Here is a 72,089-nt window from a genome sequence, read left to right as displayed (position 1 = left end):
GACCACAATTGATAACATTGGGTAAAACCAACACAAAAAGGAATTTGGGGATATTAATGTACATTAAACATAATTTTAAACTTAAGATCATTTAATTTGGTACTGAAGCCGACTTAGGATTCCTGTTTTAAAATGGTATAAGTAAGATTAATAATCGAATGTCAAAATAATTCACGAAGTCTCACAAGACCTCGGAGATAACGAATTTCACCCCGCCTGGGGCCATACATTTTAATGCTGTATGGAGACTGTTCTTCGTACAGCATTAAAACAAAGTTTTGAGTGAATTGACTTTGGTTCTTGGATCGAGGGGATGTGACTTTTATGGGGTCTGTGGTGGTTATGTTGACCGGTGGAGTGCTTGGAGCCCTCGGGAAGCGCTAGGAGCATCCGTCAGCAGAAGGTGCCCAGTCAGGGTGCCAGGCGTTCCGTTACAAGCTGTAACTAGCATAAGGCCCTTTAAGACCTTCCATTGGAAGTCCCTTGAATATATAGTGAAATTATATATAAGAAAGCATATATAAGGGTGCATTACAGCCTGACCTGAGAGGTACAGAGAAGCTACCTAGTCCATGCATCCTGAAAGAAGCCAAGGTTTATATAAGAGACAGGCCTGTAACAGAGACTAGACTGCAGTCTGTAAGTAATATTGTGTGAGAGTGGAGTACCGGGGGTACCTGCAATTGTTGGTAATGTAACTTCATGTTATGTCACGTTATGCACTTTATGTGATGTAATGCACTGTACACCTAGTATGTCTAAGTATGAGGTAGGCATGGTCTGAGTTAATTATCCTGGCTCAGCCCCCTTAGAAGTTCAGGGTGCTGGCTGGCCCCACCCCTTGGCTATAGAGTTCTAGGGGATTATAGTTAGTTGGAGGTAGAAGGGAGAAGGCGTAGGGAGTAGACTCAATGTGCTAATCTCCTCAGGGTCTCCAGATCTCATCCCTGGAGCCACTTGTATGTCTTCCAGCTCCTTGGAAGAAAGGGAGAAAGACGAGAGAGAGTCTGCATAGTCAAACGAGGAGTCAGTCAGTAAGGTAACATGCATAATGCTTTACAGACCCTGCTGCCATGAAGGGTAAACCTGTTAAGACACCCTACACACTTCAGAAAAGATTTGGTCAGTCATATCATTTGAATCTGCATGACGCCATGCAAATTGTAGACATTTTGCTATTACTTGGTCATCAGCCTAAGATTCTAGGGAGAAAGACTTTAGCAAGACAGCGTGTAAAGAGGGCCAGAATTTCCAGCATTGCCTAACCCATGCATTGTCATCTACAAAAGTCTGAACTGTGTACAGATTATTTTTAAATGTACTACATGTCCTATTCTGCACAGTAAAGAATGTTTGTTTGTTAAACCTGGCCTGGTTACTGACTCCTATAACACTACACACTGGCCATTGTATCATCAATTGCCCTGCTTTGCACCCACATGGACATTAACATCAAGGGCACTCCCGAACCACCGTCAAGCAGGAGCCACAACTACATGGAGTTCCCTGAGGGAATAAAGGGGGCACCTTTCTCTAACTTCACTAGCCCTGGGGAGCGATGGCCTGAGGAAAACCACTGTGACACATCCTATAGTCAGAGCCACTACCACTCCCATCCTTCATTCTGGCTCCTCAAGGGCTTGCTGCAAGAGACTGTGCTTAATATTCATAGAAATGCTCATTCTCTATACTTGGCCATTATAATCAAGCAGTTGATCTGCTGATGAACGAGCATGTGCTTGTTCATCGGATGATTGGCATCTTTTATCAGGATGAAAGATTCCTGGCAGTACATCTCCCTGTGTAATCAGCAGACCTCCCAAGTGTCCCTCTTTTGGATTGACAGTCCCTCTTTTTGACCCCAGTCCCTCTGTCCCTCTTTGCTCTTTAAATGTCCCGCTTTTTTGTCTGATGTGCAGATTTGCCTTGTTACATTCACAATATTGACCCAGAAAGTTTTTGTCTTTCATTATTTGATGCAGTTGGGATTTTTGAAATTGATATATTCAGATAATTTTTGCGCTATTTCCCGTAAGAGAAAACTATTGAAGTGTATAGATATGCAGAAAAATTGATCTTTCACACAATAAACTATAAGTGTCCCTCTTTGGCCATCCAAAAAGTTGGAAGGTATGAATCAGGGAAGTGCTGCCAATCACCTATAGAAACAGCATTCTGTTTACATCAGCCGGTGCAAACAATACCGCTTTTCATATGAAATGCATGTCGCTTTAAAATACCTAACAATAATAATGTCAGCCATTACCAGGTGCAATTCCTGGTTGTTATGCACCTTTGGGGGTGGTTGGCAAAAAAAACTTCCCTCCTGGGCAGACGTGCAAGGGAAGCATGCTTATCAGATTCCCGGCTCCTTCGCTTCATGGCTTTGGCTGCCCCGCTGGGGTCCCTGGATGTAAACTTCCTGCTTGCCACTGCTGCAGCAGTGACCTGCAACCCTTGCGTCATGACAAATGGTCAGGTGAAGTAAGAGGAGCAGATCACCGCTGTAGCAGCGTCAAACAGGAAATTTACATCCAGGTAGCCCAGCGGAGCAGCCGAGGTCATGGAACAAAAGAGCCAGGAGCCAGAGCTGGGAAGCAGGTAAGTAAGCTTCCCATCACAGGTCTGCCCAAAAAATCCCCCAATGGTGCATAACCCCTATAAAACACATAGGGGGAGATTTATCAAACTGGTGTAAAGTAGAATTGGCCTAGTTGCCCATAGCAACCAATGGGATTCCTTCTTTCATTTTTCAATGGAGATGTGAAAAATGAAAGGTGGAATCTGATTGGTTTCTATGGACAACTGAGCCCATTCGACTTTACACCAGTTTGATAAATCTCCCCCATCATCCGTATCACATGGATCCCAAATATGGTTCCCATACAAAGCTAGGAGCCCATACTATACTTTGTGTTTCCAGTCATCAGAAGCTCGAATACATGCCGTATTATGGCGGTGCTCTTGTTTAGATGAGTTGCTCACATACCTGAATTTGGCAATGGTTGTCAATGGGAGTTTGGGGCATACGCCTCTAGTAGTCAGTGTTAGCAACGCCACTGCTGCTGTATAACTGGGATCACCCTAAATCTAGATATAACCATTCAGAATCAGTGTGATCCTAGTGATGAGCGAAGTTTTCAAAAATTCCATAAGGCTGCTTAGCCTAACTTCAGCAAGATAATTCCATTCGTTATGAAGTATCTTGTCACAAATCGCATTCCATTGTATGTAGCAGGTGTAATCATGGAGAACGGCGATCAATCCCCCTTCGTCATTGAACCCCTCAGATGCCGTGTTTAACACTGATCGTGGCATCTGATAGGGATTTTAAAAAAAAAGTACATACTCATCACATCCATTTGATCGCGGAGAGGCCATCGTGGCCATCTTGATTGAAGAAAACACACCAAATCTGGATGATGATGTGGTGACGTCACACGTCAACGAGCAAGATTTGCCGCATTTTCTTCAATCAAGATGGCCGCAACGGCCTCTCCACGATCAAATGGATGAGGTATGTTGTTTTTTTTCACCGCCATTCCAGGAAAGCGCGAGGAAATTCAGCTTTGTGACAAATCAAATTTTTCCTGAAATTGAGTGATCACCTGAAAGTGGATTTTGTGTAAATGGACGTCATTGTAATTTGCAATTAGCTGCAATGTAGTCACTTACCGACTGTTATCTGACATCCTCCGTCCTTGTAGTCCTCACATTTTTTCTCATGGTTGTCCAAGACATCTGGGACTTTTTCTATAAGATTACTATTTTCTCCCTTTTGCTCTAAAAAAAAGACATATACTGGACATAGGTGACACGAAAAGATGAAATAACTATTTTGGAGCATCTTTTCTAAGAACTCTGCTTTGTTCCTCTTATTGTTCCTGGAAATGTATGACAACATTCACTACTGGGTTTTACAGTGCGGTGAGTCCCTTCATACTTTGCAATTTTTTAAAGCTGATAATGTCAGACTGTGTAAGGACATACCTTACTGACAAGGCAAATGAGCAAATGTCAATGGATGCATACATTTCCTGCAGGAATATCAGAGGAACTGCAAAAGGAGGACATTTATTAAGACCACTGTTTTACATGCTGGCTTAATTTATCCCTCGCTGGTGTCAAATGTGCTACAATTATTAAGAGTGAGTGACCTTCCTCTAAATAATTTTGGTGCATCACTTCAGGTCCCTGTGCCAGAACTGAAATCAGGTATAATCTATGTTGGTTTCATGGTGTAGATTATAATAAAGGTGCCAAATTGGTTATGCCTGACCCCACAACAGGGTTGAAAACCTCCAAAAAGTGGCAACATTTGCACAAATTGGACATATACCAAGTTATTTTACTTTTTCACTCAAGATTTTTGGCATACAGGGGGTGATGAATGTCCTCTGGAGTTCTAAGAAAATATGTTCCAGGCTAATTCATGGACAATAAAATATTTACCAAAGGAGTGCGGGCAGGTCCTTTTTTTTTTTTTGCCATAGTCCTTTAGTGCAAATATACAGGTTGTGCATGAATGGAGGGGGTTTGGCTAAATGGTCACATGATGCAAGGGGATTTGGTTACTGCCGCGACTGCGACGCGACAGTAGCAAAAAATCAATTCGAAATGTTTTTTTCTGCGACTGTCGCATCCCAGTCGCAGCATGTTGCATGTCGCAGTGCGACACCATAGACTATAATTATAAAAATTGTTGCGCAGCATTGGTGCAGCATTGGTACGACACATTGTTGCGCAGCATTGTTGCGCAGCATTGGTGCGACAGCATTGGTGCGAGAAATGTTGCAGTGTAGTTGTGCCCTATGTGTCGTCGTGTAGACCTAGCCTTGAGTGCTCCAATATATTGGCGATTGCGCAAATCGGCACTAATGATGCAATTATTTTGGCGCAATACGTGAAACTTCACATTTTAGCAGGTCTGTATGTATGGACAGCAAAACCTATCACACTACCTAACACACTGCACTGCAACAGCTGCACTATATCAGGATATAACCTACACTGACTATCTCCCACTAACTCTCTGTATTATATATATAAGCTATCTAACTATCTATCTAATGTAGTGTGGAAAGCACAGAGCACCGCAATGGTAGGGAACTTTCCTATTGGTTGCTAGAGATGTTGCTAAGCTCAGACAAAGACATTGCAGCCTTCTCATTGGCCCACAAGCAAGAAGGGAGGTTACTGGTGATAAAAAAAAATTGAATATTCTAAATTACGAATATATATCACTATATTCTAAATATTCGCGAATTCTCAAAGTGCCGATATTCACGATTAATATTCGCGATTCGAATATTTGCGCCCAACACTACTCATCATAGATAAACCTAAAAAAAGCAGTGCATACAAGACGACCCAGAAATCTCACAAAATTGCAAGACTTCTGCAAGGAAGAATAGATGAAAATCCCTCAAACAAGAAATGAAAGACTATTGGCTGCTACAAAAAGCATTTACAAGCTGTGATACCTGACAAAGGGGTGCTACTAGGAAATAACCATGCAGGATGCCCAACGTTTTGCTTCAGGAGCTTTTTTTTATTACTTATTACTTTTTTTTATTATTTTGAAAATGTAAGGCCCCTTTCACACGCGCGGATGCGGTGCGATTTTCACGCACGGTTGCTAGGAGACGATCGGGATGGAGGCCCGATCATTATTATTTTCCCTTATAACATGGTTATAAGGGAAAATAATAGCATTCTGAATACAGAATGCATAGTAAAATAGCGCTGGAGGGGTTAAAAAAAAATTGAACTCACCTTAATCCACTTGCTGGCGCTGCCGTCATCTCGTCTGTCTCCTTCTTTGCTGAACAGGACCTGTGGTGAGCATTCATTCCAGGACCTGTGGTGGCGTCACTCCGGTCATCACATGATCCATCACATGATCTTTTACCATGGTGATGGGTCATGTGATGGATCATGTGATGACCGGAGTGACGTCACCACAGGTGAGTTAAATTATAATTATTATTTTTTTAACCCCTCCAGCGTTATTTTACTATGCATTCTGTATTCAGAATGCTATTATTTTCCCTTATAACCATGTTATAAGGGAAAATAATACAATCTACAGAACACCGATCCCAAGCCCGAACTTCTGTGAAGAAGTTCGGGTTTGGGTACCAAACATGCACGATTTTTCTCACGCGAGGGCAAAACGCATTACAATGTTTTGCACTCGCGTGGAAAAATCGCAGGTGTTCACGTAACGCACCGGCACATTTTCCCGCAACACCCGTCTGAAAGAGGCCTAAAAGATAAAAAAAAATAAAAAATCTTAAAATACAAAGGGAATGTGTCATGTATAACTTTATGCATTTTGGAGATCATTTCATCTTCAACTTGCTTAACTGTTCACAGTAACAGTAATTTTGACTAGGGGTGCCCAAACATTTGCATGCCACTGTACCTAGTATAATACTGCTTCTTGTGTAATAAATATAACTACAATAATACTGCCTCCTATGTACAAGAATGTAACTACTATAAAACTGCTCCTATGTGCAAGAATATAACTACTATAATATTGCCTCCTATGTACAAGAATATATTTACTGTAATACTGCCCCCTATGTAAAAGAATATAACTACTATAATACTGCTCATATGTACAAGATAGAATATAACTACTATAATACTGCTCCTATGTACAAGAATATAACTACTATAATACTGCCTCTTATGTACAAGAATATATCTGCTGTAATACTGCCTCCTATGTACAAGAATATAACTACTATAATACTGCTCTTATGTATCAGAATATAACTACTATAATACTGCTCCTATGTACAAGAATATAACTACTATAATACTGCCTCATATGTACAAGAATATAACTAGTATAATACTGCCTCCTATGTACAAGAATATGAATACTATAATACTGCTCCTATGTACAAGAATATAACTACTATAATACTGCCTCCTATGTACAAGAATATAAATACTATAATACTGCTCCTATGTACAAGAATATAACTACTATAATACTGCTCCTATGTAGAAGAATATAACTACTATAATACTGCCTCCTATGAACAAAAATATAACTACTATAAAACTGCCTCCTATGTACAAGAATGTAACTACTATAATACTGCTCCTATGTACAAGTATACAACTACTATAATACTGCCTCCTATGTACAGGAATATAACTATTATAATACTGCTCCTATGTACTAGAATATAACTACTATAATACTTCTCCTATATGCAAGAATATAACTACTATAATACTGCTCCTATATACAAGAATAAAACTACTATACTACTGCCCCCTATGTACAAGAATATAACTACTATAATACTGCCTCCTAAATAGAAGAATATAACTACTATAATAATGCTCCTATGTACAAGAATATAACTACTATAATAATGCTCCTATGTACAAAAATATAACTACTATAATACTTTTCCTATGTACAAGAATATAACTACTATAATAATTTTAATACATATAAATACACAGCTTTATAAATACCCAGACTCCTCTAACCTTTTTATCCATGGGTTCTTCTAAGCAGTTGTCTAACACTCTGAAAATGAAAATGGTTAAGGCCCGCAAGGCAGGAGATGGTTATAAGAAGATAGCAAAGCGCTTTAATGTTGCCATTTCTTTACTTCAAAATGTAATTAAGAAATGGCAGTTAACAGGAACAGTGGAGGCCATGAGAAGGTCTGGAAGACCAAGAAAAATTTCAGAGACAGCTGCTCAAAAGATTGCTAGAAAGGCAAATCAGAACCCCCACTTGACCGTAAAAGACCTTCAGGAATATTTAGCAGACTCTGGAGGCATGATACATTGTTCTACTGTTCAGCGACACTTGCACAAATATGGCCTTCATGGAAGAGTCATCTGAAGAAAACCTCTCCTGCGTCCTCACCACAAAATTCCGCATCAGAAGTTTGAAAAAGAATATCTAAACAAGCCTGACACATTTTGAAAATAAATCCTGAGGACCGATGAGGTTAAAATAGAAGTCTTTGGCCACAATGAGCAAAGGTATGTTTGGAGAAAAAAAGGGCACAGAACTTCATGAAATGAACACCTCTCCAACCATTAAGCATGGAGGTGGATCAATCATGCTTTAGGTAATGTTACAGCCAATGGCACAAGGAACATTTTCTGGGTAGAGGGAAGAATGGATTTAATTAAATTCCAGCAGATTCTGAAGCAAACAAAACACCAGCTGTAAAAAAGTTGGAGTTGAAAAGAGGATGGATTCTACAAATGGATAATGATCCTAAACACACCTCAAAATCCACAATAGATGACCTCAAAAGGTGTAAGCTGAAGGTTTTACCATGGTCCTCACAGTCTTCTGATCTCAACATTAGTGATGAGCGGCAGGGGCTATATTCAAATTTGCGATATTTCAGGAATATTTTGGCGAATATTCGTCATATATTCGCAAATTCGCAAATTCAAGATTAAATCGGCAATGTAATATTCTCGTAATGCGCACGAAATATAGGCATGGGTCACTTTTGCTACATTTTCCAAGCTGCTAGAAATTTCCTGAGACTGGAGAAATGGTTGGCACGGCAGAACATTAAAAATGGCTTTATATGCAGTTAGAGTGCTCCAATATATTTGCGATTGGGCAAATCGGCACTAATGATGCGAATATTTTGGTGCAATACGTGAAACTTCACATTTTAGCAGGTCTGCATGTATGGACAGCAGAACCTATCACACTACCTAACACACTGCACTGCAACAGCTACACTACAGTTGCAAGAAAAAGTATGTGAACCCTTTGGAATGATATGGATTTCTGCACAAATTGGTCATAAAATGTGATCTGATCTTCATCTAAGTCACAACAATAGACAATCACAGTCTGCTTAAACTAATAACACATAAAGAATTATATGTTACCATGTTGTTATTGAACACACCATGTAAACATTCACAGTGCAGGTGGAAAAAGTATGTGAACCCTTGGATTTAATAGCTGGTTGAACCTCCTTTGGCAGCAATGACTTGAACCAAACGTTTCCTGTAGTTGCATATCAGACGTGCACAACGGTCAGGAGTAATTTCTGTCCATTCCTCTTTACAGAACTGTTTCAGTTCAGCAATACACTGCGTGCAGAATTATTAGGCAAATGAGTATTTTGACCACATCATCCTCTTTATGCATGTTGTCTTACTCCAAGCTGTATAGGCTCGAAAGCCTACTACCAATTAAGCATATTAGGTGATGTGCATCTCTGTAATGAGAAGTGGTGTGGTCTAATGACATCAACACCCTATATTAGGTGTTCATAATTATTAGGCAACTTCCTTTCCTTTGGCAAAATGGGTCAAAAGAAGGACTTGACAGGTTCAGAAAAGTCAAAAATAGTGAGATATCTTGCAGAGGGATGCAGCACTCTTAAAATTGCAAAGCTTCTGAAGCGTGATCATCGAACAATCAAGCGTTTCATTCAAAATAGTCAACAGGGTCGCAAGAAGCGTGTGGAAAAACCAAGGCGCAAAATAACTGCCCATGAACTGAGAAAAGTCAAGCGTGCAGCTGCCAAGATGCCACTTGCCACCAATTTGGCCATATTTCAGAGCTGCAACATCACTGGAGTGCCCAAAAGCACAAGGTGTGCAATACTCAGAGACATGGCCAAGGTAAGAAAGGCTGAAAGACGACCACCACTGAACAAGACACACAAGCTGAAACGTCAAGACTGGGCCAAGAAATATCTCAAGACTGATTTTTCTAAGGTTTTATGGACTGATGAAATGAGAGTGAGTCTTGATGGGCCAGAGGGATGGGCCCGTGGCTGGATTGGTAAAGGGCAGAGAGCTCCAGTCCGACTCAGACGCCAGCAAGGTGGAGGTGGAGTACTGGTTTGGGCTGGTATCATCAAAGATGAGCTTGTGGGGCCTTTTTGGGTTGAGGATGGAGTCAAGCTCAACTCCCAGTCCTACTGCCACATTCTGGAAGACACCTTCTTCAAGCAGTGGTACAGGAAGAAGTCTGCATCCTTCAAGAAAAACATGACTTTCATGCAGGACAATGCTCCATCACACGCGTCCAAGTACTCCACAGCGTGGCTGGCAAGAAAGGGTATAAAAGAAGAAAATCTAATGACATGGCCTCCTTGTTCACCTGATCTGAACCCCATTGAGAACCTGTGGTCCATCATCAAATGTGAGATTTACAAGGAGGGAAAACAGTACACCTCTCTGAACAGTGTCTGGGAAGCTGTGGTTGCTGCTGCACGCAATGTCGATGGTGAACAGATCAAAACACTGACAGAATCCATGGATGGCAGGCTTTTGAGTGTCCTTGCAAAGAAAGGTGGCTATATTGGTCACTGATTTGTTTTTGTTTTGTTTTTGAATGTCAGAAATGTATATTTGTGAATGTTGAGATGTTATATTGGTTTTACTGGTAAAAATAAATAATTGAAATGCGTATATATTTGTTTTTTGTTAAGTTGCCTAATAATTATGCACAGTAATAGTCACCTGCACACACAGATATCCCCCTAAAATAGCTAAAACTAAAAACAAACTAAAAACTACTTCCAAAAATATTCAGCTTTGATATTAATGAGTTTTTTGAGTTCATTGAGAACATGGTTGTTGTTCAATAATAAAATTAATCCTCAAAAATACAACTTGCCTAATAATTCTGCACTCCCTGTATTCTTGTGATGTCTGGTGTGAATCGCTTTCTTGAGGTCATGCCACAGCATCTCAATCGGGTTGAGGTCAGGACTCTGATTGGGCCACTCTGTTTAAGCCATTCTGTTGTTGATTTACTTCTAAGCTTTGGGTCGTTGTCCTGTTGCAACACCCATCTTCTGTTGAGCTTCAGCTGGTGGACAGATGGCCTTAAGTTCTCCTGCAAAATGTCTTGATAAACTTGGGTATTCATTTTTTCTTCAATGATAGCAATCCGTCCAGGCCCTGACGCAGCAAAGCAGCCCCAAACCATGATGCCCCCATCACCATACTTCATAGTTGGGATGAGGTTTTGATGTTAGTGTGCTGTGCCTCTTTTTCTCCATACATAGTGTTGTGTGTTTCTTCCAAACAACTCAACTTTGGTTTCCTCTGTCCACAGAATATTTTGCTAGTACTGCTGTGGAACATCCAGGTGCTCTTGTGCAAACTGTAAACGTGCAGCAATGTTTTTTATGGACAGCAGTGGCTTCCTCTGTGGTATCCTCCCATGAAATCCATTTTTGTTTAGTGTTTTACGTATCGTAAATTCGCCAACAGGGATGTTGGCATATGCCAGAGACTTTTGTAAGTCTTTAGCTGACACTCTAGGATTCTTCTTCACCTCACTGAGCAGTCTGCGCTGTGCTATTGCAGTCATCTTTACAGGATGGCCACTCCTAGGGAGAGTAGCAGCAGTGCTGAACTTTCTCCATTTATAGACAATTTGTCTTACCATGGACTGATGCAAGGCTTTTGGAGATACATCCAGCAAGGCTTTTGGAGATACAACCCTTTCCAGCTTTATGCAAGTCAACAATTCTTAATCGTAGGTCTTCTGAGAGGTCTTTTGTGCAAGGCATCATTCACATCAGGCAATGCTTCTTGTGAAAAGCAAACCCAGAACTGGTGTGTGTTTTTTATAGGGCAGGGCAGCTGTAACCAACACCTCCAATCTCATCTCATTGATTGGACTCCAGTTGGCTGACACCTCACTCCAATTAGCTCTTGGAGATGTAATTGGTCTAAGGGTTCACATACTTTTCCACCTGCACTGTGAATGTTTACATGGTGTGTTCAATAAAAACATGGTAACATTTAATTCTTTGTGTTATTAGTTTAAGCAGAGTGTGATTGTCTATTGTTGTGACTTAGATGAAGATCAGATCACATTTTATGACCAAATTGTACAGAAATCCATATCATTCCAAAGGGTTCACATACTTTTTCTTGCAACTGTATATCAGGATATAACCTACACTGACTATCTCCCATTAACTCTCTGTATTTTATATATATATATATATATATATATATATTTATATATATATATATATATAAGCTATCTAACTATCTATCTAATATAATGAGTGGAAAGCACAGAGCACAGCAATGACACTGCTGTCTCTCTCATAACTTTAAAAAACTGCAGAAAATGGCTGCTGGGGAGGGTTTTATATAGTAAGGGGTAGGCAACTTTCCTATTGGTTGGTAGGGATGTTGCTAAGCTCAGACAAAGACATTGCAGCCTTCTCATTGGGCTACAAGCAAGAAGGTAGGTTACTGGTGAAAAAAAATAATCTAGAATATTCTAAATTACGAATATATATCACTATATTCTAAATATTCCCAAATTCTCAAAGTGCCGATATTTGCGATTAATATTCGTGATTAGAATATTCCCGCCCAACACTAGTTCTCGTCTCTTCTTGTAAGACCTCTTTGCAGAATGAACGCAGTTATTATATCATGATCTGGTCCATATGTGTGCTCCTCCCAAGCTGTTCTTGCACCACATGTGTTATTATATGGGAAAGGGACCAATAATGCATGATATTGATACAAAGTGAAGGAAATTAGGGCACACGTGGGGGAACATTAATCAGTTGTAAGATTTAAAAATGGATGAGTCCGTAAGGTTCTGCAAATTGCAACAAATGTATCAAATTGCTGCATATGACACATAACTTATTTGGTGAATGTTCTCTTTATAGTCTCTCCCTTTCCTCTCTACACTTTTCAGATCTTTTGTATTAGAAGATACAAGTGTCATTTGACTCCTGAGTCCTGAACCATGTGCTCCATGTTTTGTTTTAGTTTTTTCGCTCAGACATTTTTAGTAACAATTTAGTGTAAATTGTGGTTTGAAAAATGTTATCTCTTCTATTGTTCCATCCAGGGCCAGGACAGAGAGTGGGCACCATAGGCAGCTATCGAGATGGGTTCAGGGGTAAAATAAATGTCCTACGAGAATTTTGCCTGCAAACGTCTTTCAACTGCTGAGGGGCACATTCTGATGCTATGTTCACAGGAAAAACAAATTCATCTGCATTGTAATGCACATGCTCCAGGTACATCCCCATTCAGATGTAGGGAAAGAATTTTCACTTGCAGACAGATCTGCTACATTTAAACAGACCCCCAAATCCCTGCCTAGGGCAGCAAATTAGCTCATCCTGCCCCTGTTTCTATCAATTCTAAATCAGCATTCTAAATTCTACTAGATAGGGGATAGCTGTCTAATCAGCAGAGTTCCAACCACTGGGGTCCCCGCTTATCACTAGAATGAGAGAGAGCCCCTGTTCCCCGTTTGAATGGAGCAGCAGATACGTATGTGTGTCTGCTGCTCCATTCAACTCTGGTGGGCTGTTGAAGATAGCAAGTACAAGCACTGGGCTATCTCTGACAGTCCAATACACTAAAATGGAGCGACAGACATGCATTCATGTCTGCCACTTCAATAAATGGGAGCCATGAGCCCTATTCTAATCGTAAGCGGGGGCCCCAGCCGTCAAACCCTCAGCAATCAGACACTTATCTGCTATCCTGTTGTCATGGGACAACCTCTTTAAAGTTAACATATCATCCGCACAGATAAAAGACCCCAAAATTAGTTGAGATGAAACCCACTTTTTTAAGTGCAATAATACAAAAACTGTAAGTTACAATGCAGCAAAATAATAATGATGTGGTGACGACTTATCACATTTAAGGCTCAGTTTGCACTATCCTTATGGCACACCACCTATATGTATTTGTATTACCGTAACTATACATCATCTATTGACTCCCATTGTGAACAAATGTACGTCAATACATACCGCCCAAACATATTCCAGCAGAACATATCCATATAGGCCGCCCATAGCCTATGGACATGTTTCGGACGGAGCCTACAGAATACATTCATTTGAAACCAGAATACTCTACCTTCTTCATTCTTGTCATTTAGATCCATAGCTGGGGTAATATGTTTGTCCTCGTTGAGAATATCAGGACTTCCACTTAGATTGACCTCACATACGATGGATGTGTCCGTCTGATCAATAACATCGGTAATTTGAACCGGAATTATTTCAGGCTCTTCATTATCATGATATTCAGGTGCCTGAGCTTCTTCCGCCATGATCAATGTCTTCAAGATAATTGTAAATCCCGGTAGAAATAGATAACAGCAGTAAAGTGTTCTTGACACCTCTGGCTGGTTGTCAGGTTTAATACTCTTCCGCTGAGAGCTTGAGGTTGAGACTACAACAGCTCAATGACATTATGAAGGTCCCTCAGATGTTGGGTGATATTTCTCTAGCAGAGATGTCCTCCACCCGTAGAGTCTTCTATGAGTAATAGTAGACACATTTGCCTTTCTTATAAGGGGAACACGTAGCCCAATCGAGCTTTTGTCTAAAGCAGCCAGTAATTAACATACAGTCTTCTGACCATGAGAGATTTTCTATTCTTACAAGAATGGCCCTTTGTTCTTTCATTGTAAACAGCGGCACCAATTGTTCTTAATCTCTAATCCGTAGCAAGTGACCACTGCTAGTCACATTAGTGGTGAACCACCGCTTATAATTCACACTGGTTATTTTGTTTCATTAATCCTTCCAGGAACGTCAGTAGACGAGACCTTCATATTTCTAAAGCTAATCATCCCAGGGGTCACGGTAAACTTCTGGTACAAGATATCATTTATCCTAGTGCGGTTGGTCTATTGACTACACAAAAAAAATCAGTTTATATTAAAAGAAAATGTAAAAAAAGACACCAATAAATATCACTCAATCATTATGTCTAATTACGTAGTAATATGGGAGGGGGAGTAATTATTACATAACTAGGTAGATTTGCTATTTAGTATTTAGCTGGATGATGACTCCTGTGGGAGATATGATACTGGTGTTGGGGGGTATAGGTGATATTTTTTACTGTAGTTTTTAGGCTAGTTTCACACTACAGTTTGACAGCTCCGCCAGACTGTTCCAGCAGAGAACAGCTTTCCGGAGCTCTCTGGAAAAGCTGCCTGAACTTACTATAATGGGGACCGGCGGATATTATTATTATTATTAAAGCGCCATTCATTCCATAGGATAAGCGGTGCACATCATCCATAATGCAGACAATTGCAATAAGCATGAACAAGACGAGTTACAAACTGGTACAGAAGGATTGAGGGCCCTGCTCCCGATCCAGCATATATGCCGACAATCAGACAGACAAATCCCTATGCACGAACCTGATAACGTGATGGAATAGCCTAAAATAAGTAATTGAGCACTGCTTACCTAGCAGCTCCGGTGCAGATGTGCTTCTTCTAGCTGGGCTGTGTTTTCATGGCTGCAACATCAATGTAATGTACTATATACATGTCCGGCCAAATCCCGGCACTAAAGCCAGGAACAGGCCGTGATCACGTGATGCTCCTCTTCTGAAAATCCAACATAACGTCCTTTACTGGGTTTCCAGCCTGCGCTATGGCAGTATGCTACTGCTCATGTGGATGGGGCGAGAACTATTCCTCTCCCTGATATGTATGTAAACTCCTGAATCCACCTCATCTGCGCAGGCGCCAGGTAGAGGAATGTTTCACGCCCATTCCCATCAAAAGGGATGACCTGTCCATAGCCCAGCCTGGAAACCTGGTAAAAGAAGATGAGCAGGATTTATTTTTTTGAGAAGAGGAGCATTACCTGACTGGGTTCCTGGGAGGCCAATCCATGTAACTTCTGAATGATAAGTATATTACAAACTTTCACCCACAGGCATGTTATGTGTTATTAAGTTGGCTTTGCGGGGGCTGTTGGGTCCCGGAAAACCCCTTTATCTATCGCGTATTTTAAGATGATTTTTCCTTATGATTATTTTTTGTTATACAGTGTATTTCTGTAGTAGCTATTCCTCGAGGTAAGATGACTTGTAATTCACTCATCACATCATTATTATATACTATGGCATTAATAAACCATTACTTGCATTGAATTGCTTTTATTAGGAAATGTCACACCCATCATTCTGTTTTTAATATATTTTAACAAAATGTAATTTGATCTTCACCCAAACATGTTCTTAATTACAGATACTAACGAGCCCCCAAGGATGACTCATGGAAGGCTCTGAACGCATAATTAATATAAATCGCATGTAGAACTTGATTACTTTGCAGATGGTGAAAGACGTTGAGAAGTATTTATTCACGATCTACGAGGAGACTTTTAACTACTGTTCAGAATGAAAGAATTCTGTCTATAAAGTCACTCCACATGGAGCCACAACACTACCTACTAAATAATGCTGCCCTATACTTGATGAGACAATAAAGCCAGGCTTCAATGAGTTGATTGCTGCAGATCTAACTTTTCAAACCCCTGGGGAAGTGACAACTAGTCAAACATTTCTATCACAGCGGCCACTACAGGGGAAATGTAGTATTACATAAAGCCCACTCAAATTATTGTTACTGGTATTGCAAAAAAACTGGCTAGTGGTGGTGGGGTCCTGGGTGGGAGACCGACATGCATATGTCCTAATTATACATATGGACAGGGTTTAGCTTATTAGAGGACTTGAATATCCAAAACAAATAGGTTTGTAAATCACTAATTAAACTAAGGCTACTTTCACACTTGCGTTGTCATCCAGAGGATCTCAATACCGGAATAAAAAGTATGCATTTTGATTTTGCACATCAGGATGCATCCATTCCGTTAGGATGCAGTTGTGTGAAATCAAAACGGAAAAAAATGGATCTGTGACTAAATACATTGAATGTCAATAGGCGACGGATCAGTTTTTTTAGGCTCCTAAAAAAATGGATCCATCACTATTGACTTACATTGTTTTCAATCAATTTTTTTCCGTTTTTATGACCAGACAAAAAAATGCAGCTTGCAGCGGTTTTGTGTCCGGTCACAAAACAGAATGCTGACGGAACGGAAGACATCCTGATGCATCCTGAACGGATCTCTTTCCATTCAGCATACATGAGGACTAAACGTAACTGTTTCACACTTGGGTTGTTGATTTCCTGTATTGAGATCTGGCAGAGAATCTCTATACCGGAAAAAACTTTTCCATTTAGTTCTCATGCATTCTGTTTTGTGACTGGATCCCGGTCACTGAAAACAATGTAAGTCAATGGTGACAGATCCGTTTTTTTTTTAGCAGCTTAAAAAACGGATCTGTTACCCATTGACTTTCAATGTATTTAGACAGATCAGTTTTTTTCCGTTTTGATTTCACACAACCGCCTCCTAACCTAACGGATGTATCCATCAAAATGGATCAGTTTAATTCTGGTATTGAGATCTTCTGCCAGATCTCAATACTAGAATTAACAACGCAAGTGTGAAAGTAGCCTAATTGCAACAATGGAGTTCTGGTGGGGAATATCTGCCCAGAGTTTATATGTTCTCCCCATACTTGATTGGATTTTTTTAACTTATGTTATCAGCATCCAGCATTATAATAGAGGTGTTACCTGTCATTGTAATCTGTCTGATGATAATGAAATGACTGCTAAGAAGTGATCTCTACAGAACAGGGAGTGTTAGATTATTATATTATTATATTATGAGGTTCAGTAATCAGAGTGAAAACTGCAATGTCAGGATTTTTTTTAATACAGAAAATGACATGGAAAATGTAAAACACCAACAAAAAATGTAAAAACATATTTAACATTAACAATATTTGAGTTAATATTTTCGGATGGTATAGTACATTTATTCTAATGTATATGGTCAGCTTTACTGGCAATGCAAGGGATTATTTATAAGTGATAATATGTTACAAGTTAAGCATAATATACACAGTGTAACATATACATAATTTAATGTATACCTAGTACAATACAGAATTGGAAAACCATGAAAATTTATCTATGTATCAGTATAAAATAAATATGAATAGCTGCCCAGTAATACTGCACATTCCTGATTCCTGATTCCGTGCACTTCCTGAATACTTGGATGCTTCCCCTCCTCTCCCCCCTCTGATCTTTGGGTATTCCTAACAGTGAGAACAAGAGAGATTGAGAGCAGAAAGAGCTGATAAAGCCAGGAGTAGTGTGCTGCAGGGGAGGACTGGGAAATTAAAGTGTTTCTGGAAAAAAAAACTACTACAAGTGGCCTCTTGCCAGGGCAAAACAAGTAGGCAGGAATAACAGAAGTAGGTGGGGCCAGCAATACTTAAGTGCCGCACAAAATACGTTCCGAACAGAACCAAATACCAAAGTGCAGCACAAAATACTGCCTCAGCAGAAACAAATACCACAGTGCAGCACAAAATACTGCCTCAGCAGAAACAAATACCACAGTGCAGCACAAAATACTGCCCCAGCAGAATGAAATACCTCACAGCAGCAAAAAATACTGCCTCAGCAGAATCAAATACCACCACAGTGCAGCATAAAATATTGCCCCAGTAGAACCAAATACCACAGTGCAGAACAAAGTACTGCTGCCTCCGTTACATTATTCAACAGAATCATCGTCCGGAGGACGACGATACAGTTGAATTCAGGAGGGCACCTGTGGCCGCCGGCCAGATGTATAAGTACCTGATTTGTTACTATATAAGTACCTGATGCCCCTAGCTTTATTTAATGCTTAGAGGATGAGACGTACCCATCCAGCAGCCATGATGACAGGATGAGCCCACTGGAAAATCTCCCTGTAGGGTCTATGGCCCATCTGCCCCTGTTGTGCTGTCAGATCTATGCTACAATCAGCAGCACAGTCAGCTATGTGGAGAACTAACACAGACTCTACAGCAACATTTTAATGAAGACAATTTATAAAGTTGCTTCAATTTTGCATTTAAGAAGAACATCAACCATAAAAAAAAATCTGTGCAAAGGTGTCCATAATGTTTAAGCCTGCCCTCATTTATTAACATAGACCACAATGCACCCACCACAGCAGCAGAGAGCAGACCATAGACCTGCAATTTTGTTATCTTTACCTAGCCAGGCAACAAGGTAGAGGCATGGGTAACTTTGCAGGATATATTTAGAAAACCTGCATTTATATTAGAAGTATTTAAAGGTGCTACATTACATGTAGAGGTAGCCATTTTGTGGGTAGAAGCCATATTTGTGAAAATGTGGAGCTAGAGGATTGAGGGTGCTACCAGATTTTTCTGTTGTGAGCATGTAACACGTGCTGTATGTGAGGTCTCTGTGCCTAGGATGTTGCTGCCTCCACTAGCTCTCATATACAAAGTTTAATTCCTGGACTGATTTCTCCTTCTACAGCCTATGAGGGATCTCTGCTCCCTTAGGCCTCATGCACACGACCGCTGTGAGTTTTGCAGGTCCGCAAACACGGATGGTGTCCGTGCGCGTTCCGCAATTTGCGGAACGGCACGGACAGCCTTTAATATAAATGCCTATTCTTGTCCGCAAAGTGCGGACAAGAATAGGACATGTTATCTTTTTTTGCGGGGCCACGGAACGGAGCAACGGATGCGGACAGCACACGGAGTGCTGTCCGCATCTTTTGCGGCCCCATTGAAGTGAATGGGTCCGCATCAGAGCCGCCAAAACGGCGGCTCGGATGCGGACCAAAACAAGGGCCGTGTGCATGAGGCCTTATACTGACAGACAGTGCTGCTGAGGAGTTTTTGATCTCACTCCTGCCCCTGCCCATTGGTTCTGTCTGTTCTCTGTACACTATTATGTAGGCTGTGTGATTCATCGTCTGTACTGACAGAAAGGAGGGGGAGAGCAGAAGAGACAACCCAAATATAAGCGTTGTGCTGTCAGGTCTATGTCAGAAGCAGCAGGACAATCTGCTAGGTGAAGGACCTATGCAGGCTGTATAACAGCAACATGGTAGTAACTTTTTAATGCAGAAAGTTGCATAATTTTGCATTTAAGGAGTTTTTCATTTAAGAATGAATGATAAAAAATGTCAGTGCAAAGATATCAATGGCCTTTAGAGACGTTCTTCACGTACATTTAGAAATCTGACAAAGAAATTACTTTCCCTTATTTTCTGTTGTCCACACAATGGTATTCCAACTTAGATATGTTATTATTGATGCAATGCCTGAGGGTACAACCATGGTCAGGTTTCTACTTGGAGTTTTGAAAACCAAAACCAGGAGTGAAAAAAAAGATAAGTTGTATCTGTCCTTTAGGCCTCTTTCACACGGACGAGTATTCCGCGCGGGTGCAATGTGTGAGGTGAACGCATTGCACCCGCACTGAATCCGAACCCATTCATTTCTATGGGGCTGTTCACATGAGCGGTGATTTTCACGCATCACTTGTGCGTTGCGTGAAAATCGCAGCATGCTCTATTTTGTGCGTTTTTCACGCAACGCAGGCCCCATAGAAGTTAATGGGGCTGCGTGAAAATCGCAAGCATCCGCAAACAACTGCGGATGCGGTGCGATTTTCACGCATGTTTGCTAAGAGACGATCGGGATGGGGACCCGATCATTATTATTTTCCTTTATAACATTGTTATAAGGGAAAATAATAGCATTCTTAATACAGAATGCTTAGTACAATAGCGCTGGAGGGGTTAAAAAAAAAATTAAGGATTAAGTGGATTAAGGTGAGTTAAATTTTTTAAGGTGAGTTTAAAAAAATATATATTTTTTTTAAGTCCGGGTTCGGGTTTGGGTACCAAACATGGCGATTTTTCTCACGCGCGTGCAAAACGCATTATAATGTTTTGCACTTGCGCAGAAAAATCACGGATGTTCCCGCAACGCACCCGCATCTTTTCCCACAACGCCCGTGTGAAACCAGCCTTAAACGTTCTTTTCTTATATGATCCACTCCTGATTTTCGCTTCTATAACTGCAACCTGAACATGTGGCTGTACCCTAAGAACTACAGCTTTCTAAATTGGGTTGTCATGCCACTCTGTCTCAGATAATTCGGGACTTCTTCACCTCAGAGGCAAACTGAGCTGAGGGTGCAGAAGGAGCAAGGAGACTCTGCAGTACTCAAGTCATAAAAATCCAAGAGCTCTAGTGAGCACCATGGCCACCTCTCTGCTTTTCCTAGGCCAGTGACGACACATTGATCGAACACGTGACCTAGGAGCAGCTGAGCCTCATTCAAGTGAATGGGGCTGAGCTGCAATACCAAACACTGCCATTATACAATGTACGGCGCTGTGCTTAGTGAGCCTTCTCAAAACAGCTGATCCTGGGGGTCCCAGGTGTCAGACCCCCACCGATCAGATACTGACTTATCCTGAGGAGAGGCCATCAGTAAAAAGAATCTTGGAAAACCCTTTTAAGGCCTCTTGCACATGAAAGTTGTGTGCCCGTGGCCGTATTCACATGAATAGGTCCGCAATCATGGAGATGCAGAACGGAAGCACAGATCAGAACCCCACAGAAGCACTACGGAGTGCTTCCACTGTGTTTCTGTCTGTGCTTTCGCACCGAAAAAAAAATAGAACTTGTTCTATTTTTTTGCGGTGTGGACGGATCACAGACCTATTCAAGTTGAATGGGTCTCGATCCGTCCCGGCCACCGCACGGACGTTGGCCGTGCATTGGGGACCGCAGATCGCGGTCCCCAATGCACGAAGCGGATGCACAGCGTTCATGTGCAAGAGGCCTAACTCAGTAACATATATTAGAGAATGTGCCTGAGGGGGAGATCACTGAGTTCACTCAAAAAGGTCATTTGAGATTAAAAGTATTCCAAGATCAGTTAAGGTCCAATTCCTAAACAAAGTCTCTATGGACAGTTTTCTGGGTGTATTTTGAGAGTTCCATCTACTTTATACTAGTAGTCCATGATTGCCACATTATATCTCCCAGTGATACTATAAATGTATTTATAAGACATATTTTGTAGCATCTTATAATAATACTGTCCGTTCTGCATCTCCATGCATCTCTGTGTTTATACATTTACACCTGAGAGTCTTCTTCTTCTACTGATCTGTGCAAACCAGGAATAAATTTAAAGAAGTTCTTTCGGATACTTCCTTTTCTACCTTTACGTGGCAAAGTCCCAAAAAAATTTGATAGACTTATGGAGTCCCAGTTTGGTGACATTGGTTCACTTTCACTACTTGTCATACTAATGCTTCTATGTTGAGACAGCGAAGGTCTCATTGAAGAAAGTCCATTCAACTTATACATAAAGTCTTCTTCTGCACTAGATTGACGACTAAAACAAGCTTCTGTCCCAGAGTCTTCATCAAGCTCGGACATTGATCCAAGTCCATCTTCATTGTTTAGCATCATAGAGCTCAGCTGGCTTTTTCCACTGCTTGAGCTTGTCAATCTATGTTTATTTAAGAAGGAACCTGGTGAGGGATTCCCAAAGATCTTGGAATGAATGGAGTCCAGTTCTTCCTGAATTTTGTTCTCATTTATAGTCCCTGCAAAAATTAGAAACAAAAAATTAATAAAGAGATTTCCTGAAAAGAGTCTCTGATTTAGATAATCTCTCTTTCCTAACTCCATATTGGCCATCAGAAACACAAAATTATGGACGCCCTCCAGTGGAACGAATGAATGTCAACTGCTTTGTATGGGTACACACAGAGATAAAGGCCATTTATAAAAGGTTTGCTTGTACAAAAGCCACACATTTTTGTGAAATCAGCATTTTGCTAAAAATGTCTTAACTTTTTTAGATTGTACTCTTTTGTCACCACTTTCTTGATAAGTGGATAGAACTTAGCAGAAGGAGCCACTTTAGCCTGACATATTTCCTATAATTTACACCAGAAAAATGTCATAAATTATTAATGAAGTCTATGCCAGCTCCTAGCTTGCATAAATTTCTGGCACATGGACATCACAGAAGAGACAAATTGTTTAAAAGGCACAAGCATCTTAATGAATTAGGGTACTTTCACACTAGCGTTATTCTTTTCCGGTATTGAGTTCCGTCCTAGGGGCTCAATACCGGAAAAAAACTGATCCTAAGGCCCCTTTCACACGGGCGAGTATTCCGTGCGGATGCGATGCGGGAGGTGAACGCATTGCACCGGCACTGAATACCGACCCATTCATTTCTATGGGGCTGTTCACATGAGCTGTGATTTTCACGCATCACTTGTGCGTTGCGTGAAAATCGCAGCATGCTCCTCTTTGTGCATTTTTCACGTAACGCAGGCCCCATAGAAATGAATGGGGTTGCGTGAAAATCGCAAGCATCCGCAAGCAAGTGCGGATGCTAGGAGACAATCGGGATGGAGACCCGATCATTATTATTTTCCCTTATAACATGGTTATAAGGGAAAATAATAGCATTCTGAATACAGAATGCATAGTAAAACATCGCTGGAGGGGTTAAAAAAAATAATAATAATTTAACTTACCTTAGTCCACTTGATCGCGCAGCCTGGCATCTCCTTCTGTCTACATCTGATCTCTGTGCAGCAATAGGACCTGTGGTGACGTCACTCCGGTCATCACATGATCCTTTACCATGGTGATGGATCATGTGATGATTGGAATGACGTCACCACAGGTCCTGTTGCTGCACAGAGATCACATGTAGACAGAAGGAGATGCCGGGCATCGCGATCAAGTGGACTAAGGTAAGTTAAATTATTATTATTTTTTTTAACCCCTCCAGCGATGTTTTACTATGCATTCTGTATTCAGAATGCTATTATTTTCCCTTATAACCATGTTATAAGGGAAAATAATACAATCTACAGAACGCCGATCCCAAGCCTGAACTTCTGTGAAGAAGTTCGGGTTTGGGTACCAAACACGCGCGATTTTTCTCACACGAGTGCAAAACGCATTACAATGTTTTGCACTCGCGCGGAAAAATCGCGGGTGTTCCCGCAACGCACCCGCACATTTTCCCGCAACGCCTGTGTGAAAGGGGCCTAATGCATTCTGAATGGAGAGCATTCCATTCACTATGCATCAGAATGTCTTCAGTTCAGTCACTGTACGGTTTCTGGACGGAGAAAATACTGCAGCATGCTGCAGTTTTCTCTCCGGCCCAAAATACTGATCACTTGCCGGAATGCCAGATCCGGCATTATTTTCCATTGAAATGCATTAATGCCAAGTGGCCGGATCAGTTTTTACAGATGACACTGGAGAGACGGATCCAGTGTTTCAATGCATTTGTTAGATGGATCCGCATCCAGATCCGTCTACAAATGCTATCTATTTGCACACGGATTTCCGGATCCGGCAGACCATTCCGGCGGATCTTTACAATGCAAGTGTGAAAGTACCCTTTGCCACTTCTCACTCCGGCAGCCTTTTATTAAGACTGGTGTATATAACACCTGTCTTTCATAAATGACCCCTTAAAGAGGACCTGTCACCGCTCCTGACATGCCTGTTTTAATGGCTACATGTATTCCCCATGTAATAACAATTCTGGAGCATCTATTCTTATGGCTCTGTGTTGTGTAATTCCTTTATTATTTGTACTAGAAATTATGAATGAATTGCTAGCAGTCTGCAGTAAGGGTACAGAGGGGCGGTAACCAGTTGGGAGGGGGGGGATCTGCACAGTCTGACAACTTTTTGTTACTTAGTTATTTAGATATTGGAGGTATTACTTACAAAACCATTGTAAAGCAGCCCTCAGAAATAAACATTTGGGTAAACATCTGTATCTAGCATGCATATTTTAAAATTACAGAATGTGAACAACTGTCCTAGGCTACTTTCACACTAGGGTTTTTTGCGGATCCGTCATGGATCTGCAAAACCACTTCTGTTACAATAATACAACCGCATGCATCTGTCATAAACGGATCCGGTTGTATTATATCTTCTATAGCCATGATGGATCCGAATTGAATACCATTGAAAGTAAATGGTAGACGGATCCGTTTTCTATTGTGCCAGAGAAAACGGATCCGTCCGCATTGACTTACATTGTGTGCCAGGACGGATCTGTTTGGCTCCGCTTCGTCAGGCGGACAGCAAAACGCTGCAGGCAGTGTTTTGGTGTCCGCCTCCAGAGCGGAATGGTGACTGATCGGAGGCAAACTGATTCATTCTGAGCGGATCCTGTTCTATTCAGAATGCATTAGGGCAAAACTGATCTGTTTTGATCCGTGTGAGAGCCCTGAACGGATCTCACAGACGGAAAGCCAAAACGCCAGTGTGAAAGTAGCCTAAAATAGCAAGTGGAAGACACAATTTAGAAGGTACCCCAAAGTCCATTTAAAAAAAAATAAGCTGGCTCTCTTTACTCCCATAGTAATTTCACATAGATTTTTGTGCCTATTAGGATTTGTACACCTGGGAAGGCACTGATACTTGGAAACGAGAACACCCATAGGGCGCACTTCTGCACATTAGGTGCTACCAGGGGAAACTGTTCCTTTTACAGTTTCTATCCATACTCATAGTGAATACAGTAAACATCAAAAAGTAAATATTTGCACAAATAATAGGATACATGTTAAAAATCTAATAATTTAGATTTTCAGATCTGTTTATGACAATACAATACCACATTCTTAGGCCTCATGCACACGACTGTTCTGTTTTTTGCGGTCCGCAAAAAACAGAAGCCGTCCGTGTGCCTTCCGCAATTTGCGGAACGGAACGGGCGGCCGTCAATATAAATGCCTATTCTTGTCCGCAAAGCGCGGACAAGAATAAGACATGTTATATTTTTTTAGCGGGGCCGCGGAACGGAGCAACGGATGCGGACAGCACACGGAGTGCTGTCCGCATCTTTTGCGGCCCCATTGAAGTGAATGGTTCCGCATCCGAGCCGCGTGCATGAGGCCTAATAATAAGCAATACATATTATAACATAAAATTTAAAGTATAAACAATCTGCTAAACTAACTGATAATAAAACATTAACCATGAAGCAGCTGCTGTTCTTTTCTTACAACACCTTGTAAGTCCTTCCATTTTGATCGGAAATCTTCCTGTAAATTATAAGAAAACGAAATGTTGCTTAATTTAAAGAAGTTTTCTGGGGAAGGTTCTGTGATAGGACTGAAACATCACTATTTTTCACATTGGTGGATAAGCCACGTTTACTTTTTAGTTATTTGGAGTGAAGCAACTTTTTAGTTTTGTGGATTGCAGCCTCGTCGCTAGCAATGTTTTCTTGAAGTGCTTTTCTTTTGCATCGGATATGGTCTTTAACAGATATGCTTATGTAGTCTCTTACTTCATGTACATCTTCCCCATGCTCTTTCTTTTGCACTCTCCTGACCTGACCTTTCCCCATATAAACAAATCACTCTGGTTACTTTCCATCCTGTATGTAGCACTTCCCATTCCTGTATACTACCAAACCCATGATGCACTTCTCCGTTCTGTACCACAGCTCCAGAAATGCACCTACCAATGCCAGAAGTCAGCAAGTTAATCCGCTACTACAGCCATTCTAACTTTGCTGCTGTGAGGGACACCGTTAAGACATCCTTCACACCTGGACACATCCTGGCCAGATGTGCCTTCAAGACATTGTATCCCACTGTGGACACTATAGCCATTGTTGCAAAAATACTATTGCCAGCCATAGACTCTACTGAGAGAGACTTTAGCAAGATATAGAGGAAAGTGGGTCAGAACTTCCATCTTTGCCTAAATCAATACATTGTTACCTGGGAAAGAACTGCACTGTAAACTGTGTCTACTATAACTGAATGTACTACAACTCCCATTTTGCACTTGAGTAAAGAGAGACATTTATTCTTCTACCTTTGGCCTAGTTTTCTGACTCCTATACCATATGCTGGCCATTGCATTCTATACGCCATACCTTGTACCCATACAGACACTTAACATGACGGGCATCTCAATTACCATCAGGCAGGATCCCCAGAACCAGAGTGTGCCCTGGGGGAAGAAAGGATGCACCCTCCTTTCACTAAACGTCCATAGAAGTGATAGTGTGAGGACAGCCACTGTGATTGACTGTGGCTGTACTAGTTACAAAGACACTAGTGTTGATCAAGCACCAACGTGTTTGGGTAGAACACTTTGCAATGCTCAGGTGCTCTACAGAGCACAATGGAAGTCAATTGGAGAAACCGAGCATTAAACCAGGCACCCCCTGCTCTGAAGAGGGGAGGGTGCCGGGTCCCACTGAGGTCCATGCAGAAGATTGCTGTACAGTGAGGGAATCCCCCAGTGAAAGTCCACGGCTTAGGAGTCCCTGCTCTGACTCCATATATAGCTATGTCCATATATAGAGTCAGTGCTTTGGGACATCCAGTGTATTTAAATCAAATTTAGCCTATTTCTGAAAAGTTTCTGCCAGGATTTGAACTCACAACCATCTACATTAGAGGCAAGGACTTTAACCACTCAGCTATAAAGCTGAATGATAAACTATGTCAGAAAAACCTCAAAGTAGTTTGTCATGTAGTAAATATTCCTATACAGCAGAAGTATCATTTAATATACCAGTGCAGGTTAGCATGTAGCTGCATAGTGTAGTGATTAAAGTTCTGGGCTCTAATGGAGAAGGTTGTGAGTTCAAATCCCGGCAGAAATGTTTCAGAAAACAGGCTAAGTTTAATTTGTATATATTTTTTTTTTTTGTAATTGTAAAAAATGTATGGCACAAAATAAATGTGTAATTACAAAAAAAAATTATAATAATTGTATATATATAAAAGAAAATAATGGCGGCACTGATAAAAAACACAAGGAGGGTGCTAGGTCCAGGGATGTAGCAGCTTACCCCGTCTGATAGAGATGAAAAAACGGACAGCACTCCAAGTAAAAGCTAGTGGTGTTTATTCACCCATGTGGATGGCAACGTTTCCGCTCATACAAGAGCCTTTTTCAAGCTTGAAAAAGGCTCTTGTATGAGCTGAAACGTTGCCATCCACATGGGTGAATAAACACCACTAGCTTTTACTTAGAGTGCTGTCCGTTTTTTCATATATATATATATATATATATATATATATATATATATATAGTGGGGTTTCGCTCTGGTAGATAGGGTAAGCGGGCACAGTACAGAGGCAAAATACAAGTTCTTAACTCAAAACGTCAGTGTTATTCACACTTAAGGCAATTGCACAAAACAGCACGTAACTTTGCAGTCTTGTTGTTAATTCACACACAATGGAAAAGTTCATATAACACAAGTCACCTTGCTGGCAGTTCTGCGTCCAGAAGTCCACAGCAGGCTTTAGGGGGCCTGTTTCCCCAGCGTGTGGCTCTCAGCCCTCCAGCACAGCACAAAGCCTCAGATCCCCAAAACAGAGACATCTCTGCTGAGCCCATCTGCCAATTTAAGGACAGCCAGGTGCTGCCAAAACCCGGACCGGCACTTAAACTCCGGTCCGGTATTTGACCTCACCTGGCTGGAAATCCGCCCAGCCGCACATGCTGGGAGGAAAATACCTGCCTTGCCAGACACAACCCCTCACTGTGTCACAATATATATAGATAAAATCGTACTTCTGATATATATGAATGCATAATATGTGGGAAACTACTACTGTTGTTTTTAGCCATAATATATTTACATATTTTATAATATATTATAAATATATAATAATATATGTAAATATATTATGGCTAAAAACTTATATACATATATATTTCAGGATTTGAACTCACAGCCTTCAACATTAGAGCCAAGAACCTTAACCACTATGCTATACAGCTACATGTTAACCTGCAGTGAAATATGAATTGATACTTCTGCTGTATAGGAATACTTACTACATGACAAACTACTATGAGGTTTTTCTGACACAGTTTATCATTCAGCTTTATAGCTGAGTGGTTAAAGACCTTGCCTCTAATGTAGAAGTTTGTGAGTTCAAATCCTGGCAGAATCTTTACAGAAATAGCAGCTAAATTGGATTTAAACACACTGACACGAGGAATTCAGCTGAGCATAGCGATGCTCAAGCCGAACTGGTGTTTGGCTGATCATGCTTGCTCAACACTGATAGACACTTCACTATTACTGCCCCGCTCATGGACACAACAGCACAGTCGATAATACGAAGAGCTGCATGGACATGGTCATGTGACCACTGCACAGAACGGGAGATAGGAGCAATAAATGGAAAATAAATACATTACAAAATGACAGCGATCTTCTTAAATGATTATTTGATGTTGACACAAACCAGAAAAAACAGAACTATAAAGACATAACAGTTGTAAGGACAAAACCTGCAGCACAGGAAACCAGATATCTGCAGGGGGTGGAAAGTACCTCACTAAGCAAACCTAGAAACGTTTTATTTTTTTTGCAAAATACAGTTAAAAGAAATAAGCTTCACCACTATCTGGTCACAGGAGACAGATGTCGGGTTACTGATTTTTATGCTGACAGTCTTGAAATGATCTACAAGCCGCAGTACCCATAGATATGTGTAGTCATAACGTTCTTTTAAGACTATTGTCATGCAATCCTTCTAAGATTAAATATCTGCACGCAAATGGAGTGCATTGTAAGTCAACTATTACTTCTCTATTTCAGGTCCCCTATGGGTAATTCCATTGTTATATACAGTTAGGTCCATATATATTTGGACAGAGACAAAAAATTTAAAATTTTTGTTCTGTACATTACCACAATGGATTTTTATCAAAATTCAGATGCAGTTGAAGTTCAGACTTTCAGCTTTAATTCAGTGGGTGGAACAAAATGATTGCATAAAAATGTGAGGAACTAAAGCATTTTTTTAACTCAATCCCTTCATTTCAGGGGCTCAAAAGTAATTGGACAAATTAAATAATTGTGAATAAAATGGTAATTTCTAATATTTGGCTGAAAACCCTTCATTGGCAATGACTGCCTGAAGTCTTGAACTCATGGACATCACCAGACGCTGTGTTTCCTCCTTTTTAATGCTCGACCAGGCCTTTACTGCAGCGGTTTTCAGTTGCTGTTTGTTTGTGGGCCTTTCTGTCTGCAGTTTAGTCTTTAACAAGTGAAATGCTGTATTGGCTTCAGATCAGGTGACTGACTCGGCCATTCAAGAATATTCCACTTCTTTGCTTTAGTAAACTTCTGGGTTGCTTTGGCTTTATGTTTCGGGTCATTGTCCATCTGTATTATGAAACGCTGACCAATCAGTTTGGCTGGATTTGAGCACACAGTATGTCTCTGAAAACCCCAGAATTCATCCGGCTGCTTCTGTCCTGTGTCACATCATCAATAAACACTAGGGCCCCGGGGCCACTGGCAGCCATGCATGCCCAAGCCATCACACTGCCTCCACCATGTTTTACAGATGATGTGGTTTGCTTTGGATCATGAGCTGTACCATGCCTTCACCATACTTTTTTTCTTTCCATCATTCTGGTAGAGGTTGATCTTGGTTTTATCTCTCCAAAGAATGTTCTTCCAGAAGTGTGCTGGTTTTTTAAGATGTTTTTTTTTAGCAAAGTCCAATCTAGCCTTCCTATTATTGAGGCTTATGAGTGGCTTGCACCGTGCAGTGAACCCTCTGTATTTACTTTCATGCAGTCATCTCTTTAGGCCTCATGCACACGACCGTGCCGTTTTTTGCGGAGCCGCAAAAAATGGAAGCCGCCTGTGTGCCTTCCGCAATTTGCGGGACGGAACAGGCGGCCCATTGTAGAAATGCCTATTCTTGTCCGCAAAACAGACAAGAATAGGACATGCTATATTTTTTTTTGCAGGGCCACGGAACGGAGCAAAGGATGCAGACAGCACACGGAGTCAAGTGAATGGGTCCGCACAAAAACTGCGGCTCGGATGCGGACCCTAAAAACGGTTGTGTGCATGAGGCCTTATGGTAGATTTGGATATTAATATGCCTATATCCTGGAGAGTGTTGCTCACTTGGTTGGCTGTTGTGAAGGGGTTTCTCTTCACCATGGTAATTATTCTGCCATCATCCACCACTGTTGTCTTCCGTGGGCATCCAGGTCTTTTTGCATTGTTGAGGTCACCAGCGCTTTCTTTCTTTATCAGGATGTACCAAACTGTAGATTTTGCCACTCCTAATAGTGTAGCAATTTCTCTGATGTTTTTTTTTTTCTGTTTTCCCAGATGAAGGATGGCTTGTTTCACCTGCATGGAGAGCTCCTTTGACCGCATGTTTACTTCTCAGCAAAATTTTCAAAATGTAAGCACCACATCTCAAATCAACTCCAGGCCTTTTATGTGCTTAATTGAGAATGAAATAATGAAGTAACTGCCCACACCTGCCCATGAAACAGCCTTTGAGTCAATTGTCCAATTACTTACTTTTGGTCCCTTTAAAAACAGGGTGCCACATGTAAAGGAGCTGAAACTCCTAAACCCTTCATCCAATTTTAATGTGGATACCCTCAAATGGAAGCTAAAAGTCTGGACTTTATGTCCATGTCCATTATATAACTATAACTTAAATATGTTTTAGTAAACAGGTAATAAAAACTAAATTTGTGTCAGTGTCCCAATATATATGGACCTAACTGTATATATATATATATAGATATATATATATACATATATATATATTCATAGAAAATCAACGCAGCACTCTTCTTGTAAAAAAACGCAGTGTCTTTATTCACACATGTGACACAAAATAGGCAACGTTTCATCCCCTTCCGGGATCCTTCTCAAGCCAAGTGCACAGACCAACAGCATGCTGGCATCTAAATACATATCCAGCTTTTCAATGTGAATTGCAAATATCTACAGAAGGGTAGGGAATTCACACACCCGCAGACTGGGGAACATTTTGAGATTAAAGAATATTTGACTTGCGATTCGTCGTGGGTAGTATACGTTTTATGGTGCTCATGTCACTTACTCTATGTAGGGGAGACTACGTGTGATATCAAGGCGAGATATTTTATATATTCCCTGCAGATGGATGGTGTTCACACCATGCGTTTTTTTTAAAAAAACAGCAAGTTGGATGAATTGCATTCAATTGCAGCACGCGTCTCTCTATCCTGATGAATTTATTATAGCCAAAGTGATTTTATTGTGATTTTAAAATGCACTTGCACTTTTTATAATATGTGATTGTTTATGTATACTTCTATGTGAAGCTACACCTTATTGGCACAAGCACTTTATATATAGAGATGTATGAGAATATATACCAAGATCACAATATAAGAAGATACTTGAAATATTGGAATGGAATGGATTGATTTTTTTAAAAAGAACACTTGATTTTGTATCAGCTGTCACCAATTGTAATCACTTGATTAAATGATGTTGTACACATGTATTGAAAAGCTGGATATGTATTTAGATGCCAGCATGCTGTTGGTCTGTGCACTTGGCTTGAGAAGGATCCCGGAAGGGGATTGAAATGTTGGCTATTTTGTCTCACATGTGTGAATAAAGACACTGCGTTTTTTTACAAGAAGAGTGCTGCGTTGATTTTCTATGAATATACAAGCCTGTTGTCAAAGGCGAGACACTTGCACCGGATAATCTCTAAAGTGAGTGCTGCCGGAATTCACATACTATATATATATATATATAATTTCTGTATCAAAATATTATGTGTTTCTGGTATTGCACAACTGGCTGACATGACTGAGAATAGAGAGGAGAGTGTTGCAATGGCCGAAGTATTATAAACTATATAATGCTCCCCACACAGTTATTAAAGGGATTATCCCATGATTAATTTAAAGAAAATGAGAATCAGACATCATATAATAATCTAGCCCTGTACCTCATATGCAGGGGCATGGCAGTCGCTACCGGGCCCAGTAGCCTGAGGGGCCCAAAGACCCTTGTGCCGCATAAGAAGACACTGGTTTTATCGAAAGAGCATTCAGGTCAACTTACACCTCTGGCTTTAGGGAAGGGATTAGGTCATTATAATGAAGTGAAGGGAATATCTCACAACTGGAGCATTTTTGTAACAGAAAGTAAATTACAAATTAAAGTAGTTATTCATGCTGAATTATATAAAAATTACATTTAACGGTAGCACATCCCCTTTAAGGATGCTAGAAGCCAAGTCGGAGTCCTGCGGCCGTTATAAAACATGGCAATAATTATTTCTGGAGACTTTGAAGAGGTTACAATATAACATAAGATTTGTTTGTATGTGCATCTCTGTTCTCTGTATAATACATACTGTAACATACCTTTAAAATAAGCAGCTTAGCTTGTAGTTCTGCTTTTCTAATTTTTGCACTATATTCTGTTTCAATTCTGCAATACAAGAAATTTGGCATGTGAGTGACATCATAAATAAGTACAAGTAGACACCACAATTGCCATTTTACCAGCACCTATAACCAGTATACAGCTCTATTCACACTGGTGTCATGGCCTCGGGCTGTGACATCAGCCATGACGTTTTTAGTTTTAAATAGGGGAATATGGATTTACCGAGAAAAAAGGGGGAGCATGAAGAAGTAATGGTGGGTTCACACTACCGTTATGCCATTTCGGCTATAAAGGTTCAGTTTATAACGGAATATAACGGAATGGCCAGCAGAATGAAAAACTGAAGCCTTTAAGAAGCATTCCATTTTGCTCCGTCCTAATAGAGTCTATGGGCAAGCTTCCGTTTTGCATTCCGTCTGGCCATTCCGTTTTATTCTGTTATAAACGGAACCTATATAGCCAAAATGGCATAAAGGTAGTGTGAACCCACCATTAGGCTCCATTCAGACATCCGTATGAATGGTCCAGATTCGTTCCGCAATTCGGACCCATTCATTTTCAATAGGGTCGGAAAAGATGCGGACAGCACACAGTGTGCTATCCGCATCCGCACTTCCGCTCCGCAGCCCTGAACTTCCGGTCCCTGGCTCCGCAAAAATAGAACATGTCCTATTCTGGTCCACAATAGCGGACAAGAATAGGTATTTTCTATTATAGTGCCGGCCATGTGCACATGGCCGGTGTCAGTGTTTTTCGGATCCACAAAACACTTACGGACGTGTGAATGGACCCTATGAGTTAGGCTGATTTCACACTTCAGTTATTTGGTCAGTTATTTCGATCTCTGAGTAGGCTTCACTACTGGCAAATATTTTTGACTGTTCCATGTATCAGAATGGGGTTAGTAAAAATCAATACACATGCTCTAGAAACAACCCACCATATACAACGATATACCCATAAAGGGACACTTATAAAAATACATTCATAAAATTCCTTTCTTAACCCCTTCCCCCATATGCATTTTGGGCTTTACTGATCAAGCATTTTTCTTTTAAATCTATGTAGCCATATGAGGGCTAATTTTTCGTGGGACAAGTTGTAGTTTTTAATGGCACCATTTTGGGGTACTCATAACTTACTGATTAAAGGGGTTATCCAATGACTGATGTAAACAATGAAAATCAGACATCATATAGGACATGACAATCTCTTTCCCACATAGCTAGCACCAGCCCTGTACCTCACATGGATCCAGAGATCTCCCCATTCATTGCTCTGCTAGATTTATATCAAGCTGACAGCTCAAGGGGAGTGTCTTTTCTCCCTATCACAGCTCAGGGGGTGTGTCCATGCTCTTCCTATCACAGCTCAGGAGGCAGTTGAAGGATAAAACTGAGCATGTGCGGCCTTCTCATTGAGCAGGACACAGTAATAAGAAAAAGAACAAACAGCAGGTGGCGCTATACAGATAAATTTTATTGAAAAATTTTAACGTTTTACTACTTTTACACAAATAAAACCCTTTTTATAAAATAAAATACAACTTTTTTATTTTATTCTTCTTTCTAGAGAGCTGTATGAGGGCTTGGTTTATGTGGGATGACTTGTACTGTTCGTTGGTATCCCTTTGGTATATATACACTCTTCCTTCCTCTTCCTCACTGTTCTGTTCCTGGCTGTAAGGCAATCGGCTACAGCAGGAGCCTCTCCCCACTGCCCAGTTTACAGATAGATGCAAAGATCATTAAGCTCCACCTGTTATTTAAGCCACACCCCCTCAATCATCCCAGATGTAAATGGCAGACATCCTCAGGAGATTACCATCTTTGTTCTTTGCAGGATTTTACAAGGCTGTTTCAGGAACTTGCAGAAAATGTTGCAGTCCATGTAAACTAGATTATTTCTTGTTAGTCCTTCTATGCATTTCCAGGTTTTCCCCATCTGCCTGCCCAGAGGTCCCAAAGCAAAATCTGTTCCTGAGCCCCCAATCATCAAATTGGTATTTTGTAGCACTGGTAACCAATATGTAGTAAAGGTTCCTTTAGGCTCCCATTGGGCACCAGGACCTGGATGCAACTACAAGCTCTGATTTTTGCCCACAACTTTGGTTATCCTGATTATATGTGGGTGTAAGCGTTGATTTTTATGTTACCATAGCAGCATAGAAGCGATGGAAACAAGTCTTCTCCATAGGTTCAAAGCATCAAGTTTTAATAAAAAACTGGGTCCCTAAAGAATTAGGCAGGCTGCCATATTTTTTCACAAGTCCGGCGAGGCACCGGTGAGCCGGTCTGAAAACAAATGCGATCACCGGGAGCAGGCAGTTCTGAGAACAGCCCGATGAAGGCCCCCGGTGGCTGTTCTCGGAACTGCCTGCTTCCGCTGACCGCACTTGTTTTCAGATTGGCTCGCGCACAGGCACAGGTAAGGGCTTACCTGTGCCTCGCCGGACTTGTGAATAAAGATGGCAGCCCGCATATGTTCGCGAGCGAACAATGCGAACTGGCCATCGCTGCTCCTAGGGCTTACATTTTTTCTCTCTAGTCTCTCAATTTTTTCTTTATTTTATATTATTTTTTTATTTCCCTCTTTCTCTCTCTCATCTCCCCCAAAAAATTCAGATTCAGATGCAATTCAAATAAAAAATATTTTGGGTTGGATCCAATTTGTTTTGAACCGATTTGCTCATCTCTACTCACAAGGTAATCAAAATTTAACATTGTTATATAATTCTTCAAAAGGTCCAGCCTACAGTTGTTCCTCCTTGAAAAAGTTCATATATGAAACCTTACTTAGCTCTTTTCAAGCCTACTCTTCATGTGTCCACTTATGTGACCGCAAGTAACTTCCTCTGCTTAAATTTACAAGTCACTGATGTGTTCACCACAAATACAGTCATATATCTTCAAGTGCATTGCTTTTATGCAGATTGGAGAAGTCAAGCCAGCAACGTGATGTCAAATGAATACAAAAACCTTAGATTCATTAGTCATTCTGCATAATGAAGGTGGTGCAAGCAGAATCACAATTGTCTTCAAAATTAAAGGGAATCTATCACCAGGATATTCACTGTTAAAGGGGTTGACTGAGTGTTTAATACTGATGACTAGGGATGAGCGAATCGACTTCGGATGAAACATGATGAGCCGATGTTATTGCTTCGCAGTCTCGACAAGGTACCACTTGGAACTGAACCCAAGTTCGGGAAATGTTTTTTTACAGTACAAATTAATTTATGAAGTTATTGCGCAAAGTCTCGCGAGACTTCGCGAAGCAATAACTTCGGCTCATCGGAGCTAATACATTTTAATACTGTACGGAGCTCTTGCTCCGTACAGTATTAGAACTCATTTTTATGCGAATCGACTTCGGATGTTTCATTCGAAGTCGATTTGCTCATCCCTACTGATGACCTATTCGCACGACACCTGTGTAATGATGCACTGAGCGATTCATTGTTTCATTCTGGATAAGAAGTTCTTTTAAGCCATTTGCAAATGAGCAATTAAGTGCACTGACAGAGGACCTAAGCCACTCAAGTGCACCCTTGCTCCTCCTCCCTGCCTCTCATTCTTCACTTATGGGTCTAGGTTCCTGTATAGTCATCTCATCTAGCCCTGTCAATCAAGGAGGAGAGGGAGGGGCTGGCAGAGGGTGCGCAGAGTTGCTTGGGCCCACCTTCTTTATAAGACTGGCCATGTTACTAAGTTTGCTGTTATTGGGATATCGCACACTTTTGAACTTCCTTTTCTGCAGATGCCATAGTGCTTATTAAAGCCTGTTACTCTGTGCATCCTTTCTTTAGTATTTGGCACAATATTGATGCAGTACCCCAGAATAGGGTAACTGCAAAAGGGTAAATTACAACATTGTATTGTTAAGTCAAAAGTTCTGATTAACCGTGTTTGTATACCCAATAGTATTGTATGGATAAGTAAGGGTTAACATTGTGACTCAACCCCTTAGATTGCCAGGAGATGGAACTGGGTCCACCCCCTGCTTAGCGAGAGACTTGCTGTTTTGTGCTAATTGAGGAAGAAAGAGGACCTACATGTGCTTACTCCTCAGAACTAGTGCTGAACTCAGGGAATCGGCACCTCTGTACTATTATCACCCCTATCCTGCACTTTAGTTAAAGGGAACCTGTCATCAACCTTATGCTGACTTCACTGAGGGCAGCTTAAAATAGTGACAGAAATGCTGATTTCAGCGGTGTGTCACTCATGAGCTAAAAGTAAGTGGTTTCTGAGAACCAGCATCATGATCATTACAGAACAGGACTTGAAAAGAGTCAAATCTACCTGAGAAGAGTCCTGGTTATTCCTAATCTCCTGCTGTCTCGCCCATCTGCTGACGATTGGAAGTTCTCTCCTAGACAGAAAGGGAGAAAACTAGGTAGAAGACTGTCAATCATCAGCAGGTGGGCAGGGAGAGCAGGAATTTATGAATAACCATGACTCTTCTCAGGTGGCCGTGACTCTTTTCCAAGTCCAGTCTGCAATGATCTTGGCAAGCACTTACTTTTAACTTTTAAATGACAGACCGCTGAAATCAACTCACCTGTCTTTACTTTATGCTGCCTTTAGTATGGGCAGCACAAAGTTGATGACAGGTTCCCTTTAAGAGAGACTTATTTATTTATTAACGCTGGCCTAATTACTGACTCTTCCATCATCCACCAGCCAATTCAACCACTCTGCTGCTCAACCTTCCAAAACACTTAACAACAAAGACACCCCAATCACCACCAGTAAGGATTCCTGACATCACGGTGTGCCCCAAGGGAAGAAAGGGTGCATCCTACTGCACAGCCTTAAGAAACATCAGTGTGAGGGTTGCCACTGTGATCCATGTGTACAGGTACCATTGCCAGAGTTAATACCACTCCCATCCTCCACCTGTTTCTCCTGGGCTACTAATGTTAAAAGGGTAGTTGAGAGCGGCATGCTTGTCACTGATAAAATGCAAAAATCCAACCTGATGGGTCCTCTCTAACCCATATAGTTAAGATCGAACAAGAAAAGCAGAGGGTGTCAGCTTTCCAAAAGCCCTTCATAAATCTTACGCCGGTTTCGATGTTTCGTAGAAGCCAAAACCATTTACCTGAGAAAGTTTCCCGATGAGCGGATGAGTTCCACAGTCTGCTGGTGGCTGAATCCTTCCATGTTCACTCCATTGATGTTAGTGAGCATGTCACCTAAAAATAGGAAAAGAAAAAGGACATGTCTTATACGCTGGTGTAATGACAGCATTTTTAGATATATCTTGTTAAAATGTTATTCAGTACATTAACCCTTTCATGACCAAAGGTCATTGATGCCCCAGTGTCCAGGTCAAAATTAAAAAATCTGACATGCGTCACTTTATGTGGTAATAACTTTGGAACACTTTTATTTATCCAAGCCATTCTGAGATTGTTTTCTCGTGACACATTGTACTTCATGACAGTCATAAATTTGATAAATAATAACGAGACCGGCACTCCGTAATTTCTTTGCAGAGTAGAAAACTTCTTTATTCGTCACCCATACGTGACGCGCGTTTCGGCACAAATGTGTGCCTTTATCATACAACAGGTGATAGTAGCTCCTGTTGTATGATAAAGGCAAACATTTGTGCCGAAACGCGCGTCACGTATGGGTGACGAATAAAGAAGTTTTCTACTCTGCAAAGAAATTACGGAGTGCCGGTCTCGTTATTATATGTCTGTGGGGATCCGACCTATTGACCGTGCACCCGGACTTTAAAGTAAGCACAGTGCCGTCCATTTCTTTTAAGTCATAAATTTGAGTCAATATATTTCACCTTTATTTATGAAGAAATCCCAAATTTCCTAAAAATGTTGAAAAATACTTCGCAATTTTCTAAATTTCTATTTCTCTGCTTCTAAAACAGAAAGTGATACCTCATAAAATATTTATTACTTAACATTCCCCATATGTATACTTTATGTTGGCATCATTTTGGAAAGGTCATTTTATTTTTTTAGGACGTTACAAGGCTTAGAAGTTTAGTAGCAATTCTTAAAATTTGTAAGAAAATTTCCAAAACCCACTTTTTAAGGACCAGTTCAGGTCTGAAGTCACTTTGTGGGGCTTACATAGTGGATACCCCCCATAAATGACCCTATTGTAGAAACTACACCCCTCAAGTTACTCAAAACTGATTTTATAAACTTTGTTAACCCTTTAGGTGTTCCACAAGAATTAAAGGAAAATGGAGATGACATTTCTAAATTTCACTTTTTTGGCAGATTTTCCATTTTATAAAAAAAAATTCTTTAACACATTGAGGGTTAACAGCCAAACAAAACTCAATATTTATTACCCTGATTCTGTGGTTTACAGAAAGACCCCACATGTGGTCGTAAACTGATGTAAGGGCACACGGCAGGGCGCAAAAGGAAAGGAGAGCCATATGGTTTTTGGAAGGCAGATTTTGCTGGACTGGTTTTTAGATGCCATGTCCCATTTAAAGCCCCCCTGATGCACCCTTACAGTAGAAACTCCCAAAAAGTGACCCCATTTTGGAAACTACAGGATAAGGTGCCAGTTTTATTGGTACTATTTTGGGGTACATATGATTTTTAATTGCTCTATAATAAGTTTTTTGTGAGGCAAGGTAACAAAAAAATGTCTGTTTTGGCACCGTTTTGTTATTTTTAATATTTTACAAGATTCATCTGACAGGGTAGATCATGTGCTATTTTTATAGAGCAGGTTGTTACGGACGCAGTGATATCAAATATGTCTACTTTCTTTGTTTGTTTGTTTCAGTTTTACATAATAAAGCATTTTTGAAAAATAAATTACGTTTTTGCGTGTCCATTTTCTGAACGCCATATATTTTTTAGTTTTCTGCCGATCATCTTGTGCAGGGGCTTGTTTTTTGCAGAAAGAGTTGAGGTTTTTATTGGTACCATTTTTGGGTACATATGATTTTTTGATCATTCATTATTACTTTTTATGGGGCAAGGTGACCCAAAAATTGGCTGTTTTGGAACAGTTTTTATTTATTTATTTTTACAGCGTTCATCTGAGGGGTTAGGTCATGTGACATTTTTATAGAGCAGATTGTTACGGATGTGGCAATACCTAATATGTATACTTTTTCTTATTTATTTAAGTTTTACACAATAATAGCATTTCTGAAACCCAAAAAATTATGTTTTAGTGTCTCCATAGTCTGAGAGCCATAGCTTTTTTATTTTTTGGGCGATTGTCTTAAATAGGGTATCATTTTTTGCGGGATGAGGCGCCAGTTTGATTGGTACTATTTTGGGGTGTATGCTCCTTTTGATCGCTTGGTGTTGCACTTTTTGTGATGTAAGGTGACAAAAATGGCTTTTTATTTTTATTGTTTTATGGTGTATATTGGACGGGGTCGATCATGTGATATATTTATAGAGACGGTCGTTACGGACGCGGTGATACCTAATATGTGTGGGGTTTTTTTTGCATTTTTTAGCGGAAAAGGCAATTAATTTTTTTAATTTACATTTTTATTTATTAATTTTTTTTTTACTGTTATTATTTTCACTTTTTTTTTATCAAGTCCCTTTTGGATCTTGAAGATCCAGTGGGGCTGATGGCTGTACTATACTTTGCAATGCTCTTGCATTGCAAAGTATAATTATACCAGATTTCCTGTAGGTGGCAACACCGGACGCCTTTGCAAAGCGTCCGGTTGCCATGGCAACCATCGGGCGCTGCAATCGCAGCGTGGTAGCCCCGATAGTTGAGAGAGGGAGCCCACTCCCTCTATTAACCCCATGGATGCCACTACTGCAGCATCTAAGGGGTTACAGCAGAGTGTCAGCATAGAGCTGACACTCGCTGCTGATGGCGGCGGCTCAGGAATGGAGCCGCCGCCATCAAACACAGCAGGGGGGCCACATCGTGGGCAGGGGGCACAAATGGGGCATGGCTGGAAACTGTGGGTACAGCCAGCATGGAGGGGGCACAGATGGGGGCAGGATAATTGTATTGGGCGGGGAGGGGGCAGGGCACGATACATGGATGGGGGGGGGGGGGGGGACGAACCGCATCAGGGGCAGGCAGAGGCAGGGCTCACGGTGGTGGTGGGGGGGTTGGAGGCGCACTGGAAGGGGGCACAGATCGGGGGTACCAGGACACATTACCTGATTTCAGGCTCTGATCTGCAGAGCGCAGATCAGAGCCTGAAAAACGGCATTTTAGCACTGCCGCGATCCGATTGGTTAGTCTGCACAGACTAACCAATCGGATCGATTGCCGGCAAGGGACCACTCTGATTGGTCCCTTGCAGGCATTACTGGACTGTATGCTGTCCGTGACAGCAGCAGGGCAGGGGCAGAAGCTTTAATCCAAGCGCTTTGCAGCGCTTGGATTAAAGAGCTGGCTTGACGTTTATACACGTGGTAGCTGCACGGGGCATGTGCAAATATCACGTATATAAACGGATTGCAGTCGTGAAGGGGTTAAATATCTAATATTTTACATTTATTTTAAACATTTCCCCCCATAAATCAATAAGGTGATCCATGAGTAGAGTTCTATTATTGGTTTCCAATTGTGAAGAGGTTACTGCCTCGGGATCGACATCAGTTCCTAGAGCTCTGGAGAATATTGGCAGGCACATTTCTTGTTACATTTAACTTTATCAGAACCCTCTTCTTGGAAGCCATGGGATCCACCTCTGTTCAAAACTACATAGATACAAATTTTCGCAAAAACAGAACTTGTGTTAAAGGGGTTGTCCACTTCTTTACTATTGATGACCTATCCTCAGGATAGGCCATCAGAATCTGATTGTGGGGTCCATCAATCTACACCCCAAAGAATTAGCTGTTTCTGAATAGCTCGGGCAACAGAACTACACAACTATATCCATTGTGCAGTGGACAGAACTTGTAACCGCAGCACTGCTCCCATTCATTTCACTGGGAGCAGTGCTGCAGTAACCAGCTCTGGCCACTGCACAATGGATGTAGTTGTGTAGTTCCAGTTCAGTCTTCTGGTGCATGAAGTAGTCTGAAGCCGCACTGATCAGACATTGATGGTCTATGTGTCATCAATATTAAAGGATTGGCTAACCTCTTTAATGATCAAGACTGTAGGGGTACTTAAAGGCGTTGCCCCATGAAAAAAATTCTACAGTTTTCAAACCAGCACCTGGATCTGAATACTTTTGCAATTGCGTGTAATAAAAATTTGTGCATAGCCCCTGAGTTATTCAATAAAACGTTTCTGTGTAGCGCCACCTGCTCTTTGTTTGTTTTTTCTTATTACTTTGTCCAGCTCACAGAGATGGCCCCACATGCTCTTTTTCATCCTACAACTGCCTCTTGAGTAGTGATGGACGAACATCTGCCGGGACGGTTCGCGAACGCGATCAAATGTTCGCGAACCGCAAGTTCGCGGCGGGTCCCATTCATTTTAATGGCAGGCGAACCTGAAAAACCTTCAGCTCATATTTGCAGCCAAGAAATAATTACTAGATGTGCACAAATAGTCCCACAACATGGACAGTGACATACCAGATGTATTATTCGAATTTGCGATCTCCATTAAAAAAAAATTTAATGCGAAATATCGGCAATATAATTTTCACGTACGCGCATGCGCAAATGCACTATACAGTACCCAAATGCACTATAAAGAAAGTATATTGGTATATAACACCCCGTTTCAATCAGTTTTTTTGGGGGGCGACTGGTATATCACACCAGTAGAAATTATTTGTTCCAATTGCGCTTGTCCCTCTATATACCTGCAGTATCGCAGCAGAACCGCACACAACTGCCGCACAATACAAATGCACTATAATATACTGTCTAACATAGAAAGTATATTATAACATTGTACAAGGAAGGCAATCCATTAGAATATACATAAAGATAAAACGTAACCTTTAATAATTTTACTATGAGGGTCCATTCACACGTCCGTAAGTGTTTTGCGAATCCGCAAAACACGGACACCGGCAATGTGCATTCCGCAATTTGTGGACCGCACATCGCCGGCACTATAATAGAAAACGCCTTATCTTGTCTGCAATGTTCTATTTTTTTGCGGGAACGGAAGCACAGATGCTGAAGTGCGGATCCGCAAATGCGGATCCGCAGATGCGGATGCGGATACGCGGATGCGGACAGCACATTCCGGCCCCATTGAAAATGAATGGGTCTGCACCCGTTCCCCAAAATTGCGGAATGAGTGCGGACCCATTTTGCGGATGTGTGAATGGAAAAGATATCCCTTAAAATGAAAATTAATTAAATTATTAAAGTTAAAGGGGTTCTGCAGTTTGTTTTAACTAATGATCTATCCTCTGGATAGATCATCAGCATCTGATCGGCGGGGGTCCGACACCCAGGACACGCGGATCAGCTGTTTGAATAGGCAGCGGCGCACCAGCAGCGGCGCGGCCTTCTCACTGTTTACCGCCGGCCCAGTGATGTCACGACTAGTATCAACTAGAGTGGGAGGGGCTAAGCTCCATTCAAGTGAACAGAGCTTAGCCCCGCCTACGGGAGTTGATACTAGTCGTGACTTCACTGGGCCAGCAGAAAACAGCGAGAAGGCCGCGCCGCTGCTGGAGCGAGGCTGCCTTCTCAAACAGCTGATCGGTGGGGGTCCCGGGGGTCGGACTCCCGCCGATCAGATGCTGATGATCTATCCAGAGGATAGATCATCAGTTAAAACAAAGTGCAAAACCCCTTTAAGCAAAAAGCATAGATGTGGTAGGCAATAACAAGTGCTCGGCGGCTCCAAATCAGAAACCATATGTCCTACCACAATCCGGGGGGTTCCAGTGCACATCCATGAATCTCGGAGGGAAAGCAAAAAACATCCATCCCTGGGCTAGATGATGATGTGGTATTGAAGGACAGGGTGGGCAAAGAACTGGCCCTGATATTGCCCTACAGGGGGTGCTATTCTGGCCCTGATAGCCTAACCACAGACCACCCGCCCTGATAAGAGCGACCCCGTCCGGAACCTTACCCTATATAAAAATGGCCCTAGTAAGCCCCTAGGCCCCTGACTTCCAGGTGATCACTATATAGATCTATGTGTTTTTTGACTCATTATAAAAGTATATTATAAGTATATCGCACCCCTCTGTGTATCACACCTATCGATAGCACAACTATACTAGTCCTTAAAAGGACTTTTGTGGCCCTATTAGCTAGCGTTTGTCGTCCCTAACAGCCTGTCCCTGCTCCACACAGCAACCTCTCCCTACACTGGCAAAACACTGAATATAAAATGGCGGCCAAATCAGGTTTATTTATAAGGTAGGGGGTGTGTCCATGTGCTGAAACGTCTCAATTGGCTGTCCTGTACCAGTCCTGATGGATGTGTCTTCATAATGTAAAAGAATATGGCGCGAATATCTCCATATGTTCGCATGTTCGGCGAATCGCGAACACGCAAAGTTCGCCGAGAAACGACCGCCGGGCGAACCGCAAGGCCATCTCTACTCTTGAGCTGTGATAGGGAGCGAGTCTCAGCAGAATGGACACGCCCCCTGAGCTGCAGCCGAAAGGACACTCTCCTTGAGCTTTCAGCTTGATAAAAGTAGAGCAATGAATGGGGAGATCTCTGGATCCATGTGAGGTACAGGGCTGGTTCTAGCTTTGTTATAGAGATTGTCATGTGCTATATGATGTCTGATTTCCATTTTTACATTAGTAATGGACTAACCCCTTTAAGTGTTAATGAGCCAATGAGACCCTCAGTGGTTTGCAGAAGGTCATCATTATGTACTCATGAATATAAAAACATTATAACAGGTCAGTCAATAGCATATTATTAGTAGCTTCCAAGTATAAGCATGTGAGGAATATGGATTAATATGTCATGCCATGTCCTCGCACCCACCATTTGCTGAAAGATGGCAGAGGAAATCAAGCTTCACAGGGGGGCCCTGCTTCAAAGCCGCAGCCAGATAGCAGAAACCCCCTATCAGGCCACATTTGGTTACATTTTACACCTCTAGTCAGAGAGCATGGATCCTGCAGGAGGTATGAGCCCTTGCCAGGATCAATGATACCTCCCAGACATTTAAGGAAAAAATATATATAGATTTGATAATATAGATAATCGACACGTCATTAATTAGTGTTAAGTGTATAGAGAAAAAATAGCGTGCTCACAAAAACGATACATTTATTATAAATTAATGGGTAAATGGAGCAGAAAACTGCACAAATGGTGACCATGACCTAACAGAAGATTGGTTAAGTCTTTTGACTCCTGCTGTGATTATGATACCACAAGAAAATAAATAAAATACTTTATAGGGATAAGCCTATAGTCATACAGGTGATTAGGTATTTATATCCGCGGACAGGTGATGGGGGGTATTTAGAGGGAGGGGAGTAACTCTCCCTGGGTGTCCCTCAAAATCTAGGCCCTAAGCCCAGGGATATCCCCAAATGGTAGGAATACCCTGTCCCCGTACCTATGGCTATAGTCAACCTATAATAACCCTACTTAGATGGTGAATATTTAAGATGAATACATATAAACCCCGACACGTTTTATCTGCGCCTGGCAGATCATCAGGGGGTGGTAAACAAACCCTAATTTGTAGGGCAAAAAAGGATACACAAGATAAAGAAATGAGACTTAGCTCCTGTATACAGTCAGTGGGAAGTATAGGATGATACTGAGTCCTGTCAGTTGATAATAAAGGATTGATATAAGGACTACTTTAACAATGTCCACAGGGTTTCTGTTTCATATACTCACTGATCAGGAGGGACCCACTGTCTAACTTCACAGATGTTAGGGGGGAGCTGATGTGGCTGGTCTGTAGAAGCCAGTGCTCAGTATTTAAGCACTGGTATCATCTAACACTTCCGGACGCCGGTTTTACGCATTTCCGGTTAGTGGAACGCATGGCATAGTTGCGACGCATAACTTCTGGTCTCTGGAGCGCAAATTGGAACGCATGAGGCTAAAGATAGATCGCACATGCGTCCTTTACAGTCCTTGAAGCGCTTATAGAAGCGCAACTGGTGGGAGATCCAGAGATGTATATAATTATGATCATTTAAAAAGGTAACCTTAATATACTGATAAATGTATAACAGATAAAGAGATACACAAAAAATAAAATAAAACCTCCGTTAATATATTCTGTCACACATATACAGACCTGATAGTCACAGGGGAGAGACATATATAAAGTGTAGCTATAGTTAGATGCCACACGCAAACCTTATGGGATCCGCAGACTGTATGGGGGGCCCATAAGAGAAACAAAGTAAGATAAAGGGCAAATGATAGTCCTGCCCCTATTAGTTAGTGGTACTCCTCGTACCTACATGGTCCATTAGTGAAAGGGACATTAAAGAAACAGGGGAAAGGCCAAGTTAACCGAAAAGGAAAACCAGCTAAATGAAACAGGTATACGTAAGCCTCTCATTCAGTCCTCCTGGTGACTGGGACCGGAAACTATAGATCCGTTCAGTTTCCTTCTGGAGTATCCTCCGGTCCCAGTCACCCCTTCTGGCCGGCATGGGGACAACCTCAAGTGCCGCAAAATGAATGGACCTGAGGTTACCGTTGTGATGATGATTCACATGGTTGGCCACAGATGTATCATTCTTTTTGACTATGTTGTTGACATGTTCACATATTCTACGTCTCAGCTATAAGTTTTTCCTATATAGTCTTTCGGACAAGTGCACTGGCATATATATATGACCCCTTTAGTTTTGCAGCTAATGAAATCACTTAAGGTATGTATATATTCGGTCATTGAACAGGTTACCGTTTTGGTTGGATTGATGTGTTTGCAGGCCTTACATGTCCCGCATTTTAAAATCCCTTGTGGTTGCCTGTCAAGCCAAGTGCCTTCTTTTTTTACCCCTGAATAGTGACTATGTACAAGTCTATCTTTCAGACTCCTCCCCTTACGGTATGTAACTTGTGGGAAAGGAGAGAGATAGCCTTCAAGAGATCTTTATCCATAGTCAGGATTGGCCAATAAGTTTGCAAAATGGCCAGAACCTCTCTATTGGCTATATCAAAAGTAGAAATCAGACGGATCAGATTTGCATCATTCTTGTTTTTTGGTCTGGGTATGAAAAGATCCTCCCTCTTGCTGTTTTCGGCCATGTGAAAGGCCTCCCTCAGAATGGATTGAGGATAGCCTCTTTGCGTTAGCCTATTTTTTCAATTTTTTCGATTCTTTATAAAAGTTTTCCCTATTGGAGCAATTCCTGCGCATGCGCAAATGTTGTCCTTTAGGGATACCTTTTTTCACTGCAGGAGGATGGTAGCTGCTCCAATGCAGGATATTATTCGTGGCAGTTGGCTTACGGAAAACTGTGGTGGTGAGATTGCCGTCTATCAACCTCACCTCCACGTCAAGAAAAGTGATGCAATCAGACTCAATTACGCCTGTGAACCTTAGTCCCACTATATTGTCATTAAGGGCCGAAACAAAGCTATGGAACTTCTCTTGGCTGTCGTTCCAAATCAAAAAGATGTCATCTATATAACGGGTCCAGAAGACAACCATGTCACCCCACCAAACAGTCCGGTCGGGGAACACATACTTGTCTTCCCACCAGCCCAGGAGGAGGTTGGTGTAGGTCGGGGCACAAGGGCTGCCCATCGCCGTCCCCCTGAGCTGATGGTAAAAGGACCTGTCATATAGAAAGTAATTATGAGTAAGGGTATACTCAAGGAGACTCATAATTAACTGATTATGACTCTAAAACTGGGTACCTCTTGATCTCAAAAAGTGTGCTGTAACTGCTAGGCCTTTATCGTGTGGTATAGAGGTATAGAGTGATTCAACATCTATACTGGCGAGATAGCAGTGTGGATCAAGCGATATAATTAAAATTTTCCGTAGAAAATCCATGGTATCTCTTGTATGTGATGGTAAACAAGATACAAATTCTCTGAGTACTTTGTCGAGATAGATACCACAGTGATGGGTAAGTGAGTCTATCCCTGACACAATTAGGCGACCCTTTAAGGGATTTAGCCCTTTATAAACTTTTGGGAGACTGTAGAAGGTCGCCAAATGAGGATTTTTAGGAAGCAGAAACTGATATTCAGACTTATTGATAACCTTTTGTTCAAGGCCCAGTTGAAGAATCATTTTCAGTTGAGAAACTGCCACGAATAATATCCTGCATTGGAGCAGCTACCATCCTCCTGCAGTGAAAAAAGGTATCCCTAAAGCACAATATTTGCGCATGCGCAGGAATTGCTCCAATAGGGAAAACTTTTATAAAGAATCGAAAAAATAGAAAAATAGGCTAACGCAAAAAGGCTATCCTCAATCCATTCTGAGGGAGGCCTTTCACATGGCCGAAAACAGCAAGAGGGGGGATCTTTTGATACCCAGACCAAAAAACAAGAATGATGCAAATCTGATCCGTCTGATTTCTACTTTTGATATAGCTAATAGAGAGGTTCTGGCCATTTTGCGAACTTATTGGCCAATCCTGACTATGGATAAAGAAGATCTCTCTCTCCCTTCCCACAAGTTACATACCGTAAGGGGAGGAGACTGAAAGATAGACTTGTACATAGTCACTATTCAGGGGTAAAAAAAGAAGGCACTTGGCTTGACAGGCAACCAAAAGGGATTTTTAAATGCGGGACATGTAAGGCCTGCAAACACATCAATCCAACCAAAACGGTAACCTGTTCAATGACCGAATATATACATACCTTAAGTGATTTCATTAACTGCAAAACTAAAGGGGTCATATATATATGCCAGTGCACTTGTCCGAAAGACTATATAGGAAAAACTTATAGGGAGCTGAGACGTAGAATATGTGAACATGTCAACAACATAGTCAAAAAGAATGATACATCTGTGGCCAACCATGTGAATCATCATCACAACGGTGACCTCAGGTCCATTCATTTTGCGGCACTTGAGGTTGTCCCCATGCCGGCCAGAAGGGGTGACTGGGACCGGAGGATACTCCAGAAGGAAACTGAATGGATCTATAGTTTCCGGTCCCAGTCACCAGGAGGACTGAATGAGAGGCTTACGTATACCTGTTTCATTTAGCTGGTTTTCCTTTTCGGTTAACTTGACCTTTCCCCTGTTTCTTTAATGTCCCTTTCACTAATGGACCATGTAGGTACGAGAAGTACCACTAACTAATAGGGGCAGGACTATCATCTGCCCTTTATCTTACTTTGTTTCTCTTATGGGCCCCCCATACAGTCTGCGGATCCCATAAGGTTTGCGTGTGGCATCTAACTATAGCTACACTTTATATATGTCTCTCCCCTGTGACTATCAGGTCTGTATATCTGTGACAGAATATATTAACGGAGGTTTTATTTTATTATTTGTGTATCTCTTTATCCGTTATACATTTATCAGTATATTAAGGTTACCTTTTTAAATGATCATAATTATATACATCTCTGGATCTCCCACCAGTTGCGCTTCTATAAGCGCTTCAAGGACTGTAAAGGACGCATGTGCGATCTATCTTTAGCCTCATGCGTTCCAATTTGCGCTCCAGAGACCAGAAGTTATGCAAACACTTCCGGTATTATGCGTTCCATCATACGTGCCATGTACCGGAAGTAACGCTTCGCAACTATGCCATGCGTTCCACTAACCGGAAATGCATAATACCGGCGTCCGGAAGTGTTAGATGATACCAGTGCTTAAATACTGAGCACTGGCTTCTACAGACCAGCCACATCAGCTCCCCCCTAACATCTATGAAGTTAGACAGTGGGTCCCTCCTGATCAGTGAGTATATGAAACAGAAACCCTGTGGAAATTGTTAAAGTAGTCCTTATATCAATCCTTTATTATCAACTGACAGGACTCAGTATCATCCTATACTTCCCACTGACTGTATACAGGAGCTAAGTCTCATTTCTTTATCTTGTGTATCCTTTTTTGCCCTACAAATTAGGGTTTGTTTACCACCCCCTGATGATCTGCCAGGCGCAGATAAAACGTGTCGGGGTTTATATGTATTCATCTTAAATATTCACCATCTAAGTAGGGTTATTATAGGTTGACTATAGCCATAGGTACAGGGACAGGGTATCCCTACCATTTGGGGATATCCCTGGGCTTAGGGCCTAGATTTTGAGGGACACCCAGGGAGAGTTACTCCCCTCCCTCTAAATACCCCCCATCACCTGTCCGCGGATATAAATACCTAATCACCTGTATGACTATAGGCTTATCCCTATAAAGTATTTTATTTATTTTCTTGTGGTATCATAATCACAGCAGGAGTCAAAAGACTTAACCAATCTTCTGTTAGGTCATGGTCACCATTTGAGCAGTTTTCTGCTCCATTTACCTATTAATTTATAATAAAGGTATCGTTTTTATGAGCACGCTATTTTTTCTCTATACGCTTAATACCTCCCAGACATGTTGGCACCTACATTTCATAAGGAATTATGAATCTCCCGGCCATCGCAGGCGCAAACCGGATACATATTTGTGTCCCGGTGGCCATGATGAACATGCCCATGGTCTTTGTTTGAGGGTGGGATGCCAGGGAAGGGAGTCATCTATATCTCCCCACAGAAACCCAATAGCGGCACCATGTTTGGACTCTAGTTGTAGCCGGAACCCTGGCGGATCCGTTGGTCCCAGAACCATCTCCCTATGACTTCTGGACTGGAGCTATAAACCCTAAAGGGTTTTTTGGGTCATTTTCAGCCAGTCCAGCAGAGGGGGGGTAGAACCCTCCCAAAGGCCGGGAGGGGAGGGGCAGGCTACAGGTTAAAAGGCTTGTGCCAGCAAGCAGGCGTGTCTTTCTCTGAAAGGGGGTCACATAGTGCAATGTGTTTGGAGGGACCTGCAACCAGCTGACATCACTGCCTCCGACGTGAATACAGCTAAGAACTCATCACTACCCAAAGGACTCATATATCTGGTAAACTGACTTATTGTTCTGCTTAACCCTGTTGTACCTATATCACCTGTATTTGTAACCTCAGACCACTGTATATATTCTCTGTGTATATTGTGTTATCTAGTGTGCCCTTAAGGCGATTAAATATATACAGTAATTTAATCTTGTGCTATATCTTGTATCTCGATCAAGAATCCCCACGTCCATGTTTTGGCCTAGTTATAAGCTACCCCGGGTTGGTTTCTCACCCAATAAATTCCCGTTAGCGGACCGGGCTTATATCAAACTAGAAGCTGGTGGCAGATACCCGGGCTGAGACAGCATTGTTTTCACTTCGGCAGTGAAAAGGCTCTCTCAGCTTGTTGCCTCTCTGTGCCCACTTGGACAGGAGATGTCTGTGTAAACTGTACCAAGCCGACCTTACCTGCTCCTCTGGAGGGCATAACATCAAGCTTTGGTAACCCATGACCATACCGCGGCTCGTGAGCTCGACGTAGGTGACGTCAAGCGGGCACAAGGCGTGGTATTCGCCACACAGCATTTTTTTTCTCTACAGCGTTCTGGAACTATAATATTCATAGTCTATCCTTAGAACAAGACATCAATATCAGATCAGTATGGGGCCACCTTCTATCACCACTGCCTATCACCTTGCTGGTTTAACCAGACACAGCACAGTCAATGAGAACGTATGCGGAACTATTCACTTCAATGGGTCCGCCAAAAAAACGGAAGTTACTCCATGTGCATTCGTGATCAAATGGATAAAGTATGATTTTATTTATTTTTTTATTTTACACTGGATTATTGCAATCAAATGCCCTGATCATATATGCAAGTGGCATCTGAAGGGTACAATGATCGTGGCGGCGCAATCGCCCCTCCCTGTCATTGTGTCCGCTACTTACAAAGAAATGCACTTAGTGATGAAGTAATTCGTCACAATGCAAATTTTTTTAGGCGAAGCAGCCGAATCTAATTTTCCAATACTTCGCTCATCTCTATCTGTTCTGACTGCCCAACTCAATTGCTAATTCAAGCAATATTACATGTATCCAACTCTTGGTATGCATCTACTGGAGTCTGATAATGCATGGTCTGAGGGGAACCACAAGACACCCTTTATTTTGTTCCATTGTATATGGTCAGCTTCCTATGAGAAAGGTACGGACACTAACCTGTTTTTAATCCAGCATGGCTCGATGGGCTGTCTTCATGCACTTTGTACACGTAGGTCCTCATGTCTGTCCCATATGCATGCTGCAGCTTGTAAGTCTATAATCCGAAAAGAGATCATGTATAACACATTGAATGTGAATGTATAGATGGTTTTACTGTATATTCAATGTAGAACCCTGAAAATATCTGTTAATACCTCATTGCCATTGGCAGATCTTACAACTCCAGTAGATACCAAACGGTGCATGCAACTGATTCTAGTGGCCTGCAGTCACCACTAGAGGGAGATGAAACCTGTGAGTGAAATGATTGTACAGAATCAATTTGTCCAGTCAGGGCTTCTTCATTTGCATAAGCCCTGCTGATTGGACAAATCGATCCTAACAACCCTGCTGATTGGACAAATCGATTCCGTAGAATCATTTCGCTCAAGAATCATTTCGCCAATGGCGGCAGACCACGAGATCGCTATGGGGCCTGTGAAGTTGGGAGGCCCGACAGGGCTGTATGGCCCCGCCCCCTCACTTTCTAGTCTTAAGGCTTACAAGCCGGTTTACACAGCAGCACCAACAGCAGAGGAAGGAAGCATCTTCCTATCTAAACTCTGGTGCGGCAGGCGTATGCTTACTGGTTGCCAGTGCCACTGCAGGGATGTAAAGCAGGTGCCAAGAGAAGTTTCTATATTGCCCTCCCAGTGTCTGCCTCTGTGACCACCACGTTGACGAACTCAGTGAGAAGCAAAGGCTGGAGGTCTACTGCAGCAATCTTGATCACATTGTGTGTGAGTGACTGACTGTTAGTGTAATAATCACTCAGTCATTCACACACACTGGGGAGGCAGCTGTAAACCATGGCCTCTGTCTGTTGTATATATATATACAGTACAGACCAAAAGTTTGGACACACCTTCTCATTCAAAGAGTTTTCTTTATTTTCATGAATATGAAAATTGTAGATTCACGCTGAAGGCATCAAAACTATGAATTAACACATGTGGAATTATATACATAACAAACAAGTGTGAAACAGCTGAAAATATGTCATATTCTAGGTTCTTCAAAGTAGCCACCTTTTGCTTTGATTACTGCTTTGCACACTCTTGGCATTCTCTTGATGAGCTTCAAGAGGTAGACCCCTGAAATGGTTTTCACTTCACAGGGGTGCCCTGTCAGGTTTAATAAGTGGGATTTCTTGCCTTATAAATGGGGTTGGGACCATCAGTTGCGTTGAGGAGAAGTCAGGTGGACACACAGCTTATAGTCCTACTGAATAGACTGTTAGAATTTGTATTATGGCAAGAAAAAAGCAGCTAAGTAAAGAAAAAACGAGTGGCCATCATTACTTTAAGAAATGAAGGCCAGTCAGTCAGCCGAAAAATTGGGAAAACTTTGAAAGTAAGGGCTATTTGACCATGAAGGAGAGTGACGGGGTGCTTCGCCAGATGACCTGGCCTCCACAGTCACCGGACCTGAACCCAATCGAGATGGTTTGGGGTGAGCTGGACCGCAGAGTGAAGGCAAAAGGGCCAACAAGTGCTAAGCATCTCTGGGAACTCCTTCAAGACTGTTGGAAGACCATTTCAGGGGACTACCTCTTGAAGCTCATCAAGAGAATGCCAAGAGTGTGCAGAGCAGTAATCAAAGCAAAAGGTGGCTACTTTGAAGAACCTAGAATATGACATATTTTCAGTTGTTTCACACTTGTTTGTTATGTATATAATATCACATGTGTTAATTCATAGTTTTGATGCCTTCATAGTCATGAAAATAAAGAAAACTCTTTGAATGAGAAGGTGTGTCCAAACTTTTGGTCTGTACTGTGTGTATATATATATATATATATATAATATATATATATATATACGTATATACTAGTCTCAGTTACAATAATTGCACTTTATATTTGGGTGGGGGGCCCAGTTCTGAGATTCGCTATGGGTCCCCTCGATTTCTACTCATCACTAATATAAAACAGTATACAGTAACCTCCTAAACTCCTCCTAGTGGTGACTGTCAGTTCAGGAGATTTATAACTTTTCAGAAAATCAGAACTCTGGCTCCAATAAAGATATACACTGTAAAATGAACAGACACAGAAGTTTGGACCTCTTTAGTTTAAATATTAAAAAATGTTTTGCTGGACATTGACTTTCATTATGATGATAATATAATGATAACATAATAATATCATAGGCACAGAAATAATTTACAATAATATCCTTATGTCTGTGAAGGTTCTCATTTATCCAGGTCATGGCATATCTGTAAAGAATAAATCAAGGCAACTGGACTTACTGTAGATTTCTTGAAAACGTTTCACTCCAACGAGCTTTCTCAATTCTGAGGGACTGTACAAGAATTCTCTGGGAATAAATATGTAACTGAATCAACATCTGGTAATTATACCCAGCATGGGGTCAGAGGTCATTATACCCAGCATGGGGTCAAAGGTGTTGATTCCATTATCCTAATTGGAGTCAGTAGGTGATAATGACCTCCCAGAAAAAGGTGTCAAGACAGCATTGTATGTGGCAGACAATAGGTGTCTAACCCCCCCGCCTCTATTAAGCTTGGCTTCTCCATTTTTACGTAGATGGCCTCCTTCACACCTCGTTTGTACCAATCGGCCTCCTTATCCAAAACACGTACTTGACTGTCTTCAAAGGTGTGACCTGTTTCTTTTAGATGAAAGTACACGGCTGAATCTTGACCAGAGGTTTTGGCTCTTCTTGTTGGAAGAACGAGTGAAACGTTTTCAAGAAATCTACAGTATGTCCAGTTGCCTTGATTTATTCTTTACAGATAATAATATCCTTATGTTTTACAATATTTGCGTAGATAACATGTACAAAGAGTTTTGGATTTACCTGAATTTCAAATCCATATGGTTCATTATCCTGTTTTGTAATAACCACTACTCTCCTGAAACACAAAATGCATCATATGCTTAAATATATGTCAATGATTCTCGATTAAACATATATATCCCTATGTTTTTTTTTCTTTTAAAATAAATTCACTATCCTGACCTGGTGAGAGACGATTAGCATAAGAAATCATTTAACATTGCAAAAGGTCTCACCCATCTACCGTAGAAAGGACCTCTTGACGATAATGGATTGTTAAGCTTTCCTTACATAGTGCAGCATATTGAGCTGACAGAGCCACTTCACTAAAAATACTTTTATTGTAAATGATTGAACCCCCTCAGCTAATAGAACTCCTTTCCAGGACACAAATACATAAGAATTTCATCCATGTGTGTGAATGAAATGTACTGTAGGGTCAGGGAGTATTTAGGTGTAACAATATGAGAAAAGGATAGAAGATATCTAATAAGCCAAGGTAATAACTACTTATGTCATATGAAAAAAACAGACTCATCAAGCCCAACCTATAACCCTATGGTGTGGATCCCGAGAAAGGCAAATACCCCATGAGGGAACCCCAATAACCCCATATCAGGGGGACGATTCCACCTTTACTCCAAATCGGGCAAAGCGAATAAATCCTTGGAGCAAAACTTCCTTTCTGGAATTCACGTCCCCACCTATCCTTGTTTGAATTTGATGGATTTATGTCTTTTTTCAACCGTATTAACTATGTAACTATGTAACATCCCATGTCCAGAAATCTAGTACCCATAACATGCAATATTTTACATTCAAGAAAGGCATCCAGGTTTCTCTTGACCCTCTTGAACTTGTTCAATAAATCAACCAGTCTGAGGTCACGGTTTGCAGCTTAGGATCAGAATGGACATCGTGCAGTAGTCAGGTTGGGAAGTGAAGGGTCAAATTCCGGAAACAGGCAGAAGTCGGTGCATGAACAGTCCAATGTATAACAGGGAAAGGTGCATAAAGTACAACTGGGTGGCCAGTCATTGGCTGTGGAACATTAGGGTCTGCATGCTGGCCCTTTAACAGCCAGAAAGAGCGTACGCTCTCTACGGACAGTGAGAGATGCTTTTGAAGCCTGCATGAGGGAACAGCAAGACTACTCCAGCAACCAGGCCCACTAGGAAGAAGGAGAGGAAGTCCAAAGATTCCAGGCTGCCTGAAAACAGGAGCAAAGGAATTTGGTGAGCAGAGCAGCAGCTGTGTCCACCAGAGAGAGTGGAACGGCAGCGGGCATGGGCTGCCACTATAGGGATGGAAAGATTTTGAGGAAGGACAATAAATACCATCCTGGATTGGAAACTTAAATTAATAACAGCAAGGGCCCCATCTTGATTTACAAATTGTTAAGAATCATGTTGTAGAACATTTCTTGACAGGTTTAGATGGCACAGTAACATGAACAAGTTTTACTCTTACTATGCTTTAGTGTTTGGTTCATTGATTTTGTACCAGAGATTAGACATACGGGGAATTCCATCTCCTCTTAGGCTGGAACTGTCTCTAATTTCTTGACATCTGTTTCAGCCTGGTAGTGAGGCAGTCACTTTATGAATAGTCCCATCAAAAAAGTTAAACCATCGGATATCTACTGATTTATCTGTTTTCAATAATCATATATATCCTTACAAGTCAAAGACCCTCATACACTCTTCATCTTCTGAACCTGGTTTTGTCACCATTTTGGCATCAGACACATCTCCATCAGACCGTGTGTATTAACCATCAATATACAGTATAATAACATTGTCCACTCTCACAAGACGTTATAAGTTCTTTTGCTTAATACCAACCTGTTTGGTTCTGTCCCTGTTGAGTCAACCAGTGAATTTGATCTTGACTTGGTGAGCTATAAAGAAGGGAAATTCTGTCATTCACACATCTGTGATAGTTGACATTTCGTAGTTCTGAATAAGACGCTGCAGACCGACTTGTAAACATAAGGAACCTTCTCTATTCATCTTTAAGTTCATGTAAAGCCTTCTAAAATTTCATGTAAAATCTGTGAATTGTCAACTGATTTATTAAAACCATCACCAGAGGTGACAATTCCACAATTTCACTGCTTTTACAGTAAATAAGCCATGTTTCCTCTGGAGATTGAACCTTTTTTCTCCAGCCTGAGAGGACACTTTATTGCCTTTTGATGTGCCTGTTTTTTAAACACTTCCTATTTCTCTCTGGGCAAGGGATAAAAAGGTGAAGAGCAATGAGAGAGTGTCACAGACTACCAAAGCAGATTGTGCATAAGGCAGTCTGAGAATCTGGTGACTGTTTTACATAAAAGTAGAGGGGATATTGAGTGAGACAACCCATGGCAGCAACAGTGTAAAGGACGGCACCGGACAATGTTTACTATACACTCACCTAAAGAATTATTAGGAACACCTGTTTTATTTCTCATTAATGCAATTATCTAGTCAACCAATCACATGGCAGTTGCTTCAATGCATGTAGGGTTGTGGTCCTGGTCAAGACAATCTCCTGAACTCCAAACTGAATGTCAGAATGGTAAAGAAAGGTGATTTAAGCAATTTTGAGCGTGGCATGGTTGTTGGTGCCAGACGGGCCGGTCTGAGTATTTCACAATCTGCTCAGTTACTGGGATTTTCACGCACAACCATTTCTAGGGTTTACAAAGAATGGTGTGAAAAGGGAAAAACATCCAGTATGCGGCAGTCCTGTGGGCAAAAATGCCTTGTGGATGCTAGAGGTCAGAGGAGAATGGTCCGACTGATTCAAGCTGATAGAAGAGCAACGTTGACTGAAATAACCACTCGTTACAACCGAGGTATGCAGCAAAGCATTTGTGAAGCCACAACACGCACAACCTTGAGGCAGATGGGCTACAACAGCAGAAGACCCCACCGGGTAACACTCATCTCCACTACAAATAGGAAAAAAGAGGCTACAATTTGCACGAGCTCACAAAAATTGGACTGTTGAAGACTGGAAAAATGTTGCCTGGTCTGATGAGTCTCGATTTCTGTTGAGACATTCAAATGGTAGAGTCCGAATTTGGCGTAAACAGAATGAGAACATGTATCCATCATGCCTTGTTACCACTGTGCAGGCTGGTGGTGTAATGGTGTGGGGGATGTTTTCTGGGCACACTTTAGGCCCCTTAGTGCCAATTGGGCATCGTTTAAATGCCACGGGCTACCTGAGCATTGTTTCTGACCATGTCCATCCCTTCATGACCACCATGTACCCATCCTCTGATGGCTACTTCCAGCAGGATAATGCACCATGTCACAAAGCTCGAATCATTTCAAATTGGTTTCTTGAACATGACAATGAGTTCACTGTACTAAAATGGCCCCCACAGTCACCAGATCTCAACCCAATAGAGCATCTTTGGGATGTGGTGGAATGGGAGCTTCGTGCCCTGGATGTGCATGCCTCAAATCTCCATCAACTGCAAGATGCTATCCTATCAATATGGGCCAACATTTCTAAAGAATGCTATCAGCACCTTGTTGAATCAATGCCACATAGAATTAAGGCAGTTCTGAAGGCAAAAGGGGGTCCAACACCGTATTAGTATGGTGTTCCTAATAATTCTTTAGGTGAGTGTATAGTCTACATCTATAGTAGTGTTGAGCAGGAGGTGCCATATTCGATTTCGCGATACTTCGCGAATATTCGCTCGAATATTCATCTTATTTTCGTCAAAATCGAATATTCTTCATTTTTGTATTTATCGCGATTAATATGCGATTTAATCATTCGCATATTGCGATTTTTAAGCTTAGAATTAGAAGTTATAAATTATAACTTCTAATTGCCTTATAACTTAATAATAAGGCAACTTTCCTATTCTTTAATCTTGGAGATCTAGATTTAACACAAATATAGCGCTATATTCTAAGTCTTTATATTAATAAAAGAATAAAGATAGCGAAGTATTCTTTATTCTACATCAACGAAGATAGCGAAGTATTCTACATCAACGAAGATAGCGAAGTATTCTACAATGTAGAATACTTCGCTATCTTCGTTGATGTAGAATACTTCGCTATCTTCATTGATGTAGAACACTTTTCTATCTTCGTTGATGTAGAATACTTTGCTATCTTCGTTGATGTAGAATACTTTGCTATCTTCGTTGATGTAGAATCTACATAAACGAAGATAGCAAAGTATTCTACATCTTTCTCAATTTAAGTTATTATCGCATTGCGATTACAACTTAGGCGATTTTGATAATGGTGGTATTGGGAGAATTAACGGTCGGATAACGAATATAGTACTATATCTATAAAATAGTGGATTATAAAAGTCGGTTAATAATAATAGCAAATATTATCGCATTGCGATTACAAATTAGCACTGCTAGATTCCATATTCGTTAACTTCGTTAATTCTAGCAAGCTGACCCATTCCATTAGAGACCCAGCAGCAGCTACAAGTTAAAATCGCAATGCGATTAATATAACTTGAATTAATCGCATTGGGATTTCAACTTTGACCTCGTTTACTAAATTACTTTCAATTAGCGAGGATGACGAATATATTTATTAGTCAAAACTAAATATTCTCCATCTTCGCTAATTCAAGAAAGCCAACCATTGTAAACCAGGTACAAGTTAAAATCGTTATGCGATTTATTCAAGTTATATTATTCGCATTGCGATTGCAACTTGATTATCAAATCCGACAGTACATTCTAGCATGGAGGCGTTCCCATGGTGATGGGGACGCTCCAGGCGCACGCGAAGTAGATAGAGGCGGCAACGGGCACTGACTTGAGCGGGCAGGAAGCAGGGAATCATCTCTTAAAAGTACCGCCTTTTGAAAAGCTAGGGTAACAATAAAAAATAAAAATAAAAAAAGAATATTTAAAATAACGAATATATAGCACTGAATTCAAAATATTCGCGAATTAGCGAAGTGACGATATTCGATAAAAAATTTCGCTATTCGAATATTCGCGCTCAACACTAATCTATAGTACATTTTTTATTGTGAACCAACGGGTCTCTTCTATGTGTAGTTATTGTATATTTTCTCACTTTATAACTGGAGGAAAATAATAAAAAAAAGTTTAATCTCCAGAGATGACAGAGCTTCTTTATGGTAAGGGCAGTAGAATTTTCTACCTGGCTTTGGTAAAAAAAAACAGTTGATAACCTCAGAAAAGACATACATTTCTTGAAATAAAACAATGTAGGTACAGTGGGGCAAAAAAGTATTTAGTCAACCACCAATTGTGCAAGTTCTCCCACTTAAAAAGATGAGAGAGGCCTGTAATTTAGGTAAACCTCAACTATGAGAGACATAATGAGAAAAATCCAGAAAATCACATTGATTTTAAAGAATTTATTTGCAAATTATGGGGGAAAATAAGTATTTGGTCAATAACAAAAGTTCATCTCAATACTTTGTTATATACCCTTTGTTGGCAATGACAGAGGTCAAACGTTTTCTGTAAGTCTTCACAAGGTTTTCACACACTGTTGCTGGTATTTTGGCCCATTCCTCCATGCAGATCTCCTCCAGAGCAGTGATGTTTTTAGGCTGTCGCTGGGCAACACAGACTTTCAACTCCCTCCAAAGGTTTTCTATTGGGTTGAGATTTGGAGACTGGCTAGGCTACTCCAGGACCTTCTTACGAAGCCACTCCTTTGCCCGGGCGGTGTGTTTGGGATCATTGTCATGCTGAAAGACCCAGCCACGTTTTGTCTCAAATGCCCTTGCTCATGGAAGGAGTTCACTAAAAATCTCACGATACATGGCCCCATTCATTCTTTCCTTTACACGGATCAGTAGTCCTGGTCCCTTTGCAGAAAAACAGCCCCAAAGCATAATGTTTCCACCCCCATGCTTCACAGTAGGGATGGTGTTCTTTGAATGCAACTTAGCATTCTTTCTCCTCCAAACACGAGGAGTTGAGTTTTTACCAAAAAGTTCTACTTTGGTTTTATCTGACCATATGACATTCTCCCAATCCTCTTCTGGATCATCCAAATGCTCTCTAGCAAACTTCAGATGGGCCCGGACATGTACTGGCTTAAGCAGGGGGACACGTCTGGCACTGCAGGATTTGAGTCCCTGGCGGCGTAGTGTGTTACTTATGGTAGCCTTTGTTACTTTGGTCCCAGCTCTCTGCAGGTCATTTACTAAGATCTTGCGTGGAGCACATGTGCCATTAATACAGGTAACGAGTGAAGGACAGAGGAGCCTCTTAAAGGGGTTCTGCAGTTTGCTTAAACTGATGATCTATCCTCTGGATAGATCATCAGAATCTGATCGGCGGTGGTCCGACATCCGGGACCCCCGCCGATCAGCTGTTTGAGAGGGGAGCGGCTCTCCAGGAGCGCCGTGGCCTTCTCACTGTTTACCGCAGGCCCAGTAGCATCACGACTTGTATCAACTGGCCTGTGAACAGAGCTTAGCCGTGCCCAGGCCAGTTAATACTAGTCGTGACGTCACTGGGCCTGCGGTAAACAGTGAGAAGGCCGCGGCGCTCCTGGAGTGCTGCTGCCTTCTCAAACAGCTGATCGCGGAGGTCCCGGGTGTCGGACCCCCGCCGATCAGATGCTGATGATCTATCCAGAGGATAGATCATCAGTTTAAACAAACTGCAGAACCCCTTTAAAGAAGAAGTTACAGGTCTGTGAGAGCCAGAAATCTTGCTTGTTTGTAGGTGACCAAATACTTATTTTACCAAGGAATTTACCAATTAATTCATTAGAAATCCTACAATGTAAATATCATACTGTAAAAGTATATAATCCTTGAGGTTCCAGCCTGATGATCATTTTATACCGTTTTAATCACTCATTTGTTCATGCATTCTTGAGGTTTTTGCCTTCATATGGATTAATAGGTGGGACTAAGATCTAAGCTTCCCCCTACCACCTCTTCCCTTCTATCCATGCATGTCCTCTTCTTTCCTTAGTTTGAACTTAATGGACATACGCTTTTTTTTATACCATACTACTGTAGGTCATACATGTTGGATCCCAGTGGAACACTGCACAAAATAACCTTGCATTGCGTGTTGCCAGGGGTGGATCTCACCACCATGCAATCAGAACTGACTAATGCAATGGTGAACGTAACTCCTGTGAAGCCCGTTCAGCTGCACAGGGACTCATATGGGCAGGTGACCCTTACAAGCTGTAAAGCAGTAGCTGACGTGCCCAGCTGCACTGCTTAGGCTACTTTCACACTAGCGTTCGGAGCGGGTCCGTCTGATGTTTCATCAGACGGATCCGCTCCTATAATGCAGACGTTTGCATCCGTTCAGAACGGATCCGTCTGCATTATAACTTAGAAATTTTTCGAAGTGTGAAAGTAGCCTGAGCGGATCCGTTCAGACTTTACATTGAAAGTCAATGGGGGACGGATCCGCTTGAAGATTGAGCCATATGGTGTCATCTTCAAGCGGATCTGTCCCCATTGACTTCCATTAGAAGTCTGGACGGATCCGCTCGCCTCCGCACGGCCAGACGGCCACCCGAACGCTGCAAGCAGTGTTCAGGTGTCCGCTCACTGAGCGGAGCGGAGGCTGAGCGCTGGCAGGCGGATGCATTCTCAGTGGATCCGCCTCCACTGAGAATGCATTGGGGCCAGACGGATGTGTTCGGGGCCGCTCGTGAGCCCCTTCAAACGGAGCTCACGAGCGGAGCCCCGAACGCTAGTGTGAAAGTAGCCTAAGTTGAAAGTGGGCTTAACGAGTGGAGCTTAGCAGTGCAATGGGGTGGGGCTTAGCGGTATGATGGCGCCTAGAGACAAACCTTTGATTAGGGCCCCAAAAATGCAAATTCAGCATCTTAAGGTTGCTGATAAGTGCACTATTGACTGATTGCTATCTTTTTTACACAAAATTTAATGCATCAATTTTCTTCATCATGACTCTCTCCTGTAAGACATGATTGTGCTTGCTCCTACATTTTAAACCATGCCAGGTCAAGACAAAAACAATTCTCAGTTCCATAACCAGTCAGGTATTTCTTAAGCATCACTTTACATTTGTCTTTTAAGTTGTTGCAGTGTGATGAGGTGCAAGGGTTTGACATCTAAAAGGAAAGTTTGCAGGTCGGTATTTTGAGATGGTCTACTCTCAATGATGGGAAAATTAAGTCATGGAGCTTTGTCTGGTTTAGAAAAGCCTTTTCAAACAACCTAAAGATATGCAATATATAAATTTACTTCTGACTACAAGAGGCATCAGACCTTATGTAAAGTACTAGAAGGCCTCTCAAGACCACATTTCTTCTCCATTTAGATTAGATAAATCCAGTACAACAATGCTAAATAATTTGGCACTATACCTCTATATCTTTTCTAAATTCATGGGCTGTGTGACCTTTCCAGAAGCCAAGGCTCGTTCACCAAAATTCACGTACAAGTAGTAGAATTAATTACAGTGGTGTTGCCCAGCTGAATCAAGAATCGTAGTGTTATCATTATTAGTAAGGAGCAATCACTAAGAGAAGATACTTGACTGGCTACTGGGGGCAACACTTCCATTTTCTCTGTACTAATGTATATTAAAAAAAAAAATCAAATTTCTTTATCTAATATTATATTACTCAATGAACACTTCCCCCTGACCGCTGGACACAAAAGGTTTGCAGTCTGTAACTATGGAGATATATAGGTTTGTATGAGTTGCATACAGTGGCCATCTCATAAAAATAACAATAAATAATCACCAGTTCCTACTATTGGCCATTATTTTCAGGCATGGTAAAGAGAGCAGTACTTTGGGTTTCTGGGCAATATAAATGTGTTGTCTGGGTGATGCACTTCCTCATTATGGAGAGGGTGTAGTATGTATATGGACTGTGGAGTATTGTAGGGCAGACAATGTTCCTCTGGGTTTCTGGGAAAAATATATGCAAATTAGTATGTCTAACATTAGCTGGCATCAGAAATAATTACCTTTATTTTCTTTTTTTGTCAAGAAAGCTAATTTGCATATCTTTGGGATTTTGGGAAAGATATTTAAATTAACTTTACTGACAAAACGGATATGATGCCAGCTGCTATTAGACATGCTCTCTCTCACTCTCTCTCTCTCTTTCTCTCCATCTTTCTCTCCATCTCTCAAAAATATGAGACCAGATTGTATTATAAACCAATTTCTAGTGCAATTGGTGCATATTTGATTCAGACGTGAATCAAATTGTTTTAAAAAAAAACTAGAATTTTATAAAATTCACTCATTTATTTGCATTGCCTTGTGATAGGTTTGGTCTATATGTCTTAGTAAAGGAACCTTTGATTGTCATATTTTTTCACCAGGAAAGATAGATAGATAGATAGATAGATAGATAGATAGATAGATAGATAGATAACTACTTTCTAGTGGCTAAATCACCAGCAAGTGTTAATCCTATCAAATGATAATACTTTCAGTCTTTTTGATTTTAAGAGTTTGTGTTATAAATCATCTGAAAATGCACCATCTAAAGTTGAATGTTCTACAAGCAAGTTAAGAATTCCCCAATTGTGTTTACAGTTCCATATATCCTCTTGTCCTTATGGTTTTAGTTCATTTTCAAAAACATTTTGCCTCCTACAGTTTTTACAATTGACCTACCTGTTTGTGGCCCCTTGGTAATGTTGCTAAGGCTTGTGCCAAGTAATAACTCCCTCTACCACCATCCAAGCCGTTACTCCACAATGCTTTGGAACAAGCTCCGGAATCGCTACAAACAAGAGGAGATCCACCACTCATGTCCATTGTCCTTGGCCTCATCATAGACATGATGATGTTCTGCCAGCCAGTTCTCTACTCATAAATTTCATATCTGCTTAGAGAAGAGAAAATACATTGCCTGCTGTAAATGAGAACGGAAATCTAGTCTTTGTGGTTTCCTATGTAAAGCTTGTAAACTGTATGTGAGACCAGAGGAGCTTTATGTGTCTAGGTTAACCCTTGCACAACAAATTCTTCTTAAACCTGACAACTGAGAAACATTGACAAAACAAATGTGCGTACAGGAAGATTGCAAAATAGTTTCTCATAGGATCTCATTCTCAGAATATGCATCATAAAGGCAAATTAGACTGAGAGCTCCACTGGAGACAGGGGCTGGCATGTAAGTGATTATAATTACAGCTCATTTTTTAAAACCGCCGTTCCCCATTACCTTGCAGGAGAGAAGGATCCAGACGGAAGGGGTGGCTAAAAATTAAGTACATTCAATGGCATTTTAATATGTGCATACATAAACATGCATATATAAGGGATCATTAAAGGGATTCAATATCTTTCTTACTTTATGACATGCCACATTTCATAAAAACTAATATTGGAGAAGTTGAGACCACCACTTATGTTCAAATAGAGTGGTAGACAATTTCAACTATGACCAATCCCTCATTATTTTTTTAGGTGGATATGGCCATAGCCAAGGTTCCTTCAAAGTGGGTTTGTAATACTACTGAAACACACAAGCAAAAAGTCAAATGGAGAAGAATGAATCAAGTCTAGAGCCATGGGTCCAAAGAGCAGCACTACGGTTATTTTCAGACAAGGCTGTTTGACATCAGAACATCTTGCTTCTTAAGGCTGACTGGTGGCTACAGGTTACCTTTTCTTCAATGTCACATGACCCTAACCTTAGTGTGCTGTCAATTGGTTTTAACCATTTTAGCATTTATGTGTCCTCTTTTCTTTTTTACCTTACCCTGCTGATAAGTATAACTTTCTTCCTTTTTCTTCTACTCGCAGATGTGCTTCTCACTGTTCCCCACGCTTCCTCCTTAACCCTTCACATCCACGCAATTTCTCACCCTCCAAGTCGAAGAGGCAGCGAGTTGATTTTGTCTTTCGGTGGAGACATCAGATACTGCAACTAAACTATGTCAGTTTAATGACAAGTCATTTATCAGGACTTGACAGAGGAGTTCAGGGTGTGTCTGGCTTGTCACAGAATTCTTGAAATTCACAAAAATGAGAATATATAGTAAATTATATATTTACCATGACATTAGAAAGTAGATATGAAGGAAGCCACAAAAGCAATTAGATTCAACCATAGGTGTTCTGTGAGTGATTTGGGCTCGTGAACATGTTCATGAACCCATTACTAGCCTCCACAGCCATGGTACACTCAGTTTGGGTTCATAAATTATATTTAAGGAGAACACAATATGTAAACTACAAATTGGCGTGGTGATGAAAAGCAGGAAGTGTTCAACCCCATATGCAGTGGTGCATCTATACCGGGGGGCAGATCCTGCACTTGTGGTCCGCTGCTAATGCCATTCCCTAGCCAAAATGCATACAATAGAGGACCCCCGTAGCGCACCACAAGTACAACAATAGACATCCTACACAGGATAACAAATGTGTGGATGTGTGGGCTCAGAGCTCTCTCCCTCCTCCCATTGAAAGCATAGTTGCATGCTGGAGGTAACTGGGAGTTTGCTCTGAGTCAGACCTTGCGCTCCTGTAATTGACCCACTGGCTCCTGGTATTGCCCATACGGCACAGGTAGGTTTAGCGTTAGGTCCCGAGCTACTTGAGAAACCTTGGCGCGGTGCTTGGGCTCAGACATGTCCTCCACAGTAGGATATGTTGCCTAATCTCTCAATTTTACATCAGTATGAGGGTTTAGTAAGAACGCAGAGTGCACCTGTCTTTGTATAAGTTATTGGTAAGGAGAACTTACTAACATTTCTTTTCTTGTAGGTAATGCCCCCTCCCTTCCTTTCTGACAATGTGTTGAAGGTCATTTTCCTAATCCAGAGTGGTTAGTTTTAGGGTTCAATCAATTGTTCTCATGTTGTGTTGCTCTAGATTAGGGGTCAGCAGCCTTTGGCACTCCAGCTGCTGTAAAACTACAACTCCCAGCATGCAAACATGATTGGCTGTTCTTCTAACTCCCACAGAAGTGAAAGAAGCATTCTGGGAGTTGTTGTTTCTGAACAGCTGGAGTTCCGGAGGTTGACGATCCCTGATCTTGAGGAAGGGATTTTCTTCTTCTCACAATCCAATACAGAGGTACAATATGCTGGGTGGTTACAAGTCATATAGGGCACTGAAGCTTAATGGTTACAGCTCACTCTAAGTGCTACTGCTACTTTAATGCTCCAAAACATACTCGAACATTGTTTCTAATTTAAGCACTGTAATTTTCTTTCAGGTCTCTGTTCATTTCACAGGACCTACAGGCTTATGGCATTTCCATACAATTTGCAGTAGCCCCTACTGAGTAAACTATACCTATCTCACTCTCGTTCAGTCTACTATCCTATAATACTGAACCAATCAGGCCACACAACAGGCCTCAGGGCAGCCAGCTGTCCACCAGTTCTCCTCCACACAGCTGTATCCTCCTCCTGGTATGAGTTTAGCACTACCCAATGCACTTTAGCTTTTAGCTGGACTGGCACCTCTCACAACCCCAGCACACTCCCCAGAACTGACCACTCCCAGACAATCAAAATGGTTGAGCCATGCCACCCTACCAATGTCCCACATAGTTATCTCAGTCCTAGAGTATATTGTTATGCCCCCAGCTGCCATACTGGCTGCTTCTCTGGCAGGCATGGTGCTGTACTCAGCTCCAGTGCTGCCCATGTGAGGGAGACTGGTAGGCTGTGTGGCCTTGTTGTGGTACCCCCATGCTGGAAAGTCAGGCTCACACCATCAGTGTCTACGATCATTGTGCTCCTGCCGTAATGATCCATGGTTAGGCGAAATATATACATATGGAGAAAAGAACAGTTCAGTACAGCTGCTATTCTCCTAAGGAGTAGGTACCACAACTCATCTTCTGCTGTTTTTTTAAAGGGCATCTGTCCCTATGACACTGGCTGACCTGTTACATGTGCGCTTGGCAGCTGAAGGCATTTGTGTTGGTCCCATGTTCATATGTGTCCACATTGCTGATAAAAATTATGTTTTAATATATGCAAATGAGCCCCTAGGTGCAACAGGGGTGTTGTCGTTATACCTAGAGGCTCTGCTCTCTTTGAAACTGCCACGCCCCCTGCACTTTGATTGACAGGGCCATGGCGTGATGTGGTTTTCACTACCTGGTCCTGTCAATCAAAATGCAGAGAATGTGACAGTTACAGAGAGAGCAGAGCCTCTAAGTGTAACAGCAACCCCTCCCCCCCCCCCCGTTGCTTCTGGAACGTCCTGGTAGATGGCACAGATGTGTCCACTTTTACCTTATTTGCTGAAGAAGTTCAATTACTCATGAAACACAATAAATTCAATATTGCAACATGCTAACAAAACCCTTTCATTGAAATATTAAGTGACAGACAATCATCTTCTACCCAAGCCAAAGAGATTACCCTGAGACTGCTTGTCCTACGAGTTTTAATCTTGACGAATAACAAGTGTGATTATGAGTCAGAGTTTCAATAATGAAATGAGTTCATTTCCTTCATTTAGATTAAGCATTTTTTATGTAATGCATTTTTTTATGATTGTGATTGAAATCATGAGCAGTTATTGGTAAATTATAATTATTCCAAGAACTGAAATTAATATATATATATATATATATATTGCTGAAATGCAGAGATAATTGAATCAGATGTATGAATGAGACGCACAGGAAATATAAGATATAAGATATAAATAAATGACTAAGAGCATTGTGGGTAGTTTTATTAAGGACACAACTTATCATTCTCCCCCGCATTACACAGTCATGCATGTGGCGGTAAGAGGTCCTAAGGTAAAGATAAAACTAAGGTCCTTTAGATGAGTTGCTCGACCCTACGAATTTCTACACTTGAGAAAAAAAGTCCTAGTTCCACCATCTCATTATCCATTTCCTTGTTAGCCAGGTATGTGGAAACCATATGCCTGTGAGAGTCCCACCTTCCGTTAAAATGGAGCCAAGTCTAGTATGGAGTGAGCCCCTCCTCCCAGGAGCCCCAATGTAGCCACATGTGTTTGCCCTTGAAACACAATACACTCACCTAAAGAATTATTAGGAACACCATACTAATACGGTGTTGGACCCCCTTTTGCCTTCAGAACTGCCTTAATTCTACGTGGCATTGATTCAACAAGGTGCTGATAGCATTCTTTAGAAATGTTGGCCCATATTGATAGGATAGCATCTTGCAGTTGATGGAGATTTGAGGGATGCTCATCCAGGGCACGAAGCTCCCGTTCCACCACATCCCAAAGATGCTCTATTGGGTTGAGATCTGGTGACTGTGGGGGCCATTTTAGTACAGTGAACTCATTGTCATGTTCAAGAAACCAATTTGAAATGATTCGAGCTTTGTGACATGGTGCATTATCCTGCTGGAAGTAGCCATCAGAGGATGGATACATGTTCTCATTCTGTTTACGCCAAATTCGGACTCTACCATTTGAATGTCTCAACAGAAATCGAGACTCATCAGACCAGGCAACATTTTTCCAGTCTTCAACAGTCCAATTTTGGTGAGCTCGTGCAAATTGTAGCCTCTTTTTCCTATTTGTAGTGGAGATGAGTGGTACCCGGTGGGGTCTTCTGCTGTTGTAGCCCATCCGCCTCAAGGTTGTGCATGTTGTGGCTTCCCAAATGCTTTGCTGCATACCTCGGTTGTAACGAGTGGTTATTTCAGTCAACGTTGCTCTTCTATCAGCTTGAATCAGTCGGCCCATTCTCCTCTGACCTCTAGCATCCACAAGGCATTTTTGCCCACAGGACTGCCGCATACTGGATGTTTTTCCCTTTTCACACCATTCTTTGTAAACCCTAGAAATTGTTGTGCGTGAAAATCCCAGTAACTGAGTAGATTGTGAAATACTCAGACCGGCCCGTCTGGCACCAACAACCATGCCACGCTCAAAATTGCTTAAATCACCTTTCTTTCCCATTCTGACATTCAGTTTGGAGTTCAGGAGATTGTCTTGACCAGGACGACCCCCCTAAATGCATTGAAGCAACTGCTATGTGATTGGTTGACTAGATAATTGCATTAATGAGAAATAGAACAGGTGTTCCTAATAATTCTTTAGGTGAGTGTATATATACAACAGACAGTGTATATCTAAATGAATTGGCCTTTAACCAGGTCATTTAATTCTTCCAGTTTCTTATATGTAGAATTATTTACATTTTCACATTATTGGAGTTCTCTAAAACTCTCAGAACAATCCCCCAATTGAAAATACAGTGGATTAGATCCCTGTCTCCGCTAAAGGTGGTCCTTGTGGTCCTACTTAGATGTGGTCCTATCAGATTCCTTCATCATTAAGCATAGAATTTAGTAGATTCACATAGGGACCCTTTAGTTTTAAATTTCAAGGGGCTATCACAGCAAAACGCCAGTGGTGTCCCACCGGAATACATATTTCCTGCATGTCTAGAAGCACCAGGAAATAGAGACCAATGGGGGACCCGAGAATCATTCGGTAGCCGCAGGGTATCGGTTATGTGAGTATGATTTATTTCTTTCTTTATTTCTTTCTTTGTTTATTTATTTATTTTTAATAATTTCTATCACCCAGACAACCACTAATATACTAATATTTGAAGCAATACACTTTAGCATAGATGTCCTGTATATGAAATCCAAGTTTTTAGATATTTTCACCAGCCATCCATGACATGGCTCATTTTTCACTATTTAGCTGCCAATAGCATAGTACTGAGGTGTGTAGAGCTCCAAATGTATGCACAGAGAATTCTGGCTGCTTGCAGCCACCACTAGAGGGAGCTCATTAGTTTACTGCATACAGAGAACTCCAGCTGCCTTCAGCCACCATTAGAGGGAGCTCATTAGTTTACTGCATACAGACTAGAGGGAGCTTAGGAGTTTGCCACATAATATATTATTATTGAGCTCAATGTATAAGTACAGTAGTATAGAGTAAGCTCCCCCTATTGATAGCTTCACATACCAGAATTTTATCATGTCTACGCTGAAGATTTGGATCTCTTTCTAACAAAAATCAGAGTTTTAGACGCTTTAAATCTGCACACAATTGTGTTAAAAGGTGGGCATTTACTTTAAGCCATAGCTATATTGGTTTTGCTTACCTAATATTTATTTTCTTTAACCCCTTAGTGACCAGCCTGTTTTTAGCCTTACTGACCAAGCATTTTTTCTTCCTTTTTTCATCGTCGCATTCCAAGAGCTATACCTTTTTTTTTTTCTGTCTATATAGCTGTATGAGGTCTTGTTTTTTGCAGGAAAAGTTGTAGTTTTTAATGGCGCCATTTTGGGGTACACATAACTTTCTGATTAACTTTTATTAACACTTTCTGGGAGGGAGATGGGAAAAAAAGCAATTCTTCCACTGTGTTTTTAAGTTATAAATTTCCAGCGATAATTTTTCGGTAAAAATAACATAATACCTTTATTCTCTGGGTCAGTAAAATTATAGTGATACCAAATAAATCGTTTTTTTTTTTTTTTTTTGCTAGTTTATTGCAATAAAACGTTTTTGTTTTTTTTAAAGGAATTTTTTTTTTTTGCATCGCTACTTCCCAAAACCTATAACTTTTATATTTTACTTTCTATGGAGTTTTGTGAGGGTTTGATTTTTGCGGGACGACTTGTATTTTTCATTAGTATCATTTTGGAGTAAATGATGCTTTTTGATCGCTTTTTTGGTGGCAACTAAGAATAAAAAAATAATCTTATTTTTTTACGGCATTCACCGCAGGGGATAATTTACATGATATTTATGTAATCCAGGTCCTTATGGATGCGGCAATACCAAACATATGGGGAAGATTTTTTTTTTTTTTTTTTTCATTGAAAAGGGTATTTTCAATGGGAAAAAAAGCGTATTTTTTAATGGATTTTTTTATTTAATAAATTTTTTATTTTTACCACTTAATAGTCCCACAAGGGGACTATAACAGACAGCATTTTGATTGATTTTAAAATGCAATGCACTTTCTCTATAGTGCATTGCATTTTAATGCTATTCTGACATTGACCAGCAGGCTGTGCGAGAGAGGCGCAGCCTGCTGGAAATTACTCAAGGCTGTTTTGGGGCCTACATGAGACCCCAGCCAGCCTTCACACACATCGTCACCACGCGATCGCATTTGCGGGGTACCGATGGGAGACAGGGGGAATCCGCTCCCTCTGTCAGCACTTTGCATGCGGTGGGAGCCATTGTCCACGGCATGTAAAGTGTTAAGCAGCCTGGATCAGCACTCCTGCTGGTCTGGGCTGTTAGAGCAGGGTCGTGGCTCTCATGT

At 41.2% G+C, this 72,089-nt stretch overlaps 2 protein-coding genes across 3 annotated transcripts in view; both read right to left on the bottom strand.

The window, feature by feature from the left end:
- The window catches only part of ERMN (ermin), a 15,485-nt gene extending 1,384 nt beyond the window's left edge, over positions 1-14,101 (bottom strand). The window contains exons 1-2 of the mRNA XM_040441520.1: positions 13,906-14,101; positions 3,676-3,783 (exon numbers count right to left, since the gene is read on the bottom strand). Of these exons, the coding sequence (XP_040297454.1) occupies positions 3,676-3,783; positions 13,906-14,101 (304 nt within the window). The remainder of the gene's footprint in view (positions 1-3,675; positions 3,784-13,905) is intronic.
- Positions 14,102-21,448: 7,347 nt separating this feature from the next.
- Positions 21,449-65,734, bottom strand: LOC121008592 (cytohesin 1 interacting protein). Of its 2 annotated transcripts, none has more exons than XM_040441230.1 (9): positions 65,590-65,734; positions 64,502-64,712; positions 56,739-56,794; positions 54,916-54,970; positions 52,049-52,145; positions 38,102-38,195; positions 32,971-33,037; positions 25,763-25,829; positions 21,449-22,331 (listed from the first exon to the last, which is right to left on the bottom strand). In XM_040441230.1, the coding sequence occupies exons 2-9, from the start codon at positions 64,667-64,669 to the stop codon at positions 21,856-21,858; spliced, it is 1,080 nt and encodes a 359-aa protein (XP_040297164.1). In that variant the 5' UTR covers positions 64,670-64,712; positions 65,590-65,734; the 3' UTR covers positions 21,449-21,855. The 2 variants fall into 2 exon arrangements, with proteins under 2 accessions (XP_040297164.1, XP_040297165.1); XM_040441231.1 differs by having other exon boundaries at positions 65,595-65,731.
- Between the last annotated feature and the right edge of the window lie 6,355 nt (positions 65,735-72,089).

The sequence above is a fragment of the Bufo bufo genome, chromosome 7 (genome assembly GCF_905171765.1).
Source record: "Bufo bufo chromosome 7, aBufBuf1.1, whole genome shotgun sequence".
NCBI lineage: Eukaryota > Metazoa > Chordata > Amphibia > Anura > Bufonidae > Bufo > Bufo bufo.
Note: the sequence above shows the minus strand (reverse complement) of the source record. Positions and strands in the feature narration are given on the sequence as shown.

Excerpts from the sequence above, each read along its gene's own strand:
- LOC121008592 (XM_040441230.1), bottom strand. The coding sequence starts at position 64,669 with ATGTCTATGATGAGGCCAAGGACAATGGACATGAGTGGTGGATCTCCT. Across the intron at positions 52,146-54,915 it reads CATATGGATTTGAAATTCAG|ACTTACAAGCTGCAGCATGC; the intron begins GTAAATCCAAAA and ends TTCGGATTATAG. Across the intron at positions 38,196-52,048 it reads CCATGCTGGATTAAAAACAG|GTGACATGCTCACTAACATC; the intron begins GTTAGTGTCCGT and ends TCCTATTTTTAG.